General features: G+C 42.3%; 1 protein-coding gene across 1 annotated transcript; it reads left to right on the top strand.

Annotated features, from left to right (window-relative positions):
* Window positions 1-15,189: 15,189 nt before the first annotated feature.
* UBE2QL1 (ubiquitin conjugating enzyme E2 QL1) lies at window positions 15,190-69,771 on the top strand. The gene is made up of 2 exons (XM_075585946.1): window positions 15,190-16,807; window positions 68,818-69,771. Exons 1-2 carry the CDS (start codon window positions 15,944-15,946, stop codon window positions 68,947-68,949), a joined length of 996 nt encoding a protein of 331 aa, XP_075442061.1. The 5' UTR covers window positions 15,190-15,943; the 3' UTR covers window positions 68,950-69,771.
* Window positions 69,772-72,089: the final 2,318 nt, after the last annotated feature.

Genomic DNA, 72,089 nt, shown 5'->3' with positions numbered 1-72,089 from the left:
TGAGGTCTTTACCTATGGCTCACAGAAGGCCTAAGCCTCCCCCACTGGGAGCCTGGGGTGAGCTCGCCTATCTGGATACAGCGCCTCCACCTGGGACGTCTAGCGTAGCTGGATAACCCACATAATACGCACATAACAGTGAGTATCGGGGAGTCATAAGGGCTACGGGACTCCATTACGATTCACGCAATTTCCATCTCCTTCAGGACGTCCCTCACGTCCTCCACATCTCTGGGAGCAATGTGTCTGGAATCCTCCCAGAATGATGTGGCGTTGTTCAGTTAGATCGTGTGCTGGGCGCTCTTGCTGCAGCCCACATCCATCTCGCTGATGGAGAACACCTCCCGGCGCTTCTCCAATTTGGCACTTAACCATTTCTTCCAGTTGGTGGGCAGGGTCGATTCCCCCGAAGTGGAACTGTAACCTGGCAGGAGTATCTTTCACGGTAGCAGCATTCACATGAGCCAGAGACTCTACGGGTGTAACCGGGTATATGCGATCCAGTGCTTCACTGATGTCAAACCGGATGGGATGAGGAAAGATATTCTGTATCGCCACTTTGAAACAATTATGAAGGGCTCTTCCTTCATTTCGGGTACCACCCTGAACCCCCTCTTTGTGTCCTCTTTGGGTGTGGTCTCCAGGGAGAAATACCAGTCTGCTTCGTCACGTCCGGGGTAGTTAAGTACTGCAGCCATGTGTTTCACTCCCCCCGGTGGAATCTCGTCAACCCCTTCTTGAGATTGAAGAATTGGGCAAATCCTTCTTGGACCGAGATCCTGTAGCACTCGTTTTGACTACTGGGTGGATCCGTAGGGAGGATCGGGGTAGCTCGCCGGCCTCTTGCAGATATGCCCGGATCAGGGCCCTCACCACATCTGCATTGGTCCCCAATATGATTGGGGAGCATGGATGTTCCAAGGGGTCGGAGCATATCAGAGCCTCCACTTCCACACCATCGATGGGGTAGTCTTTGCTACTAAGGCCCAACAGTTTAATCTTCTCCGCTGACTGCATAGGCAGATGTTTCAGATGCTGGTTGTTGAACGGTCGGTAGATAATGGTCATATAGTGGGATATTGTGGGACATATAGTGGGATATTCAACCGCACTTGAATCACACCATCGATGGGGTAGTCTTCGCTACTAAGGCTTAACAGTTTAATCTGCTCCTCCGACTGCAAAGGCAGATGTTTCAGATACTGGTCGTAGAACGGTCGGTAGATAATGGTCACTTGCGACTTAGCAGCAATGCCGAAGCGTAGGTTCCTACCACCAGGACTCGTATTATAGCCGCAGGCCCTACTCGAATGTAGGCGTCCAGTTTGGGTGCCTCTTCAGGGCTAGGTGCCGGGGCGCTCCCCGAGGAAGTGGAGGGCTGTTCCGTCATTTGGACTGTGAAGGCCATGGCCCCAGGAGTGGGGGTCCTCGACTTTGGGTAGTCTTTTGCATAGTGACCTTCCTGATCACAGGGGTAGCAGTGGTTACTTTGGCTCGCACCTGCACTAGAAGTAGGAGCCGATCTCCGGACATCCTGGGTGTGGAGACAGGCACCATGGAAGGAGGGGTATCCTCTGCACTTTCTGTCTCCTTAGACTTCTGGGCTGATGCCCCTTTGGTCTCTTCTTTGTGGGACTCCTTATGTTTCTTGGGGGTGTGCAACCAGGCATGTGCCTCGTGCACTTTCACTTGATTCAATCGCCCCGTAAATGTAGGAGGACTCCCTTGCATGAGAGCACACCGGAGCATATTGGCTATAGGATGGGTGGGGCTCGATCTTCTCAGGAACTGTTTACGCCGGTATTCATCCACTTCAAAGATGGGTAGGAGTTTGCGGGTGAGTAGTGGCCATAATACTAATTGTATACGGTGAATGAACGCAGACAGCTCCTCCCCTTCTTTCTGGCGGGGAGCATAGTAGTTTGCCCAGAGCTCACTCTCATCATCCTTGCAAATCTGGAACGATCAACTGACAGCCCGGGCAGGGCTTCCGGAAAATACAGGGCCCGAGGGGTATCTTCTTCATGTATCTCGCGGCCGGCCGCCACTATAATAATGTTCCAGCAATATGTAGGGTCACACTTTCGGCCTATTTGCCGGATGTTAAGAAAACCAGGAAAGGGTCTTAGTTGGTCTCAGACTTCCCGTGGGGGTGTGTCGTCTGGGACGTCCCCCACTGCGACCACATGGCGGGGAGATTCGTGGAATTCCAAGGCCCAGTCGCAGACCTGTTGCTTGGAGGATACAAACATGATTCTCTAATTTTTTGTACTACTCTCTTGGGCACCCCAGGTCTGAATCTCAGCAGCACCTCCAAATGTAGCCCCCTTTCCCTGTGACTAAGGGAACTACACGTGTTGTCTTTACCTGTGGCTCACAGAAGGCCTAAGCCTCTGCCGCTGGGAGCCTGGGATGAGCTCATCTATCTGGATACAGTGCCTCCACCTGGGAGGGACCCTAGTGTAGCTGGATAACCCTTCACAGGATCCAAATACAGTAGTGAGAAATACGCACACACTGGTGTAGTATAACAGTTTATTAACACGGTAATAATAATAACACTATACACAGTACCCCAACACAATACCCACCATACAATGACCCACACAATGCTCCCACCCCGGTGAGATTCCTCACCAAAGTACTGGGGTGCACTGGGCACCTAACCGCCAATTTCATGAAATTCCGGCAAAAATAGCAGGAAATTTTGAGCACAAACATTTCAGATAAACAGTAAAAAAAAAAAAAAATATTATTATTGCCATGCACATTTCAAGACGCTTTCTCATATATATTTAATAATTATTTGATTATTTAAGATATTCGTAGCCACTTTTCAAGTTTTGGAGTGGAAGTTTACATTTCAACAGCACTACAACAAATATACTGTAATAGCATATAGAGAACATATGGATTTTATTGAATACTACTAGAAGATTTAACACTGAAGTTTGTGATTACTGGGAAATGTGTACAAATAAAGCAACAATACACCATTTTTCTATTCTTCTTTGCCCTCTTAAACGGGGTCCATGTAGTACAATCTGTCATTTAAACAATTTTATAAAGGCTTTCTTAAGAGAATCAATAGTTATATTTACATTTGTTTGTATTTATTTGCACCTGTTAAATATGAACACACTTTCCTTTTTCCTCTGGATCAAGTTCAAGCATATCAGCAACTTAGGTGTATTTGTTTGCCTAATGATGGCTGCGTAATTACTATACAAACAATGAACAAAAGAAAAAACCTCTAGTTCTGAGGACTAAAAACAGCTTTAAAAACTAACAGACAGATAAATATTGCAACAAAAAAAAAAAGTCTCCAGATCATTTGTTCACCGGGGAAACTTAAACATCATTTTTTTTTAAATTTAAAGCAGCAAATCCCCCATTTGTTGTTATTGCAGAATCAGAAACAATGGGTCATTAGAGCGGAAAATAACTATTTTGATCTATTGATTATTTCGAGTTATTAATCTTTTTATGTTCCGCTAAAATAGAAGTAAAGTAAAAAATGGCTTCCAGGGTCGTCCAACAGGAAGCTGCAATATCATGCTGTGATGACATTGCAGCTTCCTATTGGCTCGTTCGAGTGAGGCTTGGATGGCAGCCATATTGATTGCCCAAAACGCTTTAAAAATACCTGTTTTGCCTAATTTTTAAGGCGACACTCGGCTACATTTGACCTATTAAATATAGCATGTTCACGGTCATCCTAGAAGGGATTGCCCCTTTCAGTGCGGGATGGTCTTGCTTGTGTTCCAATGCACCTCATCAGGGTTTTTCCTCATCCAACAGATAAAAATAGCCAGTTGACGCCAGGTGTGCAATACTTTTAATGCCCTGAATAAATTGCTGTTATACCTGAGTGCCTTTATGTCCATCGACATTGATTAGTTCCCAATACGTTTTTGTGAAATGGACTTCGCACATAATGCTACCCATATGCTGTGATACAAAAGGTGCATTGTTTCTTATTGGAAGCAAGAGTTCAAGAGGCACCTTTCTGCCTGCAGATCCGGTTGCTCTTTCTCGTTGCACTAGCATGGGGTGCATCTTCTATGTATTTTCTTATCTGTGAGAGAGAAATAATGGCTAACAAACGTAGTGTATAATACATTTCTATGCACCTCTCTCGTTACATTTTTTTTTAAGTGAATATTTGATTGATCACTTTATCTTTAGGTTGACAAAAGAATCCATTGCGGTTAAGCTGAACTGTTCCAGGATTCCACAAATAATTCACATATTGGTCTCTGAAGATTCTGTATGCATTGGCTGTTGTACAAGATAAGACAATAAAATAGTTTAAAGACGGATTCCTGGTAATCCAATAATACCCCTTACAACATGGTATGTAACAAGCATAAACACCAGGTAACCTTATCATCCCTTGTGTGTTTTTAAATAATAGGTACACTGTACATGGGATTGAAATTCATTACATCAATTCTATTTTCAGAGATGAAAAGAGAAAGCCAAAGGAAAGGACTGCATTACCAGAAAGCCAACACAACACAATCTAGCAATTGCTTTAAATACTGTAGGAGAGATGTGGGACATGTCTATTGTATGTTATCTGACTATTATAATGTATCGGAACAGCTTCCCTTCATTAACGATTTTCAATCACTTTTTGTCCAATTGAAATAACCATTATCAAGAGCTGTTATTTGATCAATCTGATGAACATAATTTGATGCAGTACATTGTGTGAAAACTATATTGCTGAGGCTATTCCCTCTTACGCTTCAGGATATACATTCACATAATTGAATGATATCCTTGAGATTTTTCAGTAAAAGACATAACATGGGCAAAATTTATTTTTAAATGATGCTTTTGCAATAGCTATAGAATTGGTAATGCATATCAGTATAGCTCTGGCCCTTATTTTGAAATGCACTTAATGGGTATTGTTTTAGCTAAAACATTTATTCTAAAAATGAAGCACCTTTCGAATTTGCCATTATGTCTTGAAATCACAAAAACTACGGTATATATATAAAAAAAAAAATACTTATAAACCCCCAATGCATATATAAAAAACAAATACATATAAACCCCAATGCATGTAAAAAAACAAATACAAAAAACCAATACATATAAAAAAAACAATAGATATAAAAAACCCCAATGCATATAAAAAATCAAATACATCTATAAAAAAAACCCCAATACATATAAAAAAAACCAATACATATAAAACAACCCAATAACCTTCATATATATATATATATATATATATATATATATAAACTCTTACTTTGGGGCTGGTCTCAGGCCTCTGGCCGGGCCTGCTGGCTGAGAGGGCGGGGGAACAAAGCAGTTGCCGCCAGGCCCCGGCTCTCCCCAGCTGGGGGTCTCACTCACTCTGTCCCATGCCGAGCAACGGGCCTCTCTGACGTCAGCGCGCCAGAAGTAAGCGTGGCCCAGCTTCCGGCACGCACCGGCATGGGTGGCGGCCCGGTGATGCGCTGACATCTGAAGCATGGGATAGTCAGTGTGGAGGGAGACCTGCAGCTGGGGAGAGCCGGGCCCCGCAGCCACTGGGCCCAAGACACTTGTCTCAGCTGTCCCCCCCTGTCGGCGGCCCTGACTACAACACTGAGGAGACAGTATATTATTATAGCATCCATTGGGTTTCTTGCATCTTTCTTGATATATTATATACTTCTGTTATTATTAAGTCATAGTAGACATCCACTCATTTCTCGTTACATCAAGCTTCCTACATAGATAGAGTTGCCAGGGGGCTTCACCAAAAATACAGGACACAATGGTGAAAGCTGTGACACGTTCAAGAGAAACACACCTTTCCGCTCCATGCTGTTCCTCCCTCCCCTCTCCCCACCCCAAAGCTTCTTCCTCCTGATTTGCTGCATTACCCAGCAGCAGCCAAACAGGATGGATGAAGCTGCCCAGTCCCATAGCAACAGCCCTGCTCAGGGAAATCCCGCGGCCCCCCAAGCCGGTCAGGTCACTATGTTCAGAAAGGTAATACCGGAAACATGTATGTATGTCTTTATTTATATAGCGCCATTAATGTACGTAGCGCTTCACAGTAGTAATACGGCAATCATATAAATAACAAAAAATATAAATAACAGATCATGGGAATAAGTGCTTCATACATAAAAGTAACATTTAGGAAAAGGGAGTCCATGCTCTGAAGAGCTTACAATCTAATTGGTAGGTAGGAAGAACGTATTGAAACAGTAGGCAGGTATTCTGGTAAGTGCGTCTGCAGGGGTCCAAGCTTTATGTATCAGGTGTATAGTATCAGTCATGCATCTACTCATATGCTTCGTTAAGCAGGCTTGTTTTAAGGTCGGTCTTAAAGGTGCATAGAGAGGGTGCTAGTCGGGTATTGAGGGGGAAGGGCATTCCAGAGGTGTGGGGAAGTCAGTGAGAGGTTTAAGGCGGGAGAGGGCTTTAGATACAAAGGAGGTAGAGAGAAGACATCCTTGAGAAGAACGCAAGAGTCGGGATGGTGCATAGCGAGAAATTAGGGCTGAGATGTAAGGAGGAGCAGAAGAGTGTAAAGCTTTAAAAGTGAGGAGAATTGAGTGCAAGATGCGGGATTTGATTGGAAGCCAGGAAAGGGATTTCAGCAGGGGAGATGCTGAGACAGATTTAGGAAAGAGAAGAGTGATTCTGGCAACAGCGTTTTGGATAGTTTGTAGGGGGGACAGATCAGAGGCAGGAAGGCCGGACAGCAGGAGGTTATCGTAATCGAGACTGGAGAGAATGAGTGCCCGTGTCAGAGTTTTAGCAGTCAAGCAACTGAGGAAAGGGCGTATCTTTGTAATATTGCATTGGAAAAATCGACAGGTTTTAGATATGTTTTGAATGCAAGAGGAGTCGAGTGTGACCCCTAGGCAGCATGCTTGCACTACTGGGTGTATGACAGAACTTCCAACAGTAATGTGGAAGGAGGTAGTGGGGCCAGGTTTGGGAGGAAGTATGAGGAGCTCTGTTTTTGCCATGTTAAGTTTAAGTTGGCGGAGGGCCATCCAGGATGATATCGCAGAGAGACATTCAGAAACTTTGGTCTGTACAGCAGGTGTAAGGTCAGGGGTTGAAAAGTAAATTTGTGTATTGCCAGCATATTTGAACCAAAGAGATGTGATTAGGTCACCTAGAGAGAGAGTGTACAGAGAAAAGAGGAGAGGTCCTAGGACAGAGCTCTGGGGTACCCACTGTAACGGGTGCTCACCACAAACAGGACCGCGAGGCTGAGGTGGGGATGTTGGTAACCACCGACCTGCAACCGAGCAACCAAGTCTGGAGTGCAGAGTGAAGGTCGTGTAGCCGAGTCAGGGTAGGAGATGCCGGGATAGTCGTGGTCTAGGGTTGGAGAAATCGGATAGTCATAGTGTGGAGCCGGGGTCCAGGAGTAGGAAGGCAAGGGTTAAACAAGGCAACAGCAAGGCAGCAGGATGGGCAAGCATTTTGTCACATAAACCGAAGTTTATGCTCAGCCAATTTGCAGCAGGGTTGGCTGAGCATTTAAGGAACAGGTAGCCAATAGTTGGTTAGTACAAGGCTGCAGGTTGATGAATGAGAACCGCCCCCTCAGACATATTCAGTCCACCTATAGGCAGGGGCGGGGAGAAGAGCAAGTGTGGAATAATTATTGAGAGCCAGACTTATCAGAGCCGTGCATCGCCTGTGTGTAGTCTGCGTGCGACGCGCATCACCCGTGATGTCACAGGGCGGAGCCTGAACGCGGTGTTCCCTACCCTGGTAGCGTGGCGTGCGTCATGTGTCTCGTCGCGGGGCGTGCCATGGGGCAGTGCCTGGGCACGTTGCATGCAATGACTCCCAACCTGGCAGCACGAAGTGCGTCAGTCATCTCATCACAGGACGCGTCATGGGGGCGGGCCGAAGCCCAATCCTCACACCCACATAGAGAGATCCATAGAGGAGGAGGAGGTGTTAGCAGAAGATACACTGAAAGTACGATGGGAGACGTAATAGGAGATCCAGGATAGAGCTTTGTTACGAATACCAAGAGTATGGAGAATGTGAAGGAGAAGAGGGTGGTCCATAGTATCAAATGCTGTAGAGAGGTCAAGTAATATGAGCAGAGTGTAATGACCTCTGTCTTTGGCAGCATGGAGGTCATTAGTTATTTTAGTGAGGGCTGTTTCAGTGGAGTGAGCAGTGCAGAAGCCAGATTGTAGAGGGTCTAGGAGAGAATAGGTGTTGAGAAAATGGAGCAAGCGAGAGAATACAAGACGTTCAAGGAGTTTAGAGGCAAAAGGCAGCAGGGAGACAGGTTGATAGTTAGAAAGACAGGTAGGTGAAGCTTGCTGTTTTTGAGTAATGGTATGACTGTTGCATGTTTGAAGGAGGAGGGAAAGGTACCAGAGTAGAGGGAGGAGTTAAAAATCTGTTTGAGCGTAGGGATTATAATAGGAACAAGAGGTTTTAGGAGATGGGAGGGAATGGGTTCAAGAGGGCAAGTGGTAGAGGGAGAAGAGGAGATAAGCAGTGACACATACATCCTCCTCTGTGACAGCGGAAAAAGAGTCGAGGAAGGCAGTAAGAGAGCTGGAAGAGGTGTAGGATGGGAGGAAAAAATAGAGAGGATGTCCTGACGTATCGATTCCACCTTTTCCTTGAAATAGTCAGCAAAGTCCTGAGGTGAGATGGAGGAAGAAGAAGAGACAGCTGAGGGTGGTTGGAGTAGGGAGTCAAAGATAGAGAAGAGTCGGCGTGGATTTGACTTGTGTGTGTTGATTAGTGAAGAAAGGTAGGTTTGTTTAGCCTGAGAGAGGGCAGAGTTGAAACAGGATAGCATAAATTTGTAGTGAAGGAAGTCTGCGAGTGTGAGATTTCCTCCAAAGGTGTTCAGAGGAACGAGTGCAAGAACGCAGCATGCGCGTGTGGGAATTTCGCCAGGGTCTGGAGTTAGAAGGGTGAGAACCTCCAGTATAACCTCATTTTTTACTAGACAGAGTGTCCAAATACAGCAAAGTCTGGTTCAATACTGGACACCTGGCAACCCTATGAAGGGCAATGGCAGAAAAGGTCGCTTAGCCAACCTGGTCTTCTAGCTATAATTATGTATAAAAACCATAGACCCTGCTTTACTTTGTGTTTTAATTTCTCTTTCTTAAACATTTTGGGTCTATGTATCAAAGGCAAAAAGGGATGCCCTTCTGGGGCAAAAAGTTAAGCTCCAAATGTACCAAAGAAAAAAAATCTTATTTGTTTCTGTGGGAATGTTTCCTGATACATACAGTGCAGAGATTTCCCCCCAGAATCTCACCACTTTTACCGTGACACATAGACCCCCATATTTCTTGTAGGCCTAAGCAATGCCTAAGCCATTCTCTACATAAAATGCTGTAAGAACAATACATCTCTGACATGAAGATCTTCCAGTCCTGTTTATTTTGATGCCAAAGGCACACACAGACTGTGTGGCACATAAGAAACTGTCAGTAGGTCTTGAAAATGTTTCTCTCATTTCAACGCCAATGGGGTCAATGTATCAACGTAGAGAAAAGTGTGTTTAGTCGCACAGCTCCTATTTTTGGAGCATTGTTACGGCAATTGGGGAAAAATTATTGCTCAAATGCCTCGGGTGCACACCCATCGCTGGTAGGGGCGCAATCAACATCAGGGACAATGTTTCCATTCTTAACTTGGAACTTGGACAAAGGTCTCGAGTAAAGGGCCGAAACGTCGCTGCTGTCCATCAAATGATTTTTCTCTTTTCAAATAGCCCTCTGGAGTGCCGCTTTCTTCCTTCTTTTGCAGGATATTGGAATTTGATATGGACCAGAGTTACGGCATATGCAAGGACAGTTTCTTACATCTGATGGAGAACTTTAGACTTACGCCACATCAGATATGGAAGACTTTTTTTTTTTTACATTATTTTTAGTTATTTGCATTTACTAGGCCATATTTACTCTGCTACAAAGTTACTCCACATATTATCTAAGCATACTGTCAAAAAGTACTGGACATTCTGTATATCATCATTCCTCATAAAATATGAGATACCATTTAGAAAGGATGCAATATCTTATTTCATAATGTATTTTTTTAATAAGTGTCCTGGTTTTACATCCTGGAAGCAATGCAGTTTTTTTTAAAAAGATATTTACCTATGTAATATTTATACTTGCTGCAGTGGTACACTTTTTTAAATTCAAATTTTTACCTCCCTGGTGGCATTACAGGCGTTTTAATAAGAAATAAGTGAAATTGATACGATCAGTACTACCACTTAAAAACTTTACTGCCTTAATTTTCTTTGCAGTCTCTCCAAAGGGCAAAAGATAAAGGTACTAGAGGATTAAACTACTTATATTTTTACCCTGACGGTGCCAGAGGCAGGACCTCCGACATGTGGGGAGAAACAAGCCTGGACCTCCCCACTCAATACAAATGTCCTTGATTCCCCAACAAAATATCACCCCTTTCCCCCCACCGCCCTCCCATTCAATGAATGACCCTGCCCCCTACCCAACTCAAGAAATGGCCTAGGGTCCAGGTAGACAGAGGGGCCTGTAATGCAATACAAAAATAACATGCTCATCATGTGCATTTGCACATCAATACTCACCTTTTTCTGCTGCCAGTACACTCGATATACAACAAGTCGATATATACAGAATTTTTGCTATAACGGAATTGATAAATTAGGAAGGAAATTGGATTTACAGAATGTTAAATTGACATTTCCGGAATTTTGAATCTCCAAACTATACATTTATTAGGGGGGGAGGGTCAGACAATGCGCGGTCTGTCATTTGTCCCAGCACAGTTCATACTGCTCTAAGTCATTTGCGTTCGCTTTTCATACTGAACTGCTTTCCCCATGATCTTTATTTTTCCAATTATTGTTAATATTTTATCATACATTTATGGCTTTACCAATAAATATGTGTTTAGTAAAAAGGATTCCTGCATTCTTAAGTGTGATTTTATTATGACTTGGGGCTGAAATGTGTTCCGTTGGAACGCATCTCCAGTTATAGGATGGAAGTCAATGGGAAAATAGGGTCCAATGTCGATGTTCATATATTGAGGGATTTCTTTATAACACTTGACAATCTGGTGAAAGAAAGCTGAACGAATCTCCCCTGATAATGATGGACCCTCTGGTGCGACTGTAAACGATCCGTTTTTTTTATTATGTGAGTGTGATTTACTTCTATGCATTAAAATATTTTTAATTTACACTATATAGATACTGTATTTATAAGAAGTATCTATACGCCTATCATTACCATTATAGCCTGACACCTCTGATTAGTGACACCTCTTCCTCACAGCGAGTTTGCTATATACCACACCCAGTGTGGCTAGTGTGTTATCAATGAGGTCCATTTGACCCTCTATTAGTATTAATATAAACCAAATATATGTATATACCATTTGACAAAATCCATGATATCGGACCGTGGTTGACTCTCTCCAATGAGAGATCCATATATATACCACACTTTGCTCTGTCTTTTTGATATATTTATGGTTTCTAAACCCTCACTGGTTTTGGTGTGTAAATATTCACCAAAACTGATCTATGCAGGAGTGCACCCATTTCAAAAGGATTTTCCTTTCTCTCTTATCTTTTGGCTCTACATAGCTTCCTAGGAGTCTTCAATCCTTGGGTAGCACCCTCTCAGTTTAGAGCGAGTGTCAATTCTATATTCTATTTACTTCAGTGTTTAATCATTGGGCTGATTGGGCTAGAGTACCATGATGAAGGGCCAGAGAAACAAGTCTAGAAATAAGCAGGAGTTGTTTCGCAAAGTGGATAATACACATGGTGTATGCAAGCTGCAAATTCAATTCCCTTGACAAGTAAATTAACAGGGCAGCACAGGCTTTTAATGAGCAGTCTTGGCATTTCAGTTGCCCCAGAGAGGCAACGCTCCAAAGCAGCTGGGAAGGATTTCAATATTTGCCCATCGCTACACATAATAGATTGTGCTATGGCCCTGGGTGTCTTATCACCTTGTTCCTGTGTAATAAGCACTAGTAAAAAAAAAATCATATTTTGCCCATCCCTACCTACCAAAACATTTTATTTTAGCTTGTGTGCATTTTTAAATAGTTGTCTCAGGCACCCAGAATACTCTTGAATGGACAATATATTAATTATATCTGGAGACAGCGCATGGCACAAAAAGGCATGAATAGCTTATTTTCCAGTCCATTTAAAATTCAGTGCCAGTCTAAATGTATGTACACAACTTTTGCTGGTATTCCATTTCCATTTTAATTATTTACTTCATTTTCAAATCATCTAGTATGCTATGAAGTTGTCTTCCCAATGCTGGAGGTGAGTTTAGTACCATTCATGTCATTGAAGCTAATCTCTCCCCGACGTCTTCAAACACTGAATAATAGCCATAGAGAAATAGTGGTACAAAAACAATTTTGAAACATCCAGAAGGTGCCTCCACATGAGTCGCCTCTCTCTGCTCTGAGCAGCCACATCAAGGGACGCATATTCATGATATTAACCCTATAAGACCCAGTGTGTTTAAGAATTTGATATCCTTTGGATTTTCTATATTTTTTGATATATGGACATTTCTTTTTTGTGTCATCATAACACAGATATAACATATTGTTATAGTTGCACTTTTTATTATTACACCAATTTACTTATTGTCTTACTACTTAGTGCGTAGTTATCACACAGCAAGTGCATTTATATGACACATTATATGGTCATATTCATTTAACGCACCTGATATCTTTTTCAAAAACTATTTTGCAGGTTTTTTTTTATTTAAAATAGCTGTCATTGTAAAATTTGGTTCACCACTCAGCACAGTGCTTAACCTGACGTTTGTTGTTCTCCAGAGGAAACGTACATATAACACAATTGAATATGAACAACCTTCTTATTAGCTGCATTCATTCCCGAATGGGAGAAATCTGTGCAGAGAAGAAAAAAAAGCGTCTATTGGTATTTCACTAAAAAGGAAATTAATTTGTAATTAGTATAAAGTGTAATAGTTTATGCTTATAGTGAAAACACATTTTGGATTATTTAAAGGAGGCAATCATTTTATCATGGTAGCTATTACACAATATTGTGTATGCAGGCCCGATTGCTTACAAAAATAGCTACCATGAAGTATTTGGTGCTTATTTAGTGGAACTGCTCCTTTTCATTTTTTCTTGCTTTCTAAGATTAAGGAACCAATTAATTATGATTTGAAGCGTCTTACCAGAGCTGGGGAAGAGTTCAGCTCCATTCAAATGATTGACAGTCAAATATTCTCCAGTCCTGGGAAAGAGCTTCAACAAGGGCCTAGAAGTATAAATAGTAGCTGTCACACAATATTGTGCATAGAAATCGATCTCTCATTAGTAAATATGAGCTTAATGTACAAAGCATTGTTTGTTTTGCACCTTGTATTGCCTGAAGTGATACATTGTCACATACACATGCTTGGCCTTTATTTAAATGATGACAGACTTTTTTTATAATCTCACACTCACAAGTGTACAACAGAACCTTTGCATTTTATTGTCTTTTACACCATTTTACTGATCTGCAGCCTATGTTTACACTTCAAAAAAGGGCGTAGTAGCAAAAATAATAATATTAGGGAACATAAACAAAATAATAAATGTCAAAACATAGAACACAGGCTCTGACTCATATCAGTCCTAGTAGTGCATTGAGCGCGTTGTACACATGACTATCTTATGATCTTCATGCACCTGCAGCATTGTGGGGGTTAACTAAGCTGAGACCCTCAGAATAACCTCATTCACACATTACTAGCATATATATGAATTGGTTCAGTTGCTAAGGCAATGGGCTGTTACTTAAACGAGATTCTAGTCTGAAGACTTGCGCAGTGTGACCTTCGAGAAGTCATTATCTAACCAACTAGATGTTATAGTCACACGATATTATAGCAATACTAAGTGACCATGTGTATTTCTGTGTGGGCGCGCCATTTTTTATATTTGTTTACCTCTATGTTTTATGTCTGTTATCTGCACATTGGTGGATGTGAGAAGATTACCCTTTTCTACAATAGCACCACTGCTAAGGCCATTATGTGAATTAATATAGGGTGCTATCAGCATTGTATATATCACTTAATCTCATTTTCTAGTGAGGGACCAACATTACATTGCAAGATCATCACAGCACGGTTCATTGTGTCTGCATCATTCTCATCTATTCATCACTTTGTACATTGTCAGTTCCACATGAAAAAAACCCCAGATAATATCCCCTTATATGTATAGTAGATGGATAGTCTCTCTTGTGCACTCTACTTTAACAGCTTAAATGCCACGAGAAAGGAGGGTGTCTGTACCCATAGCAGGGGTGGGCTAAACCCTATAACTGCTGAGAAGGGACTTGTATTAAACTCAGCTATATTCAATAGAGCAGGGGTGGGCAACTGCAGTCCACAAGGGCTGCCAACAGGTCAGGCTGTCAGGATATCCCTGCTCCAGCAAAGGTGGTGGGTGCAGTCTTTGACTGAGCCACTGATTGAGCCACCTGTGCTGAAGCAGGGATATCCTGAAAACCCGACCTGTTGGTGACTCTTAGGATTGGAGTTGCCCATCTCTGTGAAGATAGTGTCCACTTAATCCTCTACATCTCCCATCTCAATAGTTTTACCTCACCGGGGAATACATGGAGGACTATGTGCAATGAAAGCTGGACTACGTCCGAGACGTTTTAGTGCTGAGTTGGATCTGCAAAAACATTACTTGCAACACTGAGGATGTTAAACCCTTTGACTGCTGGGAAAGGAACTTGGTTAAAACCCAAATGGACACAAGTGCTGGATCTGCAACCCATTACTAAAACGCAATGGCTGAACGTGTTAACCCTCTCACTGCTGGGGAATAAAGGCGATTGAGCCTGTGCTATGCATCTTTGTCTCTTTACAGATTTGATGCTTTCAACACAGCCCCCCTTCAGATGATGCAGAATAGCTGCAGACCCAGCGATTTAGGATGCAGCACAGGTAACCAGAGAGTCAGAGGGAGGGAGAGAGACGGGGAAGGGCTGACGTTACCGAATAAGGGGAGTTGCCACTGGATTAATCCTAGGACCTTTTTAATTCTCACGTAGCCAGTCGTGTGCCTGCCTCCCCTGCTGCTTACATCCATGTGAGCTGCAGTGCTCCTTCCCTCCTCCTCCTCTCCCCCCTCTGGAGCAGCCTTCCCCCCCCCCCCCTCTTTTGTGAGGTCTGCAGATAGGAGACAGAAGGGATAGGGCTGGCAGGCGATCAGTACTATTTCACTGCACCAGGAGGAGGTGAAAACAGAGAGAGAGAGAGAGAAAGAAAAAAAGAGATCAGGGGCATTGCAGACAAGAAGGAGAAAGAGCAACATCTCTGCTGCATTCGCCCATTTGAAGGACAAGACCGCCCAGCACAGACACCCAGGCAGAAGATTGTGTCAGCTTGGAAGGGGGGCGGGAGGGTTCCACGTTCACAGAAAATTATGCTCTACTGATGATCACAAAAAGGAAAATAAATCCACATTTGTGCAGTAGAAGATTGGGTAGGCTGCGTCCTTCAAACACTGGATGGGAATTAAGGCACAGAGAGGCAGCCATGCAATGCAACCCCCCTGTCACAACAGACTGATCCACTTTCTCCAGGGTTTATGAAATAGCTGGAGCGTAGTCACTACGCTGTTTGTTTTTACTAAGGAGGAACGGCATATACCACAATTTTATTTGCCTGTATACACGATACGGGGGGGGGGGGGGTTATGGATCAACTTTGATTATGTCACTAGCACTGCAACGCCAGCCTTGATCCAAGTTTAAAGAGCACACTGCAAGCTTGTGGCTTGAATAGAACATAATCTGTCCATTGCCGAAGTCTTGTGCTCTGAGCTCAACCCTCACCGTACACTGCTATCTTGTTAGTGAAAGCAGGTTATAAATATAAAAGACCCTGGAAATAAAATGGCCACTCTCCTGCGGAAAATAGGACTGATTCGTCTTCACGACAGGGACACAGAAGACCCCAAGCACCATCACCATCACCACCGCAGCCAGCAAGGGTCACTGAAGAGCAGCAAGGGAAAGAACAGCAGCAACAAGCAGCAAGGGGTCTCGGCAGGAGGTGGTGGTGGTGGTGGGAGCAGTGGAGGGGGCACCAGCGGCTGCTGCAGCAATAACACAACAACCACTGAGGGGATCCTTGGCCAGGCTGAGATAAAGGGCAAAAAAGCAGAGCTGTGTCACAAGGAAAAGTATGGCATTGCTGGTGGCAAGGAGAAAAACAGTGCCAAGGAGACCAGCACACCAACCATCACCAAGGAGTCCAAACAGCAAGGTATTGGAGGTGGTGGTGGTGGTGGAGGTGGATTAGGAGGAGGTGGAGTAGGGAGCAAGCAAAGCGGAGGTGCTGCCCTGCCGCCACTAGTGCCACCCAACAGGCAGCACTGCACCCAGGTGAGGAGCAGGAGGCTGATGAAGGAGCTGCAAGACATCCGCAAACTGAGCGACCACTTCATCTCGGTGGAGCTGGTGGATGACAGCCTCTTCGACTGGAATGTGAAACTGCACCAGGTGGACAAGGACTCCACCCTCTGGCAGGACATGAAGGAGACTAACACAGAGTACATCCTTCTCAACCTCACCTTCCCAGACAACTTCCCCTTCTCGCCTCCCTTCATGAGGGTGCTGAGCCCCAGGCTGGAGAATGGCTATGTGCTGGACGGTGGGGCCATCTGCATGGAGCTCCTCACCCCCAGGGGATGGTCCAGTGCCTACACGGTGGAGGCAGTCATGAGGCAGTTTGCAGCCAGCCTGGTTAAGGGGCAGGTAAGCATGGGGCAGGTATCTGCAAGCTTTGTCATTCATGGCCAGTTGGTGGCGGTGCTAGGTGTAATCATGCTGAACCTTTACTTAGGGGGCCCTGATAGCCTAATATATGTTATCTATTTTTATTATTACATAGATAAAGATTTTGATTAAGTTCCAGTATTTTCCTATATGATATGGTTGGTGAAAAAAGCAACAAAAATCCTCCACCGTTAGCATATAGCCAATAAAGAATATCACTTGTGAGCACATTCACATTTCTGCAACCCTGCCTTGTTGCATGTCGCATGTCTGCAATCCTGCCTTTCACCATTATCACCTAGCATACAGTGATTCCACTGCAGCAAGGGATTCTGGGAAATGACATGCAAATGAGCACACCGTGCGAATGTGCTCACGTGATGATAAATAAAATGTGCTTCATCCAGCTGCCACCGCTTTTGTCACCCCTAACAGTCACCAATGTGATACCAGTACATTGTAGGATCCCAGTCATTTAGGACCCCAACGAGCACCTCTACAATATTATTTTAATTTGCTTAAATATTTTATATAATGTTACAATAAATAGAATAGAGACAGACAAGGTTTATTTAACAATAGGTAATCATGAATCTCTTGAACTGCTGGAGGTGTCTAGCATCATCACTGAATGGTGTGTTGACTCACACTTAAGACACCCACCAGATTCTTATATACCTTGTTGCCAGACAGGTTTTTGTAATGTACTGTATAATTTCTGAGACCGGCTAGTACTAGAGGTAAATGTCTTCAGAAACCATAAGACTTATCAGGATGAGCTGTATCGTAACCCAACTCCCAAAAGCAATGTTAATGGTCCTGGCCTCTCCAAGTCATCATTGATTAGGTCTAGTGCAGTGGTTTCCAACTTCAGTCCTCAAACACCTCCAACGGGTCAGTTTTCAGGATATCCCTGCTTATGCACAGGTACCTCAATCAGCAGGGGTATCCTTAAAACCCTACCTGTTGGGGATTCTTGAGGACTGGAATTGGGAACCACTGCTCTAGTGTGTATATGTAACGTACAGTATTAATCTGTGTATAGTCAAAAAGCACTAGAGACAGAGATCATTCGTTGAATATTTAAAGATACAGTTAATATAAATGTGTGTGTGTGTATATATGTATATGTATATATATATATATATATATATATATATATATATATATATATATATATATATATATATATATATATATATATATATATATATATATATATATATATATATATATACCTAAGATCCATCTTACCTGTGCATTAATACCTAGTATTTATAATTAAGATCCAGCTGCAATTGTGATAGTGACATATCATATATACAGTAAACATAAGCTTATTTTTATACTTTGTATCACATGTATGTAAAATCACTGTCATCACAGCTCGACTACTTTTATGGGTATATATCTACTTCATACACACAAATCTTCTCTTACTCTTTAGTACAGCTATCTATTGGTCACCCGATCCCATTTCCATCTGGAGATTCATTCTCAGTCCTGATATGTCACCTGCCAGCATCCAGAACACACACACATCCCACTAACACTACCCACTGTATCAGTGAAATCTGATATGCCCTCTCCTCTTTTCCGATGTTTAAATTAAGGACAGTCACCACCACAAAACAGAAAACACTAACCCTAAACTGAGAAATCAGTGGAATGTGCAACAGGACCACAGGCTGTAAGAAGAGAGGTTGTTACCAATTAACTCATAGGAGGAATAAGAAGCCCCCCTATAGAGGCAGCGATTATACCTAGTAACAGAATAGATGAAAGATAAATAATACGTGTCTGTAAATACGGGAGAAATGTAGCAGGAAAAAATACATATTGCATTCACTACATGTAGCATTGTAATTTTACTGTTTGGAATCACGTTTGTGTTTAAGCACAATTATTTTGTTTAATTCAATTAAACATCTTCCTCTTTGTAGAAAGGGATATGCATTTTAACAAACAACAGATCAGAGGATTACAGTTTTTTTTGTTAAGAATTTACACTGGACTAGAAAATGGTGTCTAGAAAACAATTTTTTTGCATTTATTGTCATTATGATTGTAAAAACAATATTTCTATTAAGGTTTGCTTTTACAATCATAGTTTGGGGATAATATATCTCTCTGTTAGTATATTATACCCATTTAAATATTCAGGTTTTGAATTTGACTTTAACTATAAAATTAGTTGTTTTATGTCCATAAACACACAGCTACCCAGTAAGCTTATATAAACCCCCAAAATTACCACAATAAATATATATATATGTGTGTGTGTGTGTCAAAAGGAATGCTGCTGAGCGTGGCACTGTATACTACAAAAAAACAAAACACAAAGGGAGCCCAGAGCTACATCCAATTTGACAAAAATACACAGTGAAATACCTATATATATCTCTTGAAAAAGATTCATTCAGTTTAACCCTTTTGACCAAAGCATTATAAGCTTGCGAGCCACTTCAAGGCATGACCAGAACACGCTCGCAACTCCCCACTTTTCAAATGTACAGGTCTTTTCATGCAGCTGGTTGTGACAGATCCAATGCAGATCATTCTTCATGTAATTATACAGGGTAATAAGAATTTTAATCAGTTAGTGTTAGGACCTGCGATATCTGGTCAAGCCTTGAAGTGGCTCGCAGGCTTAAGACGCTTTGGCCAAAGGGTTAAACTAAATTACCCTTTTTTTCAAGATATATATATATATGTATTTCATTGTGTGTTTTTGTCATATTGAATGTAGCTCTGTGCTCCCTTCGTGTTTTATGTCTAACAATATCACCTTATCTGCAGTTCTATTAGCTAAAGTAAAATTAGCCACAAGTGTAAGATCTGCCATCTTTTCCCCAGGGACATAAAGGTGAGAAAGTAAAGAATTTCTCACGCTGAAAAGAAAAATCATGAATGGATGAAAAAACTTCTTAATCAGCCACAAACTTAAAATACCAAGAAAAATGGGTGAAAAGGATATATATATATATATATATATATATATATATATATATATATATATATATATATATTTATTCAGGTTATGGTAGGTAAAAAAAGTGACAAAAACCCTCCACAGTAAAGCATAAAGCAACTGTAAATATTCCTGTGTGCTCATTTGCATGTCATTTCCCAGAATCCCTTGCTGCAGTGGAAGTGCTGTGTGCTGGGTGATAATGGTGAAAGACAGGGTTGCAGACCTGTCTAAGACATGCAAATGAATATACAGGAATATTTACAGTTGCTATATAGATAGATAGATATTACTTGCATAGATATATACAGATGTAGCCAATGTTATAGCAACCCGTGGCGCGATCCCGTGGGTGATATAGCGCAAAAGCCCTGCCCCCTTCCTGTATGAGGCCGATTAAAAACACTGGCTACTTCCCCCGCTGCCACATTGTAAATGTCCCGCTGCAGGCGGCCACAGGTGGCAATAAAACGTTGCCAACATCTGTACCTTACCGTGTGGGAGTACCCACACAAAAGCCCACATGTTCATTCACCGAGCACATAAGTTTGGGTACTTCATAAAGCATATGTGGCAAGGTAACATTGCATTTCTGTAATGAGCAATGAAAGGCAAAGGTTAAATAAATTGGAATTCAAGAGGATTTTCTTCGCATAAAATACCAAGTTAATATTCATGGTATGCAAATCAGCTCCTCAGGTGTTTATTTATTTAAATCTTCCCATCTGACTGCTGGCTTTGCCTGGAGTTCTGCCATATCCAGCAATTATCTATTACATTTTGGCTCCGATCCTGGTGCTCTGTTACAATCACTGTCACATACTATATACCAATCTCCCATTCACTCTGAGGTCATGTTTAACATCTGAGCTCCAATAGTGATACATTTCATAGTTGTTATTGGCAAAATGGTTACGATAAAGCAATGCTTCCACTTGAGAGTAGTTTTTAGCTCATAGGGAGAGGGAGTGGCTCAGTGAGTAAAGACACTGACTGGCACTGAGAGTTTGAAGCAGTGAGCCTGGTTCAATTCCCAGTGTCGGTTCCTTGTGCAAGTCACTTTATCTCCCTGTGCCTCAGGCACCAAAAACATAGATTGTAAATTCACGGGGCAGGGACCTGTGCCTGCAAAACGTCTCTGTAAAGCACTACGTTAAACTAGCAGCGCTGTACAAGAACATGCTATTATTATTATTGTTAACCTCTGCCAAATGTTCCTGCAATTAGGTTTAGGAGTCTACGAATAACTTGTGTACAAATAATATCCTACACCTATAATAATAATAATGTCAGGGAATAAGATGGAAGGAACCGTGTTGCATTATCACTTCACCGCCCCCTTGCCAATTAACACTCTACATGATAAAGTAGTATCGAGTATGAATACACTGGTAAACCAGGTAAAGCTTCTTCAAATATAGGAATAAAAATAATTTTTGGGGCGCTCTACAAAAATAATAATTGCAGTCCTCCTCTGCCCACCTTAGGATCCATTGACCATGTCCCATCCCATATAATGGGAAAAAGGATTCTCCTCTGGGTGACTATTGTATAGATGCCCTGGTTTCCTTTGTGAAAGTTTTTTGTTTTTTTTACCTCGTCACTTTTGTCATTTGTTAAGGTTGTTTGTTGACTTGCAGGGCAATTAAAAAAAATATATATATTTCTGTCTTTTTTTAAAATTCATATATAGATGCGCAATATTTGCAAATCAACACTTTTTTTTTGCAAATGTTAGGGTCAATTGTGGTTTCCTGACAAGTCATTTGTGGTTGGCGTTTGTTAGTGAAATGTCATATCGTTGTGACTTTTTCGCCAGCTGCAAATGCCCAAAATTCACAGAGACTATGTGGTAATGTTTTTGCGCATCACTACTGTTGTGAATTTGGAAGCAGTTTGCGTGAGGACTGTGCAAAATACTGTCCTGCTTTAGATGATGTTCTTTATGTAGCTGTAAGGGCCTGTACTATTACAGAAATAGCTTGTGACATTACAGGTTGCACGGTGTGTATTTTCAGTGCAAAAAAAAAATCGAATGTGTGTATATATATATATATAGATATATATATATATATATATATATATATATATATATATATATATATATATATATATATCTATATATATATGGGGAAAAAAAACGCCCGATCTTCATGATAACGTTTAAAAATGTAATAAACCATTTGAAAAGACGATTCAAAACTCACAAAAGTATGATAAAAAACAGCATTGTATGAGTTATACTCATGTTCCAGAGTAGCCTCGAGTCGCCGCCGCGTCTCTGCTCCTCCGCTGGGGGTACTTCAGATGTCGTCACTCCTCATCAGTGGTATAACAGGTTTCAAGTTCCTCCGACAACCACAGTCCTATGGCACAGATTCCCTCTAGTGAAAGAGTCCCAGTATACCGGATATATACCCAGTATATATGGAGCCTGTACCATTACAGAAATAGCTTGTGCCATTACAGGTTGCACGGTGTGTATTTTCAGTGCAAAAAAACACACACACACACACCGCAGTGGAAAACAGTATTCAGTATTCTTTATTCTCCCCTTAGATTCTGTTTCTTTCTATGTATGTCACTTGACAACTGTTGCTGATAAATAATTGATTGTCTCAATGTTTCATATGGGTCTAGCACCCAGTGAAATTAAATTCCACTTCTATTTACTGCAGTAGGTAAATTCAAAGGCATATTACTGGGAGTCCAAAACATCCGAACAGAGTGAAAATTATAAATGTTTCCTTGATATTTCGTCAAATGCATCTTTAACACGTAGGCCTAGTGTTGTTTATTTTGTAAGGATTGGTCATTATTGGAGGTTTGTAGCTTTAATAGAAAGGGTGCATGGTATAATCAGCAAGCTGTCAGGACCATAAGTCACCTTCCAGAATCAATACTGTTATAAATGTAAAGTCAACTGAGATGGTATCTTGACGCAACTAAAAAGATGCAAGATACAGAAATAATAACATGGTGCTCACCAATAGAATCACTGTTCTACACACATTTAACAAATATGATAAAACTATAACAGCGTCATTGTGTTTAAAAATAATTCCTATTTGATTAGAATTTTTTTCAGACTTTTTTTGGATTATCTTTTTTTGCAATTATTTTTACACAAATGAAAATGTATAATACTTATGTGCTTAATTGTTTTTTTCCCCCCGTACAGTCTACACAGTATATAGGGATCTGCACGTCACCACTGAACACATTACATTATTTGATGATGTAGCAAAATAAGACCATACTCTAGATAAGTAAATAAATAAGATTGCTGATGCCCTTGACATCAATTATTACTAATTAGAAAGAAATATAAACGCAAGAACAGAAAAAGCATTGAATAACTATGGTCTCTTCATACATCCAACATGTGCTGCATCAAAGCTCCACTTATATTATAGAGGGCATCATTTGAAAACCTGTATTGATACACGATTCAACAACAGAGATTTATATATTTTACAATGAAATATTTGAGGATTAAATGTGCAAACCATGCTAGAGGTTGCTAGTAGAAACTGAATAATTCAGGATTGGGTTATGAGACATTAATAGATCTATTGGAGTCTAATATCAGACAGTAATATAGTTTGTCTCTTTTAAATAATACAACATTAATGTATATAATTATTAGAGTTGGCTGTGCCTGCTCTGACAAGTTGCTTGCTGTCTGCAAGCAGCAATCAAAGAGTATTGATCTAACTGAATATTTCACTGGCTTCATCGTTAGTTTCAGTAAGAAGTCATATCGCATAGTGTCACAGTTTAGTTCATGCAATTAAAAAAAAAAGGACTTGAAATCCGTTATATGTTTTTTGTCTTTTGAAGTTATATTAATCATCACACTCTGTTGTCCTGATCATATTGAGGCCTGTAACTCGCTACATTAAAAGAGTGATTCAAGTCATTCTTACTGCACTTGGCATGACTCAATGTTATTTTTCTATTAACAATTTGTGCAGATACACACAACCATGACTCACCTCTTCATCTCATTGTGAGCTAGTGTTACCTAGCTGCCTTTATCTTTGTTTTGGTTGATTTGTGGCTAAATTGAGGCATTTTTACATCACCAGGTAATCTGCAGCAGCAATGAAACAAAACATAAAGGCTATTTTGTAGATTTGTAAAGCTTGTGTTTGGTTGTGTTACGGTTCAGATTTAAATACTCCAAGTTGGGTATTTTGTAATTATTATTATCTGAACCAGGGGAGCTAATCCATGGTCCCCAGACCTCCAGAGGACCCCACCAAATTCCCATGATTTATGCCGTTTTTGTGTCATCTCCTAATAATGGTTTGGCAGCTTTCTATTGGCTGCCCCCAGAATCGGCTTGTAGTTGTGTAGGGCTCGGTGCAGGGGCTTTCGTGGGGGCCTCTTAACTGGTCCGATGTAGTATCTCGTCCTCAGACATTGCGGCATCATGATGACATAGCGTCACGTGATGTCACCACGCCATGCAGCATCACATTGTCATGGCAACGCGGCACCATGCGGCATCACTTTGTCATGTTAATGCGACGTCATGATGAAGGGACACTGTAGGAGGCGGTGCCGTCGGACCAGGTAAGAGATACTTACAGAGGCCCCGCGCTCTCCCCTAACAATCTGTTTAATTGTGTTGGGGAAGAGCGCAGGGCCTCTGTAAGTGTGGGGCTCGGTGCAGGGGAACCAATGGGAACCATCATCAAGCCGGCCCTGGCTGCCCCAGACCGAGCATGACCAGGAAGCCACTTTCTTTCCGGGAGTAAATATGCTTCACTCACAGGCAAATGTAGTGATATCCCAGGAACAGGTGGGGTTCCCAGACTTTTGGGGACCATGGATCAGCTCCGGAGTACCCCCCCCCCCCCTGATTAAGATTCTTAAACCCACCCCCCCATATTTTTAAAATGTAATCAGGATCTATAATTTTGTTTACATATATCTTTGCACTATTTTTTGACAGCTTAATTTCCTTGATGACATCACTTACATATGTGAATATTTACACAGTAGGTGAACAGCCGTTTCCACCTGATTTTAAGAGGAAAAAGAGAAGTATAAAATGGAGGAAGCTGTTAGGCAAACTGAGCAATAATTATAAAAACAAATTAGAGTTAGTAGTGGATGCAGACAAGTCTCCCACAAAATTATCACTGTTACTTGGAACACAGAAAGAGGAGGAAAATAACACAAGGAGATGGAACATTTGATGCAGCACATTTTAATGGGTGTGTTAGGTAACTCTTACCTAGCTCCTACTATTGACACTCCCAAATTATGACAAACCTACTCACTAACCCCAGGTGGATAGCATGATAATGGTCTGACCCACTCTTAGGTCTGTTATGTAGTGGCCGCACACACTCCGCCGTGCGCACGCGGCACTTATAATTGGCTGTGGTTAGTCAGTCTTTCTATAATGGTGGAGCGTGGAGCCGGCCGACAGGGGGGAAGACAGGGAAAAGAAAGATTTTGCGCCGCTACCGCCGCTGAAATGTGTGTGTGTGTATGTATGTGTGTATGTGTCAAAGTTGAATAAATAAAAATTATTTTTATTGTGCAACATGGTTTTGTTTATTTTAAAAATATTATTTAATACATTATTAACTCACACAATCTATACACACACACATTACCTTCACTCACACCATACACACAAAAAGCGTCCGTCACGTGCACGCGCGTTCGCACCTACTATAGGACAAGCCTTAGTTCAGATTTCCTTCTACTATACCAAAAATGCTAACAGACCAGATAATTGAAATACAAATCCAGACTAGATCATTATCACACTGTTGTTGATAAAGAATGACCTGGCAGGTATTATTATATCAGCAGACATAATGGGAGCAAAGTGCATTAACACATTGACGCAAGATGCAAATGTCTCTCTTTGCTCCAATTGTACTTCAAATTGCCTTGATGTTTTGTCTCCATAGTCTGCTTCGAAACCAAAAACGCAGGTACTTTGGTCAGCATTTAGAAAAATAGGATTTCAGCTGTTTTTCTCCAAAACAGAAAGGGGAACTAAGTAGCTATTTTTAGAGAACGAGTCAATTAGGGCATATTCATTAGTGCCATTTGTGTCAACAATACAAACTGGTGTGATGATTTAATCAAGAATATCGTATTGAAACAGGACAATGCAAATGAAAACTCTGAACAGAGGCAGATATTAGATTAGAGAATTTAGAATAGCAGTTTTATTGGTTGATGAAGTGACACTATAATGAACATTACTTTTTACAGTTCTCTTTCATTTATGTTTTGAGGTAGTGTTTAAAACTATTTTCTCATAAGAATGGTTGATTTAGGAATTATTCCTAAAAGGAATTAAAGAAAACTAAAGGTGCTTAATTTTTAAGACCACATTTCCTGAGGGCTATGTATTAGGCTCCCCAAAAATGATACCAATATATATTGTTATTAGTTTTTCGTAGCTACCAACACATACACATCATATAGGGGATACAGAGTTTGTCATGTTTGTTTTTCTTACTTTTTCAAATGTAAATATTAGACATTGATACAGATACACTGGTGCACCAGAAACAACAGATTTACCCTGAGACACAGAGTACCTCTTATTCACCTCCAACGTCTCCAACCCACAATTTCATATATTTAAAAAAAAAAATCTAACCACAACCTACAATGTATTAAATATCTAAAATGTTCATTTTGTTTATTGTTCCCCCAGCTGTAGTGCGTTCTCTAATATGCCAGCATATACATGGTCTTAATTCTCTAAGTGAAATATGTTTTGGCTGTGTCATACTAAGTATTACTTTGTTTTGCACCATGATTATTTATATATTGGATTTTCTTAAACGTGATTTGTTGTTTATAACACAAAGATATATCCTTTATTGGGGGGCTATTTGGTACCAAAACGTTTTTACTTACAAATATAAAAGAATTGTGAACCTATATAATCAAGCACCTTACAACAGTGTTTTTAAAAAAAAAAAATTATGACTCTTTGACCAACAGCCATAATCATCACTTGAAATGCTTTTAAAGGTCTAATGTTTTTGTGGCATATTACAAATGAAGCAGACCACAAACCTGTACCCCAGACATGAAGGGATTATTTTAGGCACATTCAAGAAAAGGAAATAGTAATTGTGCTGAGTTTCCCAAAAAATATGTACAGAATTAACTATAATAAACAGAGAGCTGAGACCCTGGCAGTTATAAATTAATTACATATATTGCATATTTTTCAGGTGGTGGAAGCAGATATATATGATTGCAATTGAGTAAGGGGTTAAGTAGAAAGAACGGAGAGGAATCTCCTAGTCCAATGCTGTAAGACAGGCCTGCACAACACGCGGCCCGCGGGCCGCATGCGGCCCACCTGCACTCACTGTGCGGCCCGCGGCGGCTTTCTGCTCTCCCTCCCGAGTCCGCTCTCCCGCTCCCCCCCGCGAGACCGCTCTTCCCCTTCCCCGCGAGACCGCTCTCCCCCTCGCAGAGTAGCAGCATGCTCTAGCATTGAGGCACTTCCGTGTCTGCTGCTTGCTAGAGCCTGCTCTGCCGCCGCCTCCTCCACTGCAAACCAAGGTAGGAGGTAGGGAAGGGTGGGGGGGTGTGAGATGATGTGATTTGAAGTGTAGGGGAGCGTCATTTGAGGTGCAGGGGAAGGTGATTTGAGGTGCAGGGGAGGGTGATGTGAGGTGCAGGGGGGAGAGTGATGTGAGGTGCAGGGGGAGGAGAGTGATCTGATGCAAGGGGGGAGAGTGATGTGAGGTGCAGGGGGGAGAGGGATGTGAGGTGCAGGGGGAGAGGGATGTGAGGTGCAGGGGGGGAGAGTGATGTGAGGTGCAGGGGGGAGAGGGATGTGAGGTGCAGGGGGAGAGGGATGTGAGGTGCAGGGGGGTGAGGGATGTGAGGTGCAGGGGGGTGAGGGATGTGAGGTGCAGGGGGGGAGAGGAATGTGAGGTGCAGGGGGGGAGAGGGGTGTGAGGTGCAGGGGGGGAGAGGGATGTGTGGTGCAGGGGGAGAGGGATGTGAGGTGCAGGGGGAGAGGGATGTTAGGTGCAGGGGCGGAGAGGGATGTGCAGTGCAGGGGGCATGGTATATGTGTGGTGTGCAGGGGAGGATTGTGTGTTTGATGTGGAGGGGGAGTATTATTTGTGTGGGTGAGGGGGAGAGATGGGGGTATGAGAGATAGATGGGGAGTCTTGCAAAGGTTGATAATGAGGGGTTCTGGGGAGATATATGATGAGGGGTGCTGGGAGAGATATATGAGGATGATGATGATGATGATGATGATGGGTGCTGGGGGAGATATGATGATGATGATGATGATGATGATGATGATGATGATGATGATGATGATGATGATGATGATGATGATGATGATGATGATGCTTATTTTACCCATGCGGCCCAAATCTTTTTTCATTGGAGCAGTTCGGCCCTTCTCACTTAACAAGTTGTGCAGGCCTGCTCTAAGAGATATTAAAGATGTGCATCACATAGTATCAAGTCTTTTTCTATAACACAGATATTTGGCTGGTCCAGGTATATAATATATTGACACATAAGTCATTATGGCTCACAGAGTGGGGTATAATATTGGCAGATAAATCAAATCTAATAAACCATAACCCCTAGAGCTAGACCTGGTGAATCAATCCCATGAATGTACTCACAACCTCCATTGATGGATTCCTGGATCCTGCGTGCTCTCAGCCCAAAAAGAACCATGCAAAGCTTCCTCCTGGCGTGGGAGGGATGGTGGCGGTGCACTGCGTGTCAAACGCTGTGTGATGCGTTCCGGATAAAGGAAGTGCGGCTGAAACTGGTTACGTTGTCAAAAACAGCTTTTTATTGAGCGTAGACAGGCATAGTAAAAAACAAGAGTCAGGGAAGAAGCCTCTGACGCGTTTCGTGCAGGTACTGCACTTTTTCAAAGAGTAAAACCCTCTTCAAAGTACCGAAGTCTTATGGAGCAAGCCGCCGGAAGTCCCGCCCCTACAGCACTGCAATTGGTCCTCCACTCGAAGGTGGAGAGCCAATGATGGAACCTGCAGTCTGAGTGGCAGTTCAACCTGCAAAACCTCCTCCACGGCTAAGATACACGGACATAAACAAAGACAAGACCATTTAAAACCTGTTGCAAAAATAAGAAAAAACCCCAAACAACATATATACATTCAGGTGGGCTGGCTACACATACAAAGACCACCCGCACAGCTGTGCTAATGAACCATGGTGAGTTGCTAACTAGGTAGGAACATGAATGTATACTAAAGAAAAAGAAACCTAGTATGCAAGCACTCTATCACTGCTAAATGTGTAATGATTTAGTTAAAATACTTTATTAATAACCAATGAATAAAAAAAGGGGGTTTAAAATCAAATGTATATCATACAGCACGTGACTGTATCATTTATAACATAACTATGAGTAGTTAAGTTGATGGTACATATGGAGATCCTTGATTGATATTCAGGATCTTGTGCTATATTTATATAGCTGCCTACAGATATAGGAATAGGGCCGTAGTGGGACCACTATCTAGTTACAATCTTATCCAAGTGTATATGTATCAGAGCGTGTGATTATCGACGTGCTATAATTGTAGAATTGGTAAGATATATATGTTAATAATCCTAGGCAAAAAAATGCGAGGATATATACAATCTATGTAACTACCTATAATAAATGGTTAGTAATGAGCCAGAGGGTAACCTCGTACTTGCTGTTTGTCAAGCTGTGAGGATAACACTTGAGGTAAACACTACTAGTGGTGATACCCCTTACGCCGTTTAAGCCAACCAAAGGGGGGAGACAGAGTATGCACAATATAGTGGAAGGTGCATACACCCACAATAGGGTATTAAAGCATGCTTTGCCAACCTAATGCAATGAGGTATATTGTTTTCTTGGTTTGGCTATTCGGCTAGGTAAACTTATAAACAGAAAATTAATGAAAAATATATGTATTAAATTCCTAAAGTTAATATTAAAAATCATATTATGATATACATAATAACACTAACCATTAAGTTATATCAGACCCACATGGATATAAACAATTATAAAAGAAAAAGAACATATGACTCTTGTGCAAAAACATTATTATAAAACATAACTAATCCTGTATATTAGATATTCTATGTACAGTTATATACCATTATACTATTGATGCTAGCAATTGTATTTTCTTTTGAAACCAAATATGATGTTAGAAAAGATATTAATTAATATTAATTATATTAATTAGTATAAGGTAATATCTTTTTTTTTTTTTGTACATAGATATCTAAATCATTCACTTGGAAATTGTACTTAAATATCTGAAACATTCACTTATTAATTATCAGGGATGACAAACATCTATCTAATAGATAATGAAAATAATCATAGGGCAGACACTAGTGACATGTCTCCCCAGGAAAGGGGGAGGGGGAGAGGAAGAGGGGGATGGGGGGAGAGGAAGAGGGGGATGGGGGGAGAGAAAAGGGGGGAGAGAAAAGGGGGGAGGGGGGAAGGGGAGGATAGGGAAACATATTACACAAATGTTAGATAGATATTATTTCCCGCCAAAGGTTACATCAATAATACATGAATAAATTCATATCTAAGTAAGAAAGTGCTTTAATTCCCAGACCGTGTTAATTCCTATCGGACTCAATGCATTCAATGAAAAGATCCAAAACATCTCTCTTTTGTTGAGGATACTTAGCCTATTGCCTTTCCTAATAGGCAAGGGAATGTGTTCTAGAGCACTAAACAAAAAGGAATCTAAATTTCCTTTTTTGCGTTCTACAAAATGTCGGGAGACAGGAAATCTCATGTCTCCTTTTTTGATTGATCTGATGTGTTCCATGATGCGTTTTTTTAGTGGTCCGATAGTTCTACCTACATACATTTTTCCACAGCCACATCTAAGAGAATATACAACATGATCAGTATTACATGTGATCAAAGTTTTTATTCTATATACATCTTTGGTAACCTGGGAAACAATTGATTTCATGGGTCTCGCATATTTGCATACACTGCAAAACCCACATTTATGAAAACCTCTAGGGGGTGTAAATCCTCTGGTTTGATTGACTGGAGCTTTGTACAAACTTGGGGATACATGAGTTGAAAGGGTGTTAGCCCTTCTAAATGCGAATCTAGGTCGATTCTGGACATAGGGTCTAAGGGTGGGGTCCAGTTGGAGGACATGCCAATGTCTTGAAATAATCGACTTAATATCATCCTATTGACGACTAAATTGTGTAATAAAAAGTATGTTCTCTTCACCTGGGTCACACCCCAACGTCTTATTAACAGATCCATTTGCTTTATATCCAAATTTCTTTGACTTGTTTGTTTTAACTTTTAATAACTCGTCTCTTGAAGTCATACATGCATGTTCAAAGGCAGTCTGTATGCAGTCATTACTGTAACCCCTTTGTTCAAATCTCTGCCAACTCTCTAGATTGATTAATAAACATATCTAAATTTGAACATACTGTATCCTACGCAACCTTAAGAATTGACCCTTTGGGATCTTGGATGATTGCTTGTTGCTCGCAAAAGGGTATTTTTAGGGTTCTCTTTTCAAGTAAGGGGTTAATATTAACTCATTGAAAGTACCTTGCGCAGGAGAAAGGTGAGTTGGTGTGTGTATCAACTCTGGTTGCATATCTAAGTTACGCGCTCACCTGTGTGCTGTTCGTGAGAGATGGTATATTGGGACGGATTGAGGGGAGATATTGTTTATTTGAGGGACCTTTGCAAAGGCGAAAAGTGGGCCTGCTAGAGAGCTGTGTATTAATTCTTGTCCCGTATGCAGGTCATGTACTCACAGGTGTGTCGTACATGATAAATACTAGTCTATACATATCAATTTGGTTTTTACTATTTATTTGCAAGTTGAGTTTAAAGAGATATTTAGCTTTTCTCACATTTACGTGTGTCTGTTGATTTTTCCCTTCATCAAATGTGATTCCATTTATGAAAGAGTACGGTTTTTTTTTATCGCCTAGCTTGTAATGTATGTTTTAAGCGTACATTTCCTTAGGTGTCACTCTGTTCATTTTGTTACTTAGCCTTCCCAATTTGATCTAGGACCTTCATCGTTTAATGACAATTCTCTGAATTTGTGACTACCACCAACATTGATTTGTGTTTTGTTGATACTGAAGGATAACTGTCCCTATTTGTTTAGTTACACTACGGATTAGGTCAAACAGGCAGATTATTGTATGAGGAACTATCCATTTGATTCACTGATAATATCATGATATGATATCATGACCTAGAAAAAGAAGAAGCGTAAGAGAATTATAGAACTACAGAATGTCTCTCATGAAAAACTTTGTTAAATGTAGTTACCCACTGTTTTAGCGTCTATGTATTACAGAAGTCTAAGGGGAATATATTTGTCCTTTAAAGCTGCAGACCAAGAAATATCCTGCATGCGTGTTTTTTTAATAAATCAGTTCTGTGCTATGAGAAAATACTTGCAGCATATATTTTTTAAAACAACTTTAAATGACATTTGTAATGTATTCTAATGTAACGGGTTTTCCCCCCACCCAATCGCAGATCATACTGTGTGGGGGCAGGAACATACAAGGTTACTAAGTGTGGTGCATAACCTGTTGGCTCACAGGAGGGCTGAGCTTCCGCCACGGGGAACCTGGGGTAATATTACTGTGGACAACTTACGTATAACGATGCAGCGCCTCCACCTGCGATGGCTCCCACCAGAGGGGGAGTGGTTCCTCGCAGGACAATCAATACTCACACACAAGATATATATATATGGGACTTTACTTCTTCCGCAACACAACATAAACCACAACAGCTTACTTAACCTGTGTCCCTTTCTGGAGGAGACACTTACTGCGCCATGCAGGACGCTTACGCTAATTTGCACCCCGGCGGGCGCTAACACTTTTAGGCGTCACGGCGGACGCTACCACCTTTAGGCGTCACGGCGGACGCTACCACCTTTAGAGTGATCCCACCCTGTGTCCAGTAAGCCCAACCAAATGTCTTGCACTCCCAAGTCATATGCCAATGTGTGTGTGTGTGACTGCGCAGCCACTATGTCTGGTGATAGGCCTTGTTGGTGCACGCGAGTTGTGGGTTACCTGCCCGGGCTCCAGCCACGGGTGCCGCTATATCACTGGGGTTGGATCCACCGGGATATCCTCCTACGCGTGGGGTGAATTCCAGCGTGGATAATATCACCGTACAGCTCCGCACCGTCTCTACCTTAGTTAGGGTCTGTCTGCTGCCAGTAGGCCGCAGTCACGCTAGCTGGGCCTCCGTGGAGATAGTCCAGCTCCCTCTTAGCAATCCGAGCAATGTCCGTGATACACTCCTAGCAAATATATAATGGGGCAGGGTCCCTAACCTAGGGCCTGTCCCTACAATACTCAGCTAGGATGACTCAGGGCTATCTGGGGCCTAGGGGATTTGCTGGCCTAGTGCAGAGAGTCACAGACCCCTGCACCCTACCTCCTTCCCCTAGCTGATCCAGTCACCAACTGCCGTGTGCAAAACCCCGCGAAATGTATCTATATCCCTCCTGGGGAGATCTGCAGCCCTATTGGCTCCCTGGAGTCATGTGGCTCTGCCCCTGTGCACCCTGGGGGCTGTCCGTCCTGCCTTGCGCATGCGCGAGCTGTTTTGGGGCCTCTCGCGTTAGCTGGCCTCCTGCGCATGTGCAAAAGCACTATGCATGGCGGCGCCCTGCTTCCCGAGCCGCCGGGACCCTCGCGACGCGACCACGGCCTTCGCAAAGGCCCGATCGCGTCCCCGGCAACCGGCCCGCTCGCGTCCCTAACAACCGCCCCGCTCGCGTCCCCGGCAACTGGCCGCAACTCCCAGGTACCCGCTGCTCGCGCACCTGCCCCCTAACTCCCTCACGCGCGCTCTGGAAGAAGGGGGGGTCAACTAGAATAAGGGGGGGACCTGGCTACACTAATGTAACAAGCCTTTTTTTTGTTTGTTTCTATAGCAACCGTTACAAAATTACAGATACGGAGTCAATATTCCTCTGCAGCCATTTAGTGAACCCCTGAGCCGAATCTTCGCCGATCGAGCACAGGAGAACGGATCGATCAGCAACTTAGCTAATTACTTATCATTGTGTGGATTGTACTGATGCACATATTAAAAGGGAAAAAATAAACGGCAGCTTGGACTGCTGCTTTAATATTCATTATGATAGTCAAAGAGGGCTAACTAATTGAAGCAAAATAACTTGCATAAAGAAATAGGCCTATGATTAGTTTTACAACGCATGTACCTTTTTGTTTGGTATAGCATTCAGTAGGCAGCCAGGGATTGCAACACTTTCCAGATATTTTATGAGAGTCAAAAGTAGAACATTTTCCATAGAATATAATTGCTAGAACAAGAATTCATGTTATCAGCTGGTGTGCGTAGACCCAGGATTGATGTGAAACGTCTTCACCTAAAGGGTGCTTGATAAGTACAAGTATTAGGCCTCGGGCATGGTCAGCGCCTGACCCGTGCTGAGGCGCGCATTTACGCTTACCAGTGAGCCCTTGCAGCCGCAAGCGTGCGGAAGCGTGGGTCTTAGAAAAAATGTAGTTTCAAGCGCTCACGGGAGCGCAGGGCCGGTCACGTGAGTGGTTCGCCCAATGAGGGAGAACCAGCTTCGTGACGTCACAGCCCCCCCCCCCCCCCCCCGACACGCCCCCGGACGGTGCGCGGACCAAGGCTTTCCCTCAGCTTCCGCGCTCCACCACACGGCTGCAGTCTTATGGACGCAGCCTTAGCCTTTCTGGTGGTTGGATTACATACACACAATTAAAATGTATTGGTGACCATAGCTCAAGTTTAAGAACCTGGTTCATTTTGAACATTCACAGCTGGTAAAAAATTCACAAAAAAATTAAACTTTGTCTAACTGGTAACTGTAAATAAATGACTTAATGAGCACCTTGAAACCAACTTTTGGTGAAGAAATCGGGAACTAAGGTAATGGTAGATTGAAGCACTCACGTAAAACAGATGTAACATCATGGGTGTGCAGCAAACATGGTATCCAAAGTGGGGACATACAAAAAGGCTGTAATAAGCCATAACACATGAAAACTTAATAAAGTGATTTACTGCCAATCAACAGTAAGGAATCAAAACATTAATCTGGATAAAGGGACCAAGACAATAATTCTATAATTACAAAATCAAAGTTAGTTTCCCATGTCAGTGCCAACTCATTTATTTTCTTCTTAATCAGCGAATACACATTTTTTTCAGCCTGGGAATCATCAAATCGCCTTCGCTCCAATGTTTCACCAATTATTTAATTCATTACAAAAATAGTGTGGACAATTTGGTGAAGAAAACTCTTCATTCTTCAAACACAAAGGAAAAGAGGGTTTTAAAACTGAAAAGCAAGTAGAAGCTATACCAGTGTGGCACACAGGGAAGACAGACAGGAAGTAGCTGAGCCAAATGATCCAATTTACTTCAAATAAACAATAGCTGAGGAGATAGAATGAGATAAAAGCGCATTGTATGAGCACACATTGAATGTATATTTAGAGGTTAAGTAGCTGATATTGGAATTACAAGCCTGAGATACTGTAATTTCACACTGCCAGACACTTCCGTTTGCCGAAGGCACTTGTATTACAGTAGTTTCTTTTAATGAGATCCTGCAACATCTTTGTAGTGACACAACATTTTCTCTTGGGATCAACCTGCCCTTTATGCCAAGATATTCCATGCGTAACATATCTACCTACCATCTGTTGATCTGTTGCTTCCCAGAATCACGTTTCACTTTCCCCTTTTATGGCAGGCACATTATTTATTTCATTATGACCTCCCTTAATGTCACTCTTAGGACTCAGCTTTCAACTCAGTTTTGAAGTTTAATACAGAGTAAAAACAACTAAATAACTTTTTTTCGTGAACAAATATTTATTAATATGAAAGGAAATTAATCTCTCATAGTTTTCATGGGGCATAATGTTAAAGTACCATAATCTATCATCTTTATAAACAAAGTATATTTATTTTTCTAATATGTAAAACAAATGTAATATTTACTTCCGTTGTCAATTCCAAACCACTGGTCCATAGATAGGCTTTGGCCCATGAAAGATTCTCCCCATCCCCTTACTAAGCAGCATAGGATGCTGAACACTGTAGTTCTTCTCTTGATAAAATAAAATAGTACTTAAGACTGTCCGCCCACAAGTCCCTTGAATTTATCGATTTGGAAAGGGTAAGTCATCATATTACTGTCTACAAAGCACTTCATCTTTATGCCATCATTGATTTTAAGCACCTACATGGAAAACATTCATGCACATTTGTAGATTTGGTAAATATTGGACTTAAGCGACCCACGCAAAAGTCTCAAGAATGGATACATTTGCAAAAAAACACTGACTACAACTATCTTGTTTGGAAATTAGACATCAGATATGTGGTAATTTCTACCATGAAATGCACAATTTACAAATAATGTATCGAAAAATTGTTTTTGTAAAAAATAATAACGTAAAAACATTGCTTCCGTAGCTGAGCCACTATCAAGATCTCTAATTGTAGTCATTTAGGGTCATATTTAATAAGTGGTGTTATGTCATAAGTCATCTTCTGGTACTGTAAGATGCTTCACTGCCTATTAACTAAAAATACTGGCATTAATGTGTAAATTTGGGTAGAAAGATTTCGTAAAGCTACTTTTAGTTATTGTGATGGGTAAAAGGTCTAAGGAAGGGTTTTGGACCCAATTTGTGTAGAGTATCTGTGAGCATGTTTAAATGTTTTTTTTTGTGTGACTCTAATGTGATTTTGTGGGAGTTTGTGACTGGGTAGGACTCTTTCTGTTTGTGCTGGAAGGTGTATGCACATTGGTGCAGCTGTGTGTGTGTATTGCTGGTATTTAATGGAAGGTTTGAGTCTATTGAAGGTATTCTCAATCTCTTTGTCATGTTGGTCCTAATTATCAAGAGTTCATACAGTAGCTTACTGGTCCATGTATATGTGTGTGTGTGTGTAGAAAGGAGAGTACACACCCAGAACCGATGCTCTAGAATATGCAAGAGAGAACTGTAGGTAACAGTGAATAAAGTCTAAATCCTGCCACAGATCAAGCCAACTCAACCATAAAAGCGTTATGAAAGCTACACTGTATATGCAATGGATTTAACATTAGGACGGGGGCTAGAATGTGGTAGTGAGATGTAGGCGTACCGGTGTAGCACCACTGAAACAAGCAGTATGAGCGTGTCCCTAAATCTGTTATGTAATGATAGTCTAGAAAACTTTCATAACCTCACAGGTTCCTTCTGTCTGTTTACTCTTCTACATGTATCACAACCCAATACCTCATACAATAGAACAAATGGGTTAAAATGACAACCCAGCCCATGTTCAAGTAAATGTAGTTTTTCTTTACTGTACATTACAAACAAAATACATTGGAAAGAGTGAGTCCTTATGAGCAGTGAATTGAGAGGAACATTTCCTTTTGGTCAGAGGTGCTGGCTGTATAATATATTTCAGGTACTCTGCTTTTTCCTTATGTAGGACCAATGGCACAAAATCTTCTTAATATAGACACAATTGGACACATTCATAAATTAAAACTGCCAGTTTTGTAATGTTATAAGAGACATGCTTAGGACAACAGTACTATGCATGAGCCCTGTGAAGTCTCATGCAATTTGCTTGGGTCTCTCGCAACATGAGGTAAATCTTACGCGGTGCTAGGAGAGCCTGAGGTACAGGCCTAACCTTTACCCAGGTTCATGCATCATAATTTCACTCTCGATGTTCAAATCATGCCTATAATGTCAAAGGTTGTGCTTCCCATGCCACACGTTCTGCACGTGACAACACAGACCCCACCCATGGCAGACACTTCCCTGTTCATTTTGCCAGCACAGATCCCTTGCTTCAGAGGTGAGGAGGATCTCACATGTGTAAGGTCCAGCCACACGCTCTGGAGTGGGGGACCCTTTACAGCTCTGTAAACATTTATATGTGCAGTCATAATGGAGACAATCAATCACTGCGGCTGAAAGACACGTTAACGCTGGTGTGTTATTTAATAGTTGGGCTATTGAAAACAATGTTTCAGGAGATAACGTATTATTATGTGCGTTAACTCGCATTGAATGATGTAAAATATGTAGCTCAGTTCTGCTCTTGGCACATTCTCTCGATTTGAGCATCTGAGACCAAGGTTATGTCCCTGGGTGGGTGGTGGAGTAGTTATGTGTCTGGGGGACTGGGGTAGTTATATGCCTGTTTGGGTGCGGGGGGAAGAAGAAGGCGATATAGACCTGGGGTTAAAGGTATGCACTTGGGGGACATGTTGAACAAAAACGGAGGGAGGGGGGCAGAGTGTGCCTGCCTGCAGCCTTTGAGGATGGAGGTGCCTGCTAGCCACATGCCTGTGGGGACCCAAAGAGGTGCCTGTCAGAGGGGGCCTGCAGAAGGGCTTGTTAGAGAATGCCTCCCTTTCACCGGCTTCCAGCTGGCCTTGACAGGCGCGTTTGCAGATCTGGTACATGTTAGGGTCGCCGACAAGGTGCCCTGGCCCCTTGACTCACTGGGTCAGTAGTTCTGTCTGGCTCCACCTATTAAGGGCCCTGACTATAGGCTTTTATTCTTAACAGCGTTTTCCTATTCAAAACCTCCAAACGTACATCAGAACTTCAAGCCTGGAACATGTGAGATATACATACTTTTTTCTTAAATATGAAAATATAATAAAGTAAAATAAAAACATTTATATGATGATTTTTTATAGTTTAGTGTAGTGCAGAAATTCATTTTTTTTAAATAATATTTAAATTAAATATATGTTGACTTGCCAATAATAAATAAGTATAGTTGAATTATAGCTTCTTTTGTTAACCACATTTGTACTTCAGCATATTTGATTTACTATAGTACAATTATATTATTTTTAAATTAGGTGACGTCCCTTGCATTTTTATGTTGTCATCTACTGTTTATGTTTTGAAAGGCGGGTCTAATATATGAATTGTTTTTTTTACAAATCCCAGTGATGTACTGTACCATTTTCTATAGAAGAATGCTTAATTAGTTTGGTCATAAACCTTGTCTGTGTAGATTGCTCCGTCTTTGTCTAGTAGAAGATGATATCTCATGTTTTCATCCGTCTGCAACAAGTCCTCTTATGTAGAAAGTGAGGCTTTGTGTTGACCATGGAACATTTTTCACTTTGTTGAAGACAGCTGGTACTTTCGCTAGTCTCCACCCCTACTGTTGACAAGCATCATCTGTCACTAAGCTGTTACTAGTGAATTATTGACACTTGTACTGACAAAATTATGTTTGTACATAGGTATGCCAGGAAGGATTTTGAATGTTGAATGTTGATTTTGAAACCGCACCACCTGGAGTATCACTGGGAAGGCTTTCTATCATTTCTAGTAGTGGGTCCGGAAATAATTGGATACTGACACAATTTTCATAATTTTGGCTCTGTACGCAACCACAATGGATTTGAAATGAAACAACCGAGATCAATAGAAGTGCAGACTTTCAGCTTTAATTCAAGGGGTTGAACAAAAATATCGTATGAAACATTTAGGAATTGCAACCATTTTCATACACAGTCCCCTTATTTCAGGGGCTCAAATGTAATTGGACAAATTAACACAATCATAAATAAAATGTTAATTTTTAATACTTTGTTGAGAATCCTTTGCAGGCAATGACTGCTTGAAGGAAAACACAAAAAACACAGCGCACAACGCTCATAGTGCATTAAAATAAATATTAATAAATTACACAGTACAGGTAAGTATTATGTGTACATCAAGGAGGAAAAAACCCAGCATGTCAGAGGTTAATGTTACCCATGCGCCAACCAGATCTCCAGGCAGGATATCGTCAGGTGTTGAAACAGCTCGACGCCTCTGGGTCTTTTAATCCGTGTACAATGTCAGCAGATGTTTGCCCCTGTTTCCACGGCTGCAGACGCTCCAAACTCAGTGTCCACGAGGTCACGTATTATTATATATTTTTTATTCTCATCACTTTAATATCACTTTATACACTTGATTGATTGTAGTTGCGCACTTTAATCACTTTGTTCCACGAATGACTGCTTGAAGTCTGGAACGCATGGACATCACCAAACGCTGGGTTTCCTCCTTTGTGATGCTTTTCCAGGCCTTTACTGCAGCTGTCTTCTGTTGTTGTTTGTTCGTGGGTCTTTCTGCCTTAAGTTTTGTCTTCAGCAAGTGAAATGCCTGCTCGATCGGGTTGAGATCAGGTGATTAACTCGGCCATTGCAGAATATTCCACTTCTTTGCCTTAAAAAATTCCTGGGTTGTTTTCGCAGTATGTTTTAGGTAATTGACCATCTGTAAAGTGAAGCGCTGTCCAATCAATTTTGCTGAATTTGGCTGAATCTGAGCAGACAATATATCCCTATACACTTCAGAATTCATCCGGCTGCTTCTGTCACATCATCAATAAATACTAGTGACCCAGTGCCGTTGTAAGCCATGCATGCCCATGCCATCACACTGCCTCCACCGTGTTTGCAGATGATGTGGTATGCTACGGATCATGAGCCGTTCCAAGCCTTCTCCATACTTTTTTCTTCCCATCATTCTGGTACAGGTTGATCTTAGTTTCATCTGTCCAAAGAATGCTGTTCCAGAACTGGGCTGGCTTTTTTAGATATTGTTTGGCAAAGTCTAATCTGGCCTTTCTATTCTTGAAGCTTATAAATGGTTTGCACCTTGTGGTGAACCCTCTGTATTTGCTCTCGTGAAGTCTTCTCTTTATGGTAGACTTGGATAATGATATGCCTACCTCCTGGAGAGTGTTCTTCACTTGGCTGGATGTTGTGGAGGAGTTTTTCTTTACCATGGAAAGGATCCTAGAAGCATCCACCACTGTTGTCTTCCGTGGACGTCCAGGCCTTTTTGTGTTGCAGAGCTCACCAGTGCGTTCTTTTTTTTTCTCAGAATGTACCAAACTGTTGATTTGGCCACTCCTAATGTTCCTGCTATCTCTCTGAGGGATTTTCTTTTTTTTGCAGCCTAAGGATGCCCTGTTTCACTTGCATTGAGAGCTCCTTTGACCGCATGTTGTGGGTTCACAGCAACAGCTTCCAAATGCGAATGCCACACCTGGAATCAACTACAGACCCCTTACCTGCTTAATTGATGATGAAATAACGAAGGAATAGCCCACACCTGTCCATGAAACCGCTTTTGAGTCAATTGTCCAATTACTTTTGGTCCCTTGAAAAAGAGGGGGCTACATATTAAAGAGATGTAATTCATAAACCCTTCCTCCAATTAGGATGTGAATACCCTCAAATTAAAGCTGATAGACTGCACTTTAAGCCCATATTCATTATTTAACTTGAATTTATTTTGTACACAGCCGAAATAACAAAACTTGTATCAGTGTCCAATTATTTCCGGACCTGTATAACTGTATATAAAACCCATACACACATTTTATACTGGTGTGCTCTAGATGTTGATACGTGAAAGTGATCTCAAAGGCGCCTTTACACAAAAAGTGCTCACTATTCTTAAAGTGATAAAAAAGTGAGTACAATAAAATAGTGTGAAGAATTAATGTGCATATAAAATATATAAGTGTGATTATATAAAGTTGTCACTCCCTGCTCAAAAACCCTCTGGTAGGGCCTGTCTTCACCAGTCCCAAAAGTAGAGTTGTATTTGCGCAGTCATGGGGAAGCATGTAGGAGAAAAACAACACAAGCAAATCTAAGTGCAGACGATAGTGCAATGTATGGGTGGAGGCCCCAGAGTGCTTGGACCTCCCTCGTACTATGTGGGTGTACACTGTGGGATTCATTTTAGGGGGTTTAATATAGGGCACCAATTCCCTCCCTGATCCCTCATCCGAGGTGATACAGTCCCCCCAGTCCATGGTTGACACAGGCCCTTCCTCTGAATTTTCCCGTGAATCCACTGACCCACCTTGGCTTGAACGTGACCCCACGGGAGACATGACAGTGGCAGGGATAGGGACAGGGGCCTTGGCACTGGGCAATGGGAATGGGGAAGAGTCCGTGTCCTTGGGCAAATAAACTAAAAGGTTGGCGATGACACGACCCGTAGTAGCTCTGGGTGTTGCAGACTCACCCACCCTCTTCTGTATCTGTCCATCAGCGCCCTGGACAGACTAGTGCTGATGAGTGCCGCTGTTTGAGGCTTCCGGTCGGCTCCGCTGTGAAGACCGGAAATTACGTCATCCTCTCGCGAGGTCGCGCCATCTTGGACTAGATCCAGCATCGGAAATTCTTTCTCCTCAGCTTCCGGCGCTGGACATCCCACGATGTTCTGCTGCTCGGCTTGTGCCTTGGTTGTGGCCTTTTCCACGGCCGCCTCCATCGGAGCCTGTGGGGAGTAAGGAGGTTCCTCACCACTCCGCTGGCTTCCTCTGGTCCCATCTCCGGATGTCCCTCCTATGCACTGGGTGTCGCCACGGCCGTGGGACTCTTCCGCGGTTCCGGCCGCACCAGTGCTTGCTGCCGAGGGATGTCGATGTGCAGCGGGCCCAGGTCACAGGTAAGCCGCTCTTCTTCTGCAGCACCACTGTAGTGGTCCGCCGGTAGGCGCATCACCACCGATGCACCGCTCCCATTCTCGGCGTCCGACGATGATGATGGTGATGAAGGTAAGGGTACCTCCGCAGGGGACCGACAGCGAGGTTCCAGGTTCTCGCTGAGTGTGCAGGCCTCCACGCCGTCCTTCCCAGGTGCAATCATTAGTAGCGATCACCCTTCTCCGGGATCAGCCACTTTCTCCTCCTTAACCTTGGGCAGTTCTACGGCCATCAGCATGACTGTAGCTCCTTCCGCCACTGCATAGCCCTGTACAAACGGCTCCACGGGCCACAAGTAGTGGATACCACATTGTGGACATCTCGCCGTTGTGCTGGCTTCACCTCCTGGTAATCTGCACTGCATACACAGACACCTGAGGACCTCTCTCCCCTCTGCTTTTACTACCAGGAAGCCTCCTGGAAGTTAGTAGAGGTGGATATCAAAGTCCGCCATGATTTGCTCACTAGTTGCCCTGGGTAAAGGAGACACTCGACACGACAGTCTCTCTTGCTCGCCAGCTTTGCGCAACTGAACGAGAGGAAGCTCTCATCAGGCTCCTCCTTCACTCAGGACATCTCTTTCCCATTGGTTCATGCAGTGACCCATCCCTCTGGTGGAATTTAGAGGAGGGTCACTCAGCTGCACGTCAGGACTCAGAATCGACTTTGAGCCTATCACAGTACAGGGGGGCGCGGCCACGGCTTTCGCACCACTTCCCTGTTCAGGGTGGGGTTCTGACTTTCGTGCCAGTCTCGGCCAAGTTCCTGCAAGCTCCTGCTTTGCACACAGCCCACGCGGTCCCTCTAGTTGGCGGGAGCCGCCATTTTGGTTCCCACTGCAACCCATACTCACTGCGGATTTGACTTGCGTCGTTACCACCGACTGGCAATCAGGTACTTAATTTGAAATGTCACTCATAATCACAATGTCCTCACTGGCTGGTGATCCCCGAGGATCCAGGCAGGACAAGAAGGGCGCGGCTATGGCTTTCACGCCACCCCACAGCCTACTCATAATAGCTGTCTCTGCACACGGTACCTCCGCTGTCCACACAGCACGTGCGCTTCTCATTTCTGGTGCTCTCCGCACCGTGCGGTGCCACATCAAACATAGCCGCCATCTTTATCTCTCTTCTTACTTCACGCATGGTGCCCCCATGCTGGGCAGCCGCCATGTCGGTGAAATAAAGTATGCCAGCGTGCACATCTCATGTATCCAGTGTATATGCCTCAGTTGTAGTGCAATACCTCAGGCTAGGTTAACTCTCTCTTGTGTATGCTACACCCGCTATAAGTCCAGTGTAAGTGCTCTGCGGTGTATAGTCTGGTTACTGGCTAGAAGTACTTAGGATCTGCCCTATCGTAAACACATCACCTATTCTTGGCTACACATAGTTCTGACCCTACCAGAAGTTCCTGACCCGAGTTAACCAGGCTACCCCCTTAGGCATCAAATGACTACCCGCCTCAAGGTGACTACACAGCAATAGCCCTGTCTCCAGATCTATATCACACCATATAGGGGCATCTTGGGTGTGCTTTGTGAGTAGACATCCTTCTCCTGACTACCCCTAGACTCCCTTCCTTCCGCAGCACTTTCCTGGAAGCATACATATCTCTATATCAGTTTGCCTAGCTGAAAACCTGTCCTGATTCTCTCAGCAGCACCTCCAAATGTAACAGTTTCCCTGGCCCAATCTCATATTGACCCCCTTCTGTGGAAACTGACCCATGTTACATGTGGTGTAGTGTGGTGCACCTGCTGGCTTACAGGACTCCTGAGTCTCCCACAATGGTATGGGGGATATCATCAGGACTGGCTCTCCAGGTATAGCTGAGTCATACTCACTCATGGTACAGCACCTCCATCTCTTCCAGACCCCCAGTGTTGTCTCTGAAAGCGAACCTCTTTGTGCACCTTCTTCCCGAATGACTCCACAATCACACCTAGGGCCATTACCACCTTTTACTCCCACCCCTCAGGACCATTACCTCCTTACACCCCTCCCTCCAGGCCTCTTACCCCCTTATGCCCTCCAGGCCCATTACACTGTTGCAACATCCTCCAGTCCAATTATACCCTCCCTCAGACCCATTACCTGCTTACCCCAGCCCCCCAGAACCATTATCCCCTTATACCCACTCCAGACCCATTACCACCTTATACCTCCTGTAGGTCCATTACCCTCTTATACCCCCTCCCCCCCAGGCCTATTAACATCTTATACTTGACCCCCTCCCCACAGAAGGTAATAAGACAACCCTTCTTATACCTGCTCCCACCTCCCCCCATGCCCATACCTCCTTATACTCCTGCATGTCCCCAATGCCTACACCTTCTCCTCCCCTCTAGCACCCCCCAGTTCAACAGGGGGGGGGGGGGCTGCTTGTTATATATGTCCTGGGCCCAACAATTTCTGTTGGCATCTCTGCTTTCAATGTGCTATTTCAAAATCCAGCTTGCATTAGGCAGTCTATAGAATGAATGAAGCCCCGTTTCCACAACAACTATTTTAGATTTGGTGGTTATTAACCTCTTCACATATGTAGCGCACTTTCCCCCACCCTATGGAAGATATGGCGACTACGGTGTGTGTGGTGCGTTACTTGTGGCTCACAGAAGGCCTGCACCTCCGCCGCTGGGAGCCTGGGCTGTGTCTGATTCTTATGGTGACAGTGCCTCCACCTGCAAGGGATCCCGACATGACGGGATGAACCCTTACAGGAACAATAATAATAATTCACGCACACAAATATATGCTAACAACCTTTACTGAACACAATAATATTGATACCATGTACCACACAGTAATATAGCCCCCAACCTGATACCAACAGTGAGTGTCCCCAGAGTACATTGGGTACCAGGCACCAATTCCCTGATGTCCCTTTCCCAATGTGAAGGCACACCCAAAGTGTTGGAGATAGCGCTATCCCGTGGAGTGTTGGTGCACTTAGTTAAGCACCTACCCGGGGCTCCAGCTCCTGGGTATTGCAGAATAACAAAGAGGGTCCATCTGATCTAACGTTGTTGTCCGCAATGGCGTCCGCCTCCGCGTGAGGTGAATTCCGGTGTGGGTAATATCACCTTACCATCTTTACCGCGTAGTTGGTCTGGCCCCAGACCATAGGCCACAGTCACCGCGTGGCATCTCACCGGTGATGTACCTTACTATATGCAGCTACTGGGGAGAGGTCCCTGGCTTTCCTTATAGCAGCAACAAGCTACAGTGAGTCCGGCCCAAGGGGGAAGATCTGGCCTAGTCCAGGGGAGCACTGCTCTATGGACACTACCTACTCCTCAGTGGTACCTCTTCTGACTGGCGTGGTCCCTGGCGCGCCAAATGTATCTATTCCCTGCTGCAGGGAATCTCAGTGTCCCATTGGCTCTCGTGTGACAGGTGTTCCTTGCCCCTATGCATCCTGGGGGCTGTAGTTCTCTTAAGAGCCCTCTGCTGCAATGACTGCCCCTCTTGCCTATCACTGCACATGTGCAAGTCTCGTGCACATGCGCGACATTTCCAATATGGCGGCGCCCTGCGGAGGGAGCCGCCGAGCCTCCGGCGACCGGTTCGCCCACCACCAGCTGCCGCAACACTCCCCTCCCTAACGGAGGTAAGCGGGACCACGGGGCATCTCTAAACATCTCAAATGCTTAGCTGAACTATGCCTCTTCAAAATAGCCTCTTCAAAATAGCTCTGATGTGCATTTCGGATTTCGGTTGAATTGAGTATTATTTTTTAGGAATATATATTTTTCTAGAGACTATCTTTCCCAGTAAGACCACTATAAATACTCACAGTTCATAATGGGATATTGTAACATATAAGAATTATTGGAAACGTGAGATTCACATTGACCTTTTTTACTGGCAGGCTGGTGGAAACTATTTAAAAAATCTGATCTAAATGTGATTTGTTTTTTTCTATCTATTTCCTAAATTTGCAACCTCCTATGATTTCCAATGTGTACAAGATGCATATTACCATTGACCTTCTAAACAGGATCATTTTTAGTGCATGGTATTAATAGATGTAGTAATGATTATTACAATGATTGTTTTGGTGATTTCTTTGAAAACACAGTATTAGTTAAGTTCTGCAGCTGCATTGATGATAAATGCAAAGTAAATATGTAGAATAAACTCACATTCCCTTAAATACTGATCCCACTTTTTTTTTTTAACTTATATTTTTAGTATTTTTTCACACAAAAATTAAAAGGGGAAGGGTGCAGAAATAAAAAGAAGGGGGAATAACCATTTTGTATTAAATTTCTTACAAACAACAACAGTCACATTAAATGTCATACAACATTTGGTAAACACCATATTTTACGTTCAGCCCTCCCATATCCTCTCTTTCTCTGGGATCACACCCCGATCCAGCATCCCAGGGCTCCAGACCCTATTATACTTCCTAGTGGTGTAGTTCAGAAATTAGATAAGTTTCTCCATTAATTGAACATCATTGACCCTTCCAATAATCTCTCTCCTGGAGGGCGGGAGTGTCTTTTTCCACGCCGCTGCTACAGCGCATCTGGCTGCTGTTAGAATATATAGAATCAATCCTTGTGGATAATGATTCACGTCTTCCATAGGTTTAGCCAGGATAATCAGCGTTGGGTCTAGCGGAATTTTGATATCAGTCACATCTTTTATTAGTTTCAAAACTGTCCTCCAATATGCTTGCATTACTGGGCAAAACCACCATATATCTGCCAAATCTCCTAATTATCTACAACCCATCCAGCATCTGTCTGATGTCCCTGGGAACATCTACTTTAGTCCTTTAGGGGGTGTAGTACCAACGTAACAATTTTTATATATATTCTCTTTTGTTACCTTACATATAGAGGTTTTACCCGCATTGTCCCAGTCCTCCCTTGTTATTTCAGTCTGGAAATCCAGAGCTCACTGGTCCATATATTTATGGTTTGGGGTATATTTTTTTAAAGTTAGCCCCTGGTACAAAGATGATATCAAACCTCTTTGGTATTTTTTTGTTTTACATAAATCTTCAAATCGTGTATACTGTATGTAGGAAATTCCTCATCATGGAGGCCCCGACACACAAAATGGCGGACCTGCATATACCTAAATAGCTCAATTTGGGGCAGACATACTTTCTCATCAGTTCTTCAAAGGACATTAGTTTATCCTTTACAATCTCCTATCTCCAGAATTCCTCTATGACTCCAAGTTTCAAATCCCTGACCCTGTAAACCCTGGATTACCGAAAAGGGGCATGAGCCTAGTAATGGTCAACAGAGCCTTATATTTATTTTTTGCCTTCTGCCACATTTTCAAAGTAAATCCAATGGCTCCGGGTCCCCGACCCAGAACTAGACCACAACAAAGAAGACAGTCCAATCAGGTTCTTTAGCGATCTCTCCAGGTCCACCCAGGAATACACTCCTCTAGGAGAGTGCCAGTAAACCATTTGTTTCATATGAGAGGCTATATAATATTTTGGAATATTTGGAACGACCATACCACCTTCCTTGGCGTTCAACATAATTGACCTAGCTATCCTCGGTTGTTTATGTTTCCAGATAAACGGCATAATTCGATTCTGAATTTCTTTTATATTTGAATGTGGGACAGATATCGGTAATGTCTGAAAATAGTACAAAAGTCTAGGGAGAATATTCATCTTAACTGCAGTTATACACCCTATCCAGGACATACAATGAGAATTCCAGGCTTGTAAATCTTTTTTAATTTTGGAGAATAGGTCAGGGTAATTATATTTATATAATAAATTATAATCTCTGGTAAAATGAATTCCCAAATATTTCAAATGGGTCTTTTTCCATTTATAGTCAAAGTGTCGTTTAAGCACCTCGACCTCCATTTCCATTAGCGTCAAATTTAGAGCTTCTGATTTTCCCATATTTACTTTATACCCGGAGAGCTCCCCAAACCCCTGAAGGGTGGACTGCAAGTTTGGAAGAAATGTTAATGGGTTTGATATAGTAATAATGATATCATCTGCAAACAACAATATTTTATAGCAGTCATATTTTATTTTGACCCCTTGTATATTTGGGAAGGCTCTGGTGGTGGCCGCTAGAGGCTCGATTGTCAGAGTGAAAAGAAGGGGGGAAAGGGGGCACCCCTGACTAGTCCCATTTTTTATTTTTATTAGATTCCACTCCTGGGATCTTCAGGGTGACTGTTGGCGACTGATAGAGAGCATGGACTCCCTGTAGAAAGACTCCAAATGCTTCTAATGTCTTATCTAGAAAGTCCCACCTTATCCTACAAATGCTTTCTCCGCATCTAGATTCAGCAGCGTAGCTTTCATTTTGGATTTGTGTAATTTGATCAATAACATTAATAATTTTTCTTGTATTGTCTGGCACCTGGCGCTCGCTCACAAATCCAACCTGATCATAGTGAATTAATCTTGGGAGTAAAAGATGAGTAAAATGCGATAGGGTATGTCTTGCTAAAAGTATTTGGGGGGTCTTGGGAATCGAAATGTGTCTCTTGTAGAAAAACAATATCCGCTTTCAGATTTCTAAATTCTTTTAGAGCCAGTCTACGTTTACTATTGCTATTAAGGCCTTTAACATTCAGGGATACTAACTTCAATTTTGTTTGACTAGTCATTTCCAATATCGTGTCTCTCTCTCATGTGAAAGTTGTGAACAAAAAACTTTAGTGGTTGTAGGTGTAACGGGTCTTCCCTCCTGACTGACCCACCCAATCTCACATTGGCCCGTGTGGTCTAACCAGCCCCCATTACGTGATCGTGTATGTTGGTGCACCTGCAAGTAACAGGACTCCTGAGTCTCCCGCTCGATGGTAATAGGGGATGTCATCAGGACAGGTAGCTGAGGTAGTGGGTGCGAGTCCTACTTACATCATGTGCAGCGCCTCCACCTCATCAGGATCTATGCTTCCGCAGGGAGATGGTCCTGCTGAGGAACTCCTTCTCGGTGGTGACTGCCACTGTAGAGTAATCTCACACTCACACAGTGGGGGTATCTTTAACAAGGGCATCTTTATTGATGATCTGGATGTAGCAGACTGCCCCATGCAGCTTTCAGCTGTAGCCGCACATTTCTCCATGCTGTCCCTTTGCCGGGTACTGCCCTCCTAATTGGAGTGGGATCCCCTCTTCCCATATGGAGATCACCCCTGCGCCAGGTCCCTGGACACAGTGTGGCCTAGACAGGCTTGATTGGAATATTCGTGCCACTAGTTACAGCACTAGGGTCACAAAGTTATCCTGCAATCCCTTTCACAGAAGCCAAACTCTTTAGCAACAACCCACTAAACTAACAGTGTTGTGCCCTATATACCTCAGGGGGCAGGCACATCTCTGATGTCACTATCCAGGGACTCAGAGCATGCAGCCACTCCCATCCATACATAGGGCACCTCACCAGGGTGTGAGGGAAAACCTCCATAACTACTGCTGGCAGGCCTGTACTTACCAGGGCTTACTGCCAACAGGGAAGATGTCTGCAGTCCATTATTATGCATGGCTACATAGGGAACAAAAAATGGTAAAATACAGAAAAGGGGACTTTCCCCCTCCGGGAGCTTCGGGAAAAATGAAAACAGCAAAAAATAAACTATAGAATAAGATGAATGAAACCAGCAATTCATCCCAGGTTTGCAGCCCGACCCTACGTGGCCTGGCGGGCATATGGCCCTACTGGGGGCGACCTGACGTCAGGCATGCAGAGCTTCCTCCGATCCTGCACACTCCACCTCTAACTGTTCTACCTCCCCTGACCACGCCTTCATCACAACTTAATTAGAATATAAAAGTACCTAGGAAAAACACATCAATTCCTAAGACCAGTGAGACAAATAAACATATAAAACTTTTCGTGTTAATATATACTTATAGGGATAGATTTCCTGGCTATAAATATATATAAAAAAAGAAAAATGGAAACCCCGGATTCACATTTTATCTTTAAATGTTCAATGTCTTTTACAAAAAGGGAGAGATTAGGGAGTGATCAACTGAACCATACTAATTGAAATGATAAGTGAATGATTAACAAATCCAAATCGATAATTATAAAGTGGGTGCAAACTGTGAACTGAAAAGTGAATCAGCAAAAATAAAGAGTATAAAGTGATTGTACTCCGAAGAAAATTCACTTAAATGCACACCACTAATTAAGATATAACCTTTATTTAATTACTTAAAACATATATTACCGAGTGTGTATAACAGTGTTTAAAAGAAATTAAATCAGATAACAAATGCACCAAAGTCTCCTCACATAAGTGAATATAAATACTCCTACTAAATAATAATAGTAGGGTAATAGGGACTAATGGTGCAATCAGCCAGGGTAAAAAAAAACCCTCAGGATCAACATACAGTATAGCACAGATGGTAAATTGACAGTGTTAACAGTGGAAATAAATTGGTGGCGTGACGCCATTAAGTTATTGATTCGCCACCAGATAGTGCTGGGTATAATGTGTACTGCCCCAACTGCACTGACATGAGCAGTAAATAGACATATTGATTTGATGCAGCCACAATTAGCTATGTGATTCACAATAGGGCAAAGCGCCTTTAGCACTCCTTGCACAACATTAAGTGCACATATAGTGTATTAGCAGCACGAGTGCAGCAAGAGGCACAATGTGAACCCATAATCTTGCTAAGTGGAGAGCAGATGCACTACCCTCACTGTCTGAAAAACACTTTAACAATAGCCAGATGGCATATATAATCTATAAAGTAGATCCATTGACTGAAAAACACTGTATTAAAACAGCTCCATGGTGGAGACTGATAACAACATTGCGTGCCCAACGCACGTTTCCCTCCAGCTGCGGAGCTTCATCAGGGACAATTTCAATGTCTTTTGGCATAAAATTTTCGAGTAGTAAATTGCTCTTGGTTTCTCGTTAAGGTTTAGTATCCTTTAGATCTTTAACCAAGCAAGAATAAACAGCTCTTCTAAATCTTTGGGCCAAGGCCACCCTCACCCATCGCCGGGACTCTCGATCCATGTATTCACCGATTTAACAAACCGGTTACCTGAGAAGCAGGCAGCCCTCTCCAAACTGTGGATTAGACAGTCCCTGTAATAGATTGGAAAAAATATAGAGGGGGACTGGGAGGGAAGCGGAAAAAGGAAACAAATGTAGCTAGCTGCACATCCGGGGTATCCTTCCCTGAGTTGCCATTGGTTACCGAACTGCCGGTCAAGGAAATGGCCTCAAACTCACCGAGAGATTCTCAAAGCCACAGTCAGGCTTGAATCTTTTATCTCGGGCAAATGCACCCTCAGCCGATGGATCGTCATCCGTGGTATCTTCTCGGGGTCTTCGGTACTGACTCGAACCTTCGCTAGGTGTCAGATCCAGTGCCGCTAGGAAAGATGCCGATTACTCAGGATAGCGGAGGGAGACCTGTCTACCTATGTGGTTTACCACCAAATGTAACGGGAAACCCCACCGGTATCATATACTTGGAGTACTATGTCCTATCTTTGAGGAGTAAACACTTTAAGGGCATATAGATGCAACCTTTATAGTGACGCATCGGAGACGGTCTTGGGCATATATTAGCCAGTTCTAGTGCATGAAGTGTAATCAGCTAGGCATACCTAAGCCTATTAGCACACTGTTTATTTTACTATATACAGACTTATATTAATTAGTTCTGTATATATGCACTTATACCAACATATAGGACCGCCGTGACAGTATATTGATTACCACATTTGTTCTATACCTACTGTATACACCCACACTGGGGTTTGCTGACTTGCTCCGTCGCTGCTTTCTTTAGAGATTTTAAGATAACTTTTATATATTAGCTTAATAGATTTCAATTAGAAGTGTATATTTATGTAATATTAAATAATTTTTTGTTTTGTGTTTTAAACCTTCTGGTTACCCATATGGTTTGTAAATTAGTTCTATTTACTCAGAGTTATAATTTAGTTGAGTGCAACCTTATGGGAATTCTTCTCTGTTGGTCATCTTAGACCATTCCTACACACAATTATGTATAATTTAGGATGTACAAAAGGTACAAATTTCAGTAGATGTAGCTGTAACCCCCACCTCTCCTGATCTTGATTACTAATTTATTCTAAGGAGTTAATAGTAAGCAGTGGACAACAGTGGACAATAGGCTCTGCCCTGTGATGACACTTTGAACTATGTGACAGGGGGCATAAGAGTCGGTGGGAATATTCTGGAAGGTTAGGTTCTAGAAGGAGCCTCTGGGAGTAGAGGCTGGGGGAAAGTAAAGTCAAGAAGAGATTCGGCCTCTCTGTTTGTTTTTTATTTAGGGACAGTACCTTAACAGGATCCCTATAACATGGACAACAGATATATGTAGGTCCCACAGAGGGAATGCAGACGTGCCACAGAGAGCTGCATAGATATGGTTCTAGGATGTCAAAGGATCAGCTCTACACACAGATCTCCATATTCAGAGTGTACAGCCCCTGCGAAAGTAGCAGTAACCTGTCTGGAAAGGAGTGTAAGTAATAAACTCTATAGAACAGAACAGGATCTCAGAAAGGGGCCAGAAATACCAGGATCAGATGGATAATGCTAAGCAAGCGAAACACCGGGGGCTAGTTCAGGGTTGGCTTAGCTCTCCTGTCCTGGGGTCCCCTCCCTGCAGTGTTACAGCTCTCTCCTGTTCCCACATTGATCCACAGGACTCACCTGCCTCTGCCCACCTGTCTCCTGTCCCTTTTTGTTGCTAGACGAGCAGGAGATCATCACAGCTAGCACCCTGATACAAAGAAACTTTATGTAAGTAACTAACTCTGCTGATGTTCAATACACAACTACACTGATGTAACTAACCTCCTTAGGGAGCCGGGCATAGAGGGTTACATAGCTTTTTAATGCTTCACAGTATGCTCTCTATTTACTAAAGTCTACTGGCTGCAAAACTCGGTCAAAACTGGAACAAACAAATTGCACGTATCAAAGAATATACAGTACTCAAATATCATACAAAGGGACTTTTTCATTTGATAAATCTCATGCAGTGGTTTTGCTCCAGATCTGCCCCAGTTTTGCAGCCGGGAGGCCCCCTGTGATTCTCTTTCTTTACTCCTTATACTATAGCACTCCTGGTATATTGCTTGTGCTTTGGGTTGTTGCAGAGTGTGTCTGGCTTGTCTTTTAGGAAATGTTGTATATTGATTAAATACTTATGTGTGTTCTAATTAGACATTGAATTTCTTTTTAAATGTTGTTGAAGAGTGCTTTAATTCCCTGTACTTTTCTTAAGTATGTCTGTGGAATAGAGCTAGACTATTTGGACTTTGTTTTTTGTTTGTTTTGTACACAAATGACCTTTATCTTTTTCCTTGTGATCAAGCATTTCATTACAGCAGTTCTCTCTTTTGGAGACATATGGTAAAATATGCTAAAATATATTGTGCGTGTACTCTCTTGAAAAGGGCAACTGTAGCTGTAATTGCTGTAACGGTGAAATTGCTGCAGTATTCTTTGCTTTTGAGTTGGGATATATATATATATATAATATAATGAAGCAGGGGGTGTCTGGAGCTGAACCCCGTTAATATCAGCTCCGGTGACCTCCTGCTTCTGAAGATATGTGCCAGTAGCTGCGGTAACTTTCAAGTTTGATGCTCCCGTGTCACATGGGCCAATTGGAAGCTGCACTGATGACATCACAGCTTCCTATTATCCCCCATGACGTGAAATCTTGTGAAAATTCGCAGGTAAGTATCTTTGGAAGCAGGGGGTCCTGGGGGCTGAATTTAATGGGGTTCAGATCTGGAGACCCCCTGCTTATACTATATATATATATTTGAAGTGAAACTTCTTTAGCGGCACCTACCACATGAGCAAAATTCAGTGGCAGTGAATGGAGTTGGTGGGAACGAAAGTCAGTTGTGACGGAAGTGATGTCACAGCTGGCAGAAGAGGCAATCAGCAACATTCACTGCCACTGAATTTTGCCAGCTTCCAGCAGCAGGAGGAACACACACACACCAAACACCCCAGCCCAGCACCGCCCACCTAGTGAGCCGCTGAACACACCCTCTCCCCCCCATGAGCCGCCAAGTAATCCCGCCGTGAGCCGCCGAGTAATCCCCCCATGAACCACCGAGCACACCCTCTTCCCCACTGTGAGCCGCCGAGCACCCATCCCCCCGTGAGCCGCCGAGCACCCCTCCCCCCATGAGCCGCCGAGCACCCCTCCCCTTCCCCCAGTGAGCCGCGTCCGTGTCCCTGTACCTCCGCCGGAGGGCTGGCACCAGCAGCAGGACAGCTCCGCCGGGGGAGAGAGTGGGAGCTGCTCTGGGAGGGGGACTCAGGCAGACCCCCGTGTCTCCGTACCACCACCGGGGGGTGGTTGGGGAGGCTAGGGGGGACTGCTGGGGGAAGAAGAGCTGGGAGAGAGGGGGGGCAGGACCCTAAGAATAACACACAAACTGACATACAGACACACACACACACTGACTGACAAACACACACACACACACTGACTGACAACACACACACACACTGACTGACAATAAGACACACAAGAAATTCAGTTACTATAAATATAGAAGTGCAAATAGCTAAAACACGCTTTCTAAGACAAACTTCTTTGCGTTTTGGCACTGAAATTGTGTTTTGATTAATTAAAAACATCACCATTACAATTTCTGTGACAAAACAGTGACAAAAGACAAAGAAATGTAACTTAAAATACGCGTGATCAGCACACACACACCTTTTTTTTATTTTTTCGTTTTTTTAAATCGCAAAAAAAATTGGTTCCCTTGGATTTCCTTGTTAAGTGAGGAAACACTGTGACATATTTGTTCATAGTACTGTATGTATCAATGACTGCCTTACTTTGTAACAGTTTCCTCCCAGATGGTGTCATTCAAAACCCACAGGTTTGAAATAGTATTGCCGACATGAGCTGGTTGAGACAAACACATGGAAAAATGATTCATAGTTACATAGTAGATGAAGTTGAAAAAAGACATACGTACATCAAGTACAACCTATGCTAAATTTAGACATCAGATACTTTATCCTGTATCCGTAATTACAGTATATTTATCCAGAGGACGGCAAACAAAAACCCCCAGTGAAATATTATCTTATTATATCTCATAAGGGGAAAATTAAATTCTTCCTGACTCCAAATAATGGCAATCAGATTACTCCCTGGATCAATATCCTTCCCATGTTTACTTATTTGGTATATCCTTGTATACCTTCCCTTTCTAAAAAGATGTCCAACCTCTTTTTGAACATATCTATTGTATCTGCCATCACAGTCTCCATGGGTAATGAATTCCACATTTTAACTGCCCTAACTGTAAATAACCCTTTCCTTTGTTGTTGGTGAAATCTCCTTTTCTCTAACCTTAAGGAAAGACCCGAGTCCTTTGCACTGCCCGTGGGATGAATAGTTCTTATGAAAGCTCCTTGTATTGTCCCCGAATAAATTTGTACAGGCATACCACGGTTTAAGGACACTCACTTTAAGTACACTCGCGAGTAAGGACATATTTTCAATAGCACCATACCCCTGTGTCCGTACGCTCGCTTCATGAGTACGGACACTTATTCTGCCGTACAGACCGCCGTAGTAGGGACGCGCTGATTCCCCTCGCCCAATAGGCAAACGGGATCTCGCGCATGCGCCTGTCAGCACGTCCTGAACAGCAATACCGGCTCCCTACCTGTACCGAAGCATCGATAAGTGGAAAAAAGTTAATGCTTCACTTTAAGTACATTTTCGCTTTACATATATGCTTTGGGCCTATATATAGTTATCATATCCCCTCTTAAATGCCTCTTTTCTACTGTAAACAAAGCCAATTTAGCTAGCCTGTCCTCATAAATCAGATTATCCATCACCTTTAATAATTTGGTGGCTCTTCTCTGCACTTTTTCTAGTCCCATAATGTATTTTCTTAGGAGTGGTGCCCAAAATTCTACTCCATATTCAAGGTGTGGTCTTATTAATGCTTTATAAAGGGTAATAATTATGTTTACTTCCATTCCTTCTATTGCTTGTTTAATGCAGGATAAGATCTTGTTTGCCTTTGCAGCTAATGCATGACTCTGGGCACTATTGCTAAGCCTACTGTCTACAAGCACTCCAAAATCTTTCTCCATCAATAATTCTTCTAATTTATCCCCATTTAATTTGTAAATTGCCTGTTTATTCTTGTTTCCCAAATGCATAACCTTACATATATCTGTATTAAGCCTCATCTGCCAATTACCTGCCCAAGTTTCCAGTCTCTCCAAGTCCATCTGGAGAGAAATTACATCCTGCTCTGATTCTACTACTGTACCTTACACAATTTAGTGTCATCAGCAAAGATGGAGACTTTGCTCTCTATGCCGACCTCAAGGTCATTCATCAACAAATAAAAAAGTAGGGGTCCCAGTACCGATTCCTGAGATTCAATAATGCCTAGCATTGTGGTACCAAGATGCTTTAAGTAGCAATCTGTGCTGCTTGTTTTTTGGATATGTGTATTTTAAATTTTTTTTTATTTAAATCACCTGAACAAGACGGTCCTTCAGTACCCTGAACACCGGGATATAACTTAGTTTCTCCACTGGACAAGTGTACATAGCTTCCGCCGTCAGCCTAACTCTGACAGTCAAATTAAAGCTGCAACGTCAACGGGACTTAACGTCGTGACCTTGTACAGGTGACCTTGGGGCCATACTTGTATTGTAATTGTTTTGTGTCCCACACCAACACAAAAAAAAAGTTGTGTGTGTGCTGATCACGCGTATTTTAAGTGAAACTTCTTTGTCTTTTGTTACTGTTTTGTCACAGAAATTGTAAATGTAATGGTGATGTTTTTAATTAATCAAAACACAATTTCAGTGCTGCTAAAACGCAAAGAAGTTTGACTTAGAAAGCGGGTTTTAGCTATTTGCACTTCTATATTTATAGTAACTGAATTCCTTGTGTGTGTGTGTGTGTGTGTGTGTGTCAGTGTGTGTGTCAGTCAGTGTGTGTGTCGGTCAGTGTGTCAGTCAGTGTGTGTGTGTGTGTCAGTCAGTGTGTGTGTGTCAGTCAGTGTGTGTGTGTCAGTGTGTGTCGTCAGTCAGTGTGTGTGTGTGTCGTCAGTCAGTGTGTGTGTGTGTGTCAGTCAGTGTGTGTGTGTCAGTCAGTGTGTGTGTGTGTGTCAGTGATGGCTGCGGCCTCTGTGTCCGCCTTCTGCCCCGATCCCCGTGGCTGCCTGCCCGGGGCGGGAGATGGAGGGGGTGTGCGGCCGCCGGGGGGGGTGGAGGGGGGCGGATGATGGCTGCGGCTTCGGTGTCCCCCTTCTGCCCCGATCCCCGTGGCTTCCTGCTCGGGGCGGGAGATGGATTGGGGAGGTGCGGCCGCCGGGGGGGAGGGAGCGGCTGATGGCTGCGGCCTCGGTTTCCCCCTTCTGCCCCGATCCCCGTGGCTGCCTGCCCAGGGTGGGAGATGGAGGGGGGTTTTGCGGGCGCCGGGGTTTCTCCCCCCCCCTCTGCCCCGGTTCCTGTGGCTGCCTGCCAGGGAGGGGGGAACAGAGCAGTGGTGGGAGCAGGGTGGTGTGCGGTCGGCCCCTGGGGCGGGCGGTGGAGGCGGGGAGCCAGCAGCTCTTCTCTCTCCCCCCCCGTCATTGCCTACTCCACTTTGTGAGTGTGCGTGTATGAGAGAGAGAGGGAGTGTGTGTATGGGAGAGAAAGAGAGAGTGTGTGTGTGTGTGTCACCACAAGTACCCAGTCACCCACCCTCACCGTCAAGCAACCACTGTCACCCACCCACCCTCTCCGTCACCCATCCACCCTCTCCTTCACCGTCAACCACCCACCCAACCGTCAACCACCCACCCACCCTCTCCTTCACCGTCAGTATGTATGGGAGAGAAAGAGTGTGTGTGTGTGTGTGTCACCACAAGTACCCAGTCACCCACCCTCTCCTTCACCCACCGTCTCCTTCACCATCACCCACCCACCCTCTCCTTCACCGTCACCCACCCACCCTCTCCTTCACGTCACCCACCCACCCTCTCTTCACCGTCAACCACCCACCCTCTCCTTCACCGTCACCCACCCTCTCCTTCACCGTCACCCACCCTATCCTTCACCGTCACCCACCCTCTCCTTCACCGTCACCCACTCACCCTCTCCTTCATTGTCACTACCCACCCTCTCCTTTATCGTCACCCACCCACCCACCCTCTCCTTCACTGTCACCACCCCTTCACCGTCACCCACCCCCTCCCTCACATCACCCACATTCTCCCTCACCCACCCACCCCTCACCGTCAACCACCCTCTCCCTCACTCACCCACCCTCTCCCTCACCCGCCCACTCCCTCACTCACCCACTCCCTCCCTCACTCATTTATATCTGGCTTTTTTTTGCTAGATTAGTGAGGTCATCCAATATTTTCACTTACACACACACACACGCACGTAAGGAACGATGTAACAAGGACAAATTGTAGTAAAGTATAAATGTAATACAATAAATAAACGGTTATGTTACTAGGAATTTATTCCATTTCTTTTTTTAAAAGACGGGACTGGGGCATGTAGATTTTTGGGTGATTTGTCAAGAGAGATATCTCTCTCTCTCTCTCTCTCTCTCTCTCTCTCTCTCTCTCTCTCTCTATATATATATATATATATGGGGTTACGCTGTAGCAGCGGCAGACACCGGAAGTCAGAGAATACTTCTGTGTCAGACCGCTGGGGTGCGCACATACGTGTGTGTGTATATATATGTGTGTCCAGTCCTGACGAAGCCGTATGCAGTTCTCAAGGGCTGGGCGAAACGCATAGAGTGGTGTTTTGGACTAGTGGGCGACCCATAGTTTCCCAATCCTCAGAGCCGTGACGTCACACGCACAGAAGGACGCTCAGAGAGACGCTGGGATTTCAAAGTGCAGGCGAAGGAGCTCCGGAGCACCAAGGGGAGGCGGTGAGAGCTGCGGTGAACCCAGTATATACACATATATTGTGACAAACGCTTGATTTATTTTAGCACATTGTAAGTGCACATTTTATATACCTATTTTTTAGAAAGTATTTTATACATCAGATCGCGCTATGTAGTGCTGTTTTTCTCTCTCATATATACCATCACCATATTGACGAGACGAGCCTAGAGGGAGTTCCACATATCATCAACACCTACGGGGTAGCAGCCCTATCTGCTAATCGCATTTTTACCACTGATATCTTGTGAGTAGGCATACCATCAGAGCCAACATGGCATCTCATCATTTATCTCTTTACCAATACATCTGCACTTAAATTTTGCACTATTTTTTCTTTTGTTTCCCATATATGCTCCTCCTGGAATGCGTGTGCGCATGCGCATGTATATATGTGTGCGTGTGCGCATGTATATATGTGTGCGTGTGCGCGTGTGATTGCGCATGTATATATGTGTGCGCATGTATATATGTGTGAGCATGTATATATGTGTGCGTGTGCATATAGATATATATATATCTCATACACACACACACACACACACACACACACACACACACACACACACACACATACATACATACATACACACCTAAGCTCCGCAGGGCCCTGTGCCTGCAAAATGTCTCTGTAAAGTGTTATGTAAAACTAGCAGCACTATACAAGAACATGCTATTATTAATTTTAATAACACACACATCGAATTGTACACATTCACATATACACAAAAATAAATATACATATTGTTTACAGTATGATATATACACATTTGATTTTAAATGAGTTGTTAATATTTAACATTAAATACACACGTGCAATGGAAAAAGGTTTAATTAATGAATTAATTATGCGTTACTCTCCTTTTCTGCTGCTGCTGCTGCTGCTGCTCTGACAGTTCGGTGGGGAAGATCATGTGACCAGGCAGTAACAGATACATTTGTGCACGTGCACGGCTGTGGAGGGGGCAGGACTCACAAAGGGGTGTGCCAGAGCCTGTTACAGAAAAGGAAGGGGTTGTGCCTTTCTAAAGGGTTGCTATAGAAACAAAAATGCTCGTTACATTAGTACACATTAAAAATTGTCTTTCAAAGTTGTTTTTAAAAAAAAAAAGAAATGCTACGAGTATTTTCTCATAGTACAGAGCTGATTTATTTTAAAACAAAAAACACACAAGCAGGATATTGGTAGAACTGCAGCTTTTATACAAAGTCTCCCAAGCTTGTTTTTATGCTGCAACCATGTCTGTAGCAGTGAAATGGTTGAGAGGTCTGTGGGGCAGTAAATTGTACAGTATTCACACTGGAGTGTGACCTTCAATATAGTCAGTGTCCTTGCTTCCTAGAAAGTATGGGCTCTTTGCTTCCGCCTCGTATGTATGGGCATGTTCATCCCATCCCCCAGTTTATCGAAGAGGAAGAGAATTTGCTGTCACATTTATTTTCCTTGTGAGAAAACAAAAGGATAATGAAATAAATCTTACAGAAAGAAACAGAGGTGTTAACCCATTTCTATGTGTTAATCATTAGCTGGCCTCAACCCCTGCAATGTCCTACATAACACATCCATAAAACCAAGATTTCTATTTTAAAACACTGATCTTGCTTTTGAAGGGATATTATGGTGCAATAAATCCCAAGTGCTCATCCACATACTGCAGCATCTTGTCTCACTTATATCATTTATGTTTTATTATTACGGATATATTGAAACCTTTCACTGCCTTTATGATGCACCTGATATGGTGCGCGTGCTGGCACAACAAGGGGCCCCTGTGCATCATGCTTATTGTCTAGGGAATATTCACATTGACTGCTCTGATCAGAGCACCACACTACTGAGATAGAGGCCCCATCCACTTCTGTTCATATCAAGAGGGGAGGCGAAGGGGGGGGGGTGTTCACCCACGTTATCTCTGTTAGGTTATCTGTCTCATTTTAAATTGGAAGACTCACTGTACCTGATTACTATCAAGGCTTTAATTTCGAGTTATCCAAGGCGTCTGAGCAAACATTGGCTACATTTTAATAGAATAATCATTTGACTTCTTTTTGAATAGCTGGGCCCTAAAATATTGCTTAATTTGGACCACCTCTGGCACCAAATATAATGTTCTTCTTTATGTGGTCCATATTAATGATAACCTTGAGATAATGGGAGATCCCATAAAATAGCACTAGATTGACTAAAACAACTACAGGCGGTCCTCGTTATCTGTTGTTTCACATTACGACGGATGGCATATCCGACGCGTCACAATGCAATCCTATGGGCACATTTTCCGACGCCAGAATGCCTTATCTGATGCTTACCATAGCTGATTAACATGGGACTGTCTTTACAACACTTTGACTATCCAACACTACTTTCCAGAACGGATTCCATTGGATAAGCGAGGACTGCCTGTATTACCTTTAGCTTTACAGCTGAGAGATAAATATGTCCCAAGGATTAAATCGATACTATAGCCTTGGAAATTTAAGGTTTGAAAATACATAGTGTTACAGTGTGGATTAAAGATTAAAGAATCTAAGTAATAGCACAAAAGCCCAGATCCACAAAAGGCTGCTAAGCTCCCATGCATATGAATGGGAACGGAGGTGTGCTGCTAATGCTTTTGTGGATCTGAGACAAAGATTGGAGACAAAGTGATGCTTGCATGAGCATCATTTAGGTAATAATCAGAGCATAGAGGAAAACTATCTCATGATTTTCAACTGTGTCATCAGGGGAACCCAGATAAATCAGATTTTGCAACCAATAATCTAATCTATTTATTTATAAATTAAGGGAATTCTCACCTTTGTCAATTCATTGGCCATTACTAAAATGTGGAATAGCTGATGCTCTCAAAGAGAGAAATTAAAAGCAACCCCCTCCGCCCCCTCAATTTTTTTATAAAACCTTATCCGAGGCTAGAAATGAGCTAAAACAAGCTCAGATGGAAGATGTAGAAAAGGCCCTTAGATGGACAAACCAGAAATATTATGATAAGGGAAATAAAGCTGAAAGACTTCTTGCGAGCAAGTTAAGAGGAATACAAACAAGATCCCAGATTACAGCGATCAAAAATAGGACTCGTGAGGTCCAGTACAATGAAAAAAAAAATCTCAGAAGAATTTACTAAATTTTACAACAAACTATCTAATCAGAGAACCCAGAATGAAAGTTCAGGCCCAGCTGCAACAGAACTAATCTCTGAATATTTAGACAGCTGCCACCTTCCCTCACTAAGCAAGGATGAAAACCTACTGCTAAATGCTAAAATAACGAAGGAAGAAGTGGAAGAGGCGGTGAAATCGCTAAAAAGTTCAAAAACACCAGGTCCGGACGGCTTTACGAATGTTTACTATAAAAGGTTTCTGCCGATCCTGTCTACCCACCTGTTGAGTTTGTTTAACTCTTTCCTAGAGGGGAGTCAGATCCCGGCTTCAATGTCCCTAGCAAATCTTGCGATTATTCATAAGGAAGGCAGAGACCCGATGATTTGCGGGAGCTACCGCCCAATTTCCCTCCTAAATAATGACCTCAAATTGTACAGCAAAATTTTGGCGAATAGGTTGAACCCCATACTCCCCAGGTTAATCAATATTGACCAGGTTGGGTTTGTCGCGGGTAGGCAAGCCTCAGACAACACCCGGAAGATAATTAATATTATAGAGCATGTTCATCTCACCGATACCAAGGCTGTTCTGTTAAGTTTAGATGCAGAGAAGGCGTTCGACCGTATAGATTGGCTGTTCCTTGACCATACTTTGAGGAAATTTGGTTTTAATGGATTATTTCTAGAGGGGGTTAGAGCTCTCTACCGTAATCCATCCGCTGTGGTCAGACTTCCAGGTGGACTAAGCGAGAGGTTTAATATTAAAAATGAACGAGACAAGAATGCCCTTTGTCCCCCCTCCTCTTTGCCTTAACCATTGAACCTTTGGCGTCTAAAATTTGAGGAAATCAAAATATCCAAGGGATAGTAATTGGACCAACAAATGACAAAATGTCCCTATTCGCTGACGATGTTATTCTAACATGATCTCATCCTCAACTTCCCTTCCTAACCTTCAAAGGGAATAGATGGACTTTGGGAAAATTTCTGGTTACAAAATCAACAGTGACAAATCAGAAGCTCTAAATTTAAACCTAAGTGACTTAGAAGTAAAGTTGTTTAAACTCAATTTTAACTATAGGTGAAACTCCTCATATATTAAATATCTGGGAGTGAATGTATCAAGGAGCTACCACTCTCTATATCAGCATAATTACCCAGCCCTTTTTAGGAAAATCAAACAAGATTTAGATAAATGGGTAGGTTACCAGATCTCATAGATTGGGAGGATGATTTCAGTAAAAATGAATATTCTCCCCCGACTTCTCTACTTTTTTCAAACACTCCCGATCCATATTCCTGGCTTTGAATTGAAAAACATCCAAAATAAAGTATTTAAATTTATTTGGCAGGGGAAAAGGCTCCGAATAGCTAGATCGGTTCTAATGGCTTCGAGGAGAAGGTGAGTACTGGGAGTTCCCAATATATCTAGGTATTACCAAGCTGCCCAATTGCGACAAGCAGTGATATGGAATGCTGACCCGGGAAGCTATTGTTGGAAGGATATAGAGTCCTATCACGCTGGGACGCCTTCTCTGCCAGTTCTCCTCTGGGGTATCGATAGAGAAGAGATGCAAACACACAAATTTTCCTTAGGGACCATGAGACACACATGGGAGGTATGGAAAAAAAACAAATTCCGATTCAACCTTGCCCCCGCCTGCTCGCAGCTTACCCCAATTTTTGATAATCCGAAATTCCCACCGGGCTGCGAGCCTAGACATTTTAACCAATTCATATCTAAAGGAATTAAAACGATTGCTGACCTCCTATGCTGGGGGAAGTTCCTGAAGTTCCAAGATTTACGAACAAAATATGAGAATGCAGAGTTAGACGCGTTCAAATATCTCCAAATTAGACACTTCTTACAAAAAATCTCCCCAAAATTGTAGTTTCCCCCTCTAACTAATTTTGAAAGGATGTGTAAAGATGGTATATACCAAAAAGGCCTGATAACCAAATTATACGCTGAGATCTCAATTAGACTGTAAGCTCCTAGGGGCAGGGAATCCTCTTCCTTAATGTTACTTTTATGTCTAAAGCACTTATTCCCATGATCTGTTATTTATATTATCTGTTATTTATTTGATTACCACGTGTATTACTACTGTGAAGCGCTATGTACATTATTGGCGCTATATAAATAAAGACATACAATACAATACAATCTCAGCAGATTTTCCAGGCCATGACTATATGCTCAAATTGGCTACGGAATTAAGTGTGGTTATGTATGTATGTATGTCTTTATTTGTATAGCGCCATAAAATGTACATAGCGCTTCACAGTAGATCAGCCAGGAGGATTGGGAAGCTATATGGGAATCAGCTTCAGGAACTTCCATATGCACCACGACAAAAGAGAATATTTATAAAATATTATTCCACTGGTATCTTACCCCAGTGACACATCAAAAAATCTATCCTCTGGCCTCCGACCTCTGCTGGAGAGGCTGTGGAAAAAAGGGAGACATGGAACATATTTGGTGGTCATGTCCAGAAATTCGGAAATATTGGCTTATGGTTCAAACATTGCTAAAAGAGATAACAGATCTCATGATACCTATTGATCCACTGGACCGAATTGTTCGTCCAGTAAGGAAATTGATCTCTTTTATTCTTACCGCGGCGAGATGTGCAATTGCGGCCTCCTGGAGGAAAGTGTCGTCCCCCCCCCTCCAAGCAGAAGTTAAAAAACAGAATAAACGAAACAATGCAGATGGAAAAGTTAACTGCATTTATGAAACACTCCTCAGAGGCCTTTTACAAAGTATGGGAGCCCTGGTTGATTAAGTAAAAAGAAACAGCAAATACTGTTCTCTGCTGGTGATACGTCAGACAAGATCCGAAGGCTCTTTGATTCCTCGCTAAGAGGTATAGCCTACTTTTAGGTGATGGACGTCAGGAAAGGAGGTCGACACTCCCCCCCTCCCTCCCACCACCCCCCCAGTCCCCCCACTCTCTCTTTCTTTTTTCCAGCCCCTCTCCTTTCTGGTAGGGTCAAATATAGACCCAGGGGCATCACCCAAGTGGGTGACATTCTTTTCTGTCTTATTTCTCCAAAAATATATTGTATTGGACAAAATGTAACTTACTATGTATATGACTTTTGTGATTGCCCAATAAAAATGTTATAAAAGAAAAAAAGAGAGAAATTAAAACTCCTGCCCAATTACTTGCTCGTTTAAAGGTTCAATCCAGGGTACGTATCTTTTTTTTTTTGCATCTTTTTTTCGTTGTAATGAATTTAGCCATTTACATTCCTTGTGTTTTTTAATGTGATATTTTCCTTTCCTATTTTGATGGTGTTGCAATCCAGAGATACCAGCCACCAGACTGTTAACTGAAATGAGGATACCATTTCCCCCACTGAATGTGTACTGTACTGTACATGGTTGTTGTAGCATTGCCGGTAATGATTGAAAATAAAAAGAAGATCAGGATCTATATTTTTAAGAGAGCTTCAATGTTATCTGCTCTTTTCTTTTTTCTACATGCCACCTTAAACTGCAGTTCTAAACCGCCAATCCAGATATAATATATATATATATATATTATATCTGGATTGGCGGTTTAGAACTGCAGTTTAAGGTGGCATATATATATATTTACAAATTGCTTTTACTTTACCTTTTTTATCACATACTACTTTGTAAAATCCCCAAATAGTTTAACATTTTGGAGAAATATTGAATTGCAATAAATTCCTGTGGGCCTTTTAGAAAATGGCCGCTAGCTGGATTTTTTTTAAAAGAATTTCATTATAATTCAGCTTGTGTAGAGTTGGTAATTTTATACTAGCTACTGTACATCTACATGCGGTTTTTTTTTAAACACGAATCTCTTAGACTTCTATTAAATAGACTGATGGGTTTTAATATTTACAATTCCAGTCCCTACCCAATCAATACCCTCGACGAAAGTCCTCTCCATCCTCTACAAGAAGCTCTAACAGCGCCCCTGGATACTCAGTTTGCAGTATTCGAAACCCCCAAATCATATGATTAGTTGTTGGTAATTTATTGTAATGTTATTGCTGCTCTTTTGGGCTATGACTTATTGAATGTTTCTGGGCCTATCAATAACACATTTATTGTTGCACACAATTTTCACTAAGGGATTAATTTATATCACTGTTATCAGATAGCATTTGTTCTTCTAGACTTTTATATCGCAGTGTTTTATTAATGATGTATCCCTTATGTTTTCTTAGCTCAAAGTGCACAAACAGTAAGCATGTACATATACAGAAAGGATCCACTGATACATTTTTTAGTAATAGCAGGCACCAAAATCATAGATTGGAAGCTCATCTGCGCAGGGACTGTGTCTGTAAAATACCTATGTGTAGGGTTGCCAGGTGTCCGGTATTGAACTGGACTGCCCTGTATTTGGATAATCTGTCCAGTAAAAAATGAGAGGTACTGTAATACTGGACATGTATGTGTCCGGTATTTTCCTCCCTGGACATAGTGACCTGACGCACCTTTCACCATTGAGTCCAGTATTTTCGGAGAACCCACCTGGCACCCTACGCTATGTGCTGTGTACCGCGCGCTATACTGTAATTGTGAGGCGCTTTGAGTCCCATTGGAAGAAAAGCGCTATATTTAATAAAGTTACTGTTGTTGTTTTATTATAATAGTTGAAAACTGTTTCCCTTTTGTCTTGTAAAAAGTACATATGCCATGACTGAAGGGTATTATGAAGTTGAATACCCTTTGCATGATGAATATATTACCAGTTATATTTGGTCCATTGTATTTTCCCTACAAAAACGCAATGTTACAAATATATCCTGGTAGGCGGAACAAGCACAGCATGGGGCCATGAAACAGAAGTATTTTTATTTATTTTTCCATTTAAGAAATATATTTATTCTTACGAGCTCAATCAACAAATATTGTTCTTATGTGTTCCCTATTTTATTACCCAATCTTTTTTAATAAGTAAAGTGAATGTATTGATGCAAATACATGCCTTATAATGATGAAAATACCAATAGATATAGTAATTGCAATAATCTTTGAAGGGCTGTGTAGCCATAATGCTAATGGTGCCACGACCTCATGATGTTCCCTGAGGTTTGCCACACCAGGAACCCTAAGAGGTACAGAGAACGTCTTGCTGTTTACGCTCAGTATCTACTTTCAAAGTGATTCTAACAGAAGTAGATCTTCCGTTTGCGTTAATGGTTCCTTAACATGCTGTAGAATGATATGCCCACAGGAAAGAGGTGCAAATATCCAGACCAGTGATTTTCAACCTTTTTTTGGTTAAGGAACACCAGAATTCAATTGTGAACTTCTGGGGAACCCCAACCTTCGCCCCACACCCACCCCTGTTTCTCGTCCCCCCTCGCCCCACCCCACTCTCTCCCTTATGCTCCCTCTTCCCCTCTCTCTTCTATACACACACACACACACACACACACACACACACACACTTACTCTCACACACACTCACACCTCTCACTTTCTTACACACAGTCACTCTGACTGACACACACCCCTCTCACTTTAAAGGCGCACACACTCTTACCTGATCCTTCCTCTCCCTCCTGTCAGCCAGAAGTTGACGTGACTTTTGGTACTTGCAAGAGCAGGGAGAGAAAGTATAGCGGAACCCCTGAGGGGTGCTCAAGGAAAACCAGTTGAAAATCTCTGGTCCAGACAGTGACTAAACTGTGTACCTTAATAATTACATGTAGAGCAATAGGGAGTAAGGCATTTATTAAGATAAAAAGCAAATGCCATTTACAATTGCCCATTCTTAAGGTATTGCACATTGTTTTTATTCTTTGGATTTACTTTACAGTGTGCTATGAGTCTCTGCTGTTAATAAACAGTGTCTAAGGAAAACATCTCCAAGCATTCATTTCTGCATAACATAAAATATATTTATGTAATAGAGGGGAAAAAAAATAATCCCTTCCAAATCTTTTCAGATGAATGAAGCTGTGTGTACATGCACTTAGTTTACATGATGCCATAAAGGGTGTGCTAAGATTAGTGTCCTACATGCCAATTATTTGGTTGATAATAGAAAGGTATTTTTTGTTTTGGAATTTTGTTAGAAGAGCTTTAGAAAAGATAATGGGGGAAGTGTACTGTATGTGCTATGTTTAGATGTAGGTTTGAGTAATAATGATAAACAAGAGTGTATGCTTATTTTATTCTATTTATAAAAGTTTAGGAGTGGAAGAAAAGGTAGACAGAGTTTCTTTAAAATAAGATTTTGGGGGGTTCGGTTTTGCATTTGGAAATAAGGTAGTGATATCCATACCACCCATTATCATTAGCCTTCCTCCATGGTCTGTATACTGTAGATACGATATCACTTTGTGTTCATGATAGTGAACAGTCTTTCAACTCTCTCCCCACAGGGCCGTATCTGCAGAAAAGCTGGCAAATCTAAAAAGGCCTTTAGCCGCAAGGAGGCAGAAGCAACATTTAAGAGTTTGGTGAAGACCCATGAGAAGTATGGCTGGGTCACCCCCCCAGTGTCTGATGGCTGACACAAAAACCCCCACTAAATACAGACTTCTAGGAAGAGGAAAGGGAACAACCTCACCGAAAAAAAGAATATATGAATATATTTAAGAAACAAAAAAAAAAAGATCACTATGCCATCTTCTCAGTGCTGTACATCACTCACCCATCCGTCTTTTTCTACTTCAGCTTCAGTTTAAGAACATGATTGACAGGAAGACTTTATTTATTTATGTTCAGATGTGTTTACAAAGGAAGACATGGAAGGAAAATAGAGCACGGAAAAGAATGTTGTGTTACAATCCTGTTTCCAGACTGATGAGCGATCATCTTCAGGTCAAAATAGAAAGGAGATTGAGATTGCTTCATTTGTCCATTCCAGACGCATGATTTTTCGGCTTCTTTCAATGACAGCAACGCCAAAAAGCAGCAGGGGGAATTCTATCTGTGGCTGCTCGGTTTATTTAATTGTAAATGAAGCCGTTAATATTTAATAGGCAAGCAGTGCATTGCAAGTACATGTTTGCTGTGCTGTTTATCTTTGTCCCTTTTCCTGGCAGGTCAACACAACTTTGAAGATGTGTCTTTATGTGGAGCTGTGGTCCGCTGTGACTCAAAATTTAGACCTCATTTGTGTTCGATGTGATCTGTGTTGGATAACTGACGAAACATAACAGTGGGGGAAAAAAATATATAAAGAGTTATAGTGTGCAGCTATTGTAAAATAAAAATCATCTAACATGGGCCCCGCTGGCTTTTCATGCTGATTGTTTGGTGTGATAGACTTGGGTGTTCATTGGTATTTCAATGAAATCACATTTCATCATTAAAACTACTACAAGACTTAATATTCATTGATATTGTTTGAAGTTTCTTCACTTTTCATAAAGAACATTTTTATTCTCAGGTTCCTAGCCAAACATGGTTAAAGTGGCTAAACAGTCAACGTTCTCTACCATTCAGGGATTTAAGTATGAAAGCCATTAGGCTCATTAACAGCCAAACAAGTGAAGAGCATTTATGAGTCATAATGGCTGTTGCACTAAAGTGACTATACCCCTAAGTATTTGCTCTTCCTGTATAACATAAAGGGCCATATTAACTAGGAGATGCTAATACATCAGAAGCCTTTATGGCCCATCTAAATGAATTAGTCATAAGGTGCGTACAATTTAATTTGTAAACATGTGTTAAAAGTCTCACAGCTTCTCTATCTGTTCTTTTGTGGGGACTGCACACTTTCTAGTGCTCTTTTCTCTAACCAATAACCAATTTACAACTGGGATTAGTAGCTGTCGGGCTGTCATATGGTCACGCAGGAAAGAAACATATAGCAATTACCACTACACGTGTATCATGGAATATTTACATACAAACATTTCATTTCTCACAAAGTTTTATGTAGAGGCATGTGCTATGAAAATAGTTGCAAATCAAAATGTAATTTATAAACACAGGAAAAAAACACAAGCACACATTTCTGATCTCCCTGCTTTTAGTCTGTTTATAACACATTGCTGTACAGAGCTATGGAAACCTCAAAAGGTTTATTCTTCATGTACACACCAAGAAAAAATATATCTTTGAGGTTTCCAAAGCTCTGCACAATATAATTTCATCTTATGTTGATCGGCTAAAAGTTATCACAACCTACAATGAATCTGCTTTTCTCCAGGACCAACACCACCGCTATTAGAACTCTGAATGACACATTGCACAGACTTGACCTATTCTTAACTTAGAATTGCAACTCCCTCATACATTGTTGAGTTTTTTTTTAACAAAGTACTATTCAAATATTCACCACTGTTTTCTTTAAATGTTATTTAAAACACAAAAAGATAATTAAAAACACTGGTTGGATTTGAAGGTTTTTGCTAATAGCTGACCAGTTAACTGCAACAACATCTTGCTGATCTGCTCAGAATCTGTGCACTAGCTGGCAAGGAGATAACGAATAAATCACTGTTCTCTACTATACTGATATTTAGCATAGATAGTAGTGCATGTAATGAACCTAGTGATTATTACACTCATATCTGCTTCATTCCACATGCTGCATTTGACATTGTTGCCTTGTAACGTACTGCTTACTTACAGTAAACAGATGTACAATTGCACCCAGTCTTGCAAAATGTTGGCATTCACTTTAACATGTACTTTTCATTAGCAAGACTTCACTGTGGTTTTCACTTGAAAGGTTATTTTGAAACTTTTATCATCTAAAACAAAATTAGTCCCAATGACAGGATCTTCATAGATAAATCAGACATTGTTTCAATATTCACATTCCTAAGTAGTCAAAACAATCGCATGAGTGAAATTTGATGTTTTGGGTCTATACAAATGGACATTTTATCGGAATCAAAATTCAAGCTCAAAAATTGAGACCTCATTACAAACATTAGTAGTATAGCACACTTTCCCCCACCTCCTGGGAGATATGGCAGCTACGGTGTGTAGTGCGTTATCTGTGACTCACAGGAGGCCGGAACCTCTGCCGCTGAGAGCCTGGGGTGTACCTGATTCGATGGGTGACAGCGCCTCCACCTGTGCGGGATCCTAACTATGTGGGATAGCCCCGTGCAGGACCATATATGTACAACACACACTGATATAATAAAACAATAGCAATCTACTGTAGACATATAAACAATCATAAACAATGACACCACTACTGTAACACTAGGCCTCGCAGGGCCACAACCCCTCACCATGCCTTCCCAACACCGTGTCCACACCCTTGCAGGGTTACCCCAATGTACTGAGGTGCTCCAGCACCGTACTGTCCCAGTGTTCCCAGAATCAACCACCCACCCATGTGTGTGAGACAGCGCTGCCCCACTAATGTGAAGGTGAGTTGGTGCACTTATTTGGGTACCTGCCAAGTGTGTCCATACCCGGGCGCGCTTATGCTGTACTTGTGATGGGATCCACGGATCCATTACAGTAACACGCACAGCCTCCGCCTCTATGGTGGGTGGGTCCCGCAGGGATTGTACCACCGTTGATAGTCTCTGCAGTTGATGGGTGTCCGGTCCCAGAGCACCTGAGGCCAGAATGCATCTATGGGTCTGTCCCTGCAGCAACCACAAGCTGAGGGGAGTCGGGGCCTAGCTGGGGCCACAGATACCTGCACACATACACCCTACCCTAATGGCATCCC

Source organism: Ascaphus truei, chromosome 2, assembly GCF_040206685.1.
Source record: "Ascaphus truei isolate aAscTru1 chromosome 2, aAscTru1.hap1, whole genome shotgun sequence".
NCBI classification, from domain to species: Eukaryota; Metazoa; Chordata; class Amphibia; order Anura; family Ascaphidae; genus Ascaphus; species Ascaphus truei.
The sequence above is the reverse complement of the archived record's forward strand: the minus strand, read 5'-3'. Positions and strand labels throughout refer to the sequence as shown.

What these genes read in the sequence shown, in the direction of transcription:
- UBE2QL1 (XM_075585946.1), top strand. Translation starts at nt 15,944, where the DNA reads ATGGCCACTCTCCTGCGGAAAATAGGACTGATTCGTCTTCACGACAGG. An exon ending in CCAGCCTGGTTAAGGGGCAG is followed by an intron (nt 16,808 to 68,817) that starts GTAAGCATGGGG and finishes CTCTCCCCACAG; the next exon opens with GGCCGTATCTGCAGAAAAGC.